The 72,089-nt window shown below is 37.8% G+C and overlaps 1 non-coding gene across 1 annotated transcript; it reads right to left on the reverse strand.

Annotated features, from left to right (window-relative positions):
* Positions 1 to 24,348: 24,348 nt before the first annotated feature.
* On the reverse strand, positions 24,349 to 24,455 carry LOC128295904 (small nucleolar RNA R71). Its single transcript, XR_008286453.1, has one exon. It is a non-coding gene; the product is annotated as a small nucleolar RNA R71 (small nucleolar RNA).
* Positions 24,456 to 72,089: the final 47,634 nt, after the last annotated feature.

A 72,089-nucleotide genomic window follows, 5' to 3' on the forward strand; every position in this document is an offset into this window, starting at 1 on the left:
TATGGTTGAACGTGTGAAATTCAACGTATGGATAGCAAAGTGCATAAATTGGTTGCGTAAGCATATCTGAAATGTGTATAGGCCTTAGTTATGGTTGCTTAGTTTAGAAATCATGAACGTAGGACCTTGGTGGCGGATGGTGTTATATTGTGTTTCAGGGTGGTGAAAAGGCTTAGTATATAGTTTTATATTATCCACATGGGTAGACATACAGGCATGTGTCTAGGCTGTATGTGACACACAATTAGCCCCATAGGAGTGTTGTGTGGCCGCGTGTAACACCCCATACTTGTATCCCATGCCATGACAGAATACGAGGCATTGTCCAACTTTAAACTCAAGCTTTCATTCATTCTGAGTTACCGAAGCTCTGTTCAAATTTAAAAATTATCAACATATCCTGAATATGGGCTTACGAGGCCCAAAACACACATCGTAAATCATTCGGGACCATTTCGGGCCCTTCTTCCAACTATAGAGAAATGTCACTTAACATAGGGACACACGCCTGTGTAACCATTTTGACATGGTCGTGCTGATGGCACGTGTGACTTACACGGCCTAAGCACTTTGGGACACGCCCATGTCCCACATCTATGTAGAATTAATTTCTAATTCACAGCTACAGGGGTTTTCACACGGCCAGACACATGCCCGTGTCATTGGCCCGTGTCCCTCACACAACCACGAGACGCCCGTGTCCTAGCCTGTTTGCAAAAACATGGACATTTTATTTCTAACATCAGCATGCTCATGATGTCACACGGGCAAGGCACACGCCTATGTGCTAGGCCATGCCCTCCACACGACTAAGACACACGATCGTGTCTCTGCCCATGTGTTTATTACCATGAATATTGACTTGGGATTTTTACATGTAGGGGACACACCGCTGGACCACACGCCTATGGGGCAAGCCATGTGTCAAGACACATGCTTGTGGACCACACGTTCATCGTTGAACCATTTAGAACACTACCAGATATTCATTAAGCCTCAAACATGGGTAAGGTGCCGATGCCATGTCCTAGACATGGTCTTACACTGGTTCATATCTCAAGTCGATGCCATGTCCCAGACATGGTCTTACATTGACTAATCATCTCATAGCCGATGCATGTCCCATACATGTCTTACACTGGCTTACGTCTCGAGGTCGATGCATGTCCCAGACATGTCTTACACTAGCTCTTGTCTCGATACGAATGCCATGTCCCAGACATGGTCTTACACTGGCTCTCATAATGTGGCCGATGCATGTCCCAGACATGTCTTACACTAGCCCACAAACAAATGACCCAAACGTCATGGCATGAATATCCGAGTTACTTCTTAAGGTTACAATGGGATTTCCACTATCTCAACTATCATTATACATTCTCAATTTCAGAACCAACAATTCATGCTATATTAACTCAATACAATACAATATATACATTAACAATGTAGTTGTATTATTTACATACAACTTACCTCGAATTATAAAATGTGGCGACTAGTCAATTTAGTCGATTTGCTTGGCTTTCCCCTAGTATGGGCTCGAATTCAGTATTTCTTGATCTAAAATAGCAAAACACACTCATTTAATCATGAAATAAATTTAAGCAATTAAAAATTCACATCTTCGGTAAAATGACCATTTTGCCCCTAGACTTTGGCATAATGACCATTTTACCCTTATGCTCGAAAATTGATTTTTATTGAATTTATTCACTTCTTCAGCCTAGATGAACTCTTTTTACTCTTATAGCAACCTCAAATTCTCTCTATTTCACATATTTATCATTCATTTTACAACTTGTGCAAAATAGCCCCTTTAGGTGTTTTCAAGGTAACACTTTTCACAAAAGTTGTCTATTACACAACTAAGACTCATATTATTCGATAAAATTTTAGAAAACACCCTAAATGGTCTCATGGAAAAACCCTATACCTTCAACCATTTGCAAGATATACCCCTCATTTGAAAGCTCATGCTACAAGGGTCTCAAAAATACAAAAATCATCAACAAAGGGTATGGAAATCACTTACTTGTGAGTGCTTCAAGTTGATGAAAATTTTAAGCTCTCAAACACATAATTTTTGATGAAAATTTGGTAGAAAAGAAGATGGTAAAAAGATGATATCTTTTCCCTTTGTTTTATTTTTAATTCAGTCAAAATTGGTCACCAACTCACCTAATTTTGACAATTTTGTGTCCTCATTGACTCTATGGCTGGCTATGCCTTCTTCCAAGGGTCTATTTTCCTTGTAAAGACCCCAAATTTTGGTTCTCTAACTATTTAAAACCTTTAGCTATCAATTTAAAACTTTTGCACTTTATGCGATTTAATCCTTTTTCACAATTGGGCTCATAAACACTAAAATTAATCCACCAAAATTTTCATGCACTATAACAACCATGCTATGACTCTATTTTAATAATAAAATAATTTATCTAACTTTGGATTTGTGGTCTCGAGACTAGTATTCTGATAGCCCCAAAATCAGGCTGCTACATTTCTCCCCCTTAAGGATTTTTGTCCTCGAAAATTTACCGGTGAATAAGTTCGGGTACTAATCTCTCATAGTCTCTTCGAGTTCCCATGTGGCTTCCTCGACTCCATGTCTATGCCACAAAACTTTCACAAGTGCTACACTCTTATTTCTTAACTATTTGACTTCTGAGCTAAAATCTTGACCGGCTCTTCACCATAAGTCATGTCCGGATGAATCTCAACCTCTGACGGTGAAATCACATGCGAAGGGTCTGATCTATATCAACATAGCATGGACACATGAAACACATCGTGAATCTTTTCCAATTCCGGTGGCAAATCTAATCGGTAGGCAACCGATCCTAATTTCTCAATAACCTCATAAGGCCCTATAAAACGAGGACTCAGCTTACCTTTTCTACCAAATCTGAAGACTTTTCTCTACGGGGACACTTTCAAAAATACCTTATCACTGACTTGAAATTTAATTTCCTTTCATTTCAAATCCTTGTAAGATTTCTGTCTATCGAGGTGACCTTCAAGCAGTCACGAATTACCTTAACTTTCTCTTTAGCCTTTCTGACTAAATCGACCTCATGAACCGGACTCTCTTTGAGCTCAGTCTAATATAAGGGCGTTCGACTCTTTCGCCCATACAAAACCTCATAAGGTGCCATTTTTAGACTTGTCTGATAACTGTTTTTATAGGCGAATTTAACCAACGGTAGATACTTTTCCCGACAGCCTTGGAACTTAAGGACGCAACACCGTAACATGTCCTCTAATATCTGAATTACTCTTTCTGACTGACCATCGGTTTACGGATGGAAAGATGTGCTAAAATTCAACTTTGTTCCCAATGCGTCTTGTAACTTTTTCCAAAACCTCGAGGTAAATCTGGGGTCTCTGTCTGAAATAATCGATATGGGCACCCCATGTAGTCTCTCAATCTCAGAAATGTACAAGTCAGCTAATCTCTCAAGGGAGTAGTCGCTACGCACATGTATGAAGTGTGTCGACTTTGTTAGCCTATCCATAATAATCCAAATAGCATCATTTTTTTTGGGGTTACTGGAAAACCCGTCACAAAATCCATATTGATTCAATCCCACTTCTACTCGGGGACCATGATAGGATGAAGTAGACCTGAAGGTACTTGGTGTTCAAACTTCACTTGCTGACACACTAGGCACTTAGTCACAAACTCTGAAATGTCTCCTTTCATACCCGACAACCAATACATTTTCTTAAGGTCGTTGTACATTTTCGCACTGCCCGGGTGGACAGATAAACAACCACTATGTGCCACTCTCAAAAACTAATGAATAAGCTCATTGTCTTTGGGTACACAAACTCTATCTTTGAACATTATACATCCATCGGTACTAATACGAATATATGATTCAACTCCCGACTCTCATTGAGTTTTTTTGGCTTGCAATTTCTCATCACCTTTCTGAGCTTCTTCGATTTCTTGAAGAAATGTCGATTTGGCTCCCAACTCTGTTAGAATCGAACCATCATCAGATAAAGCCATATTAACATTCATTGCTATCAGCACAAATAATGATTTTCTATTCAATGCATTGGTAACCACGTTCGCTTTTCCCGGGTGGTAGTCGATAATCAACTCGTAATCCTTTATTAGCTCTAGCCATCGTCATTGCCTTAGGTTCAACTCCTTTTAAGTCATCAAGTACTTAAGGCTCTTGTGATTAGTGAACACCCAACACTTCTCGCCATATAGATGGTGTCTCGAAATTTTCAACACGAATACTATGGTAGCCAACTCTAAATCATGTGCAGGGTAATTTCTCTCATGTGGCTTTAACTGTCTTGAAGCGTAAGCTATGACCTTACCTTATTGCATAAGTATGCACCCAAAACCATTCAAGGAGGCGTCACTATATACCACAAACTCCTTGCCCGACTCTGGTTGCACTAACATTGGGGCTTCGGTCAACAAAGCCTTTAATTTCTCGAAACTCTATTGACACTTTTCTGTCCATTCAAACTTGACATCCTTTTGCAGTAGCCTTGTCATCGGTGTAGCTATCATAGAGAATCAATTTACAAACCATCTATAATATCCGGCTAACCAAAAAGCTTCGAACCTCAGTTACATTCCTCAGCGATTTCCACTCAACAATAGCCGAGATCTTGCTTGGGTCAACTCTAATCCCGTCACCCGACAAAATGTGCCCTAAAAATCCAAGCTCTTTAAGCTAAAATTCACTCTTGCTGAACTTGGCGTAAAGCTGCTTATCTCTTAAAGTCTGTAACACAGTTCTCAAATGCTCCGTGTGTTCATTCTCATATCACGAGTAAATCAGTATGTCATCAATAAAAACCACCACGAACTTGTCCAAATACGGCCGAAAAATGTAGTTCATTAAATCCATAAACATCACGGGGAATTAGTCAAACCAAAGGGCATGACGAGGAACTCATAATGCCCATATGTTGTCTGAAAAGTAGTCTTCGATACGTCTTGCTCTTTGACTCTCAACTGATAACAACTAGACCTCAAGTCTATCTTGGAGAACACCGTGGCCCCCTTCAACTGATTGAATAAACCATCTATCCTTGGCAAATGATACTTGTTCTTTACAGTTACCTTATTGAGTTGTCTATAGTCGATACATAACCTCATTGACCCGTCTTTCTTTTTTACAAACAACACGGGTGCCCCCCACGGTGAATAACTAGGTCTCGAAAAACCTTTATCTGTTAACTTTGCAGCTGTGCTGTCAACTCTTTCAACTTTGTCAGGGCCATTCTATATGGAGCAATAGAAATGGGTGTCGTACCGGGGACTAACTCATTCTGAATTCTATTTCCCTCACCGGAGGTAATCCGGGTAATTCTTCCTGAAACACATCTGTAAACTCATAAACCACTGGTACCGATTCAATCTTCAAGTCAGAAACTTGAGTATTCAACACATAAGCTAGATAAGCCTCATATCCTTTCCTCATATATTTCTTGGTAGTCAAAGATGATATTACTACAGGTAGATTATCTGACTTATCTGGTCCAACTCGAAGAACATTACCGTCTTCACATTTCAGCTCAATAACTTTTCTCCCACAATCCACTACAACACTATGAGATGTCAACCAGTCCATCCCAAGGATTACATCAAACTCATTAAACAGCAATAACATCAAGTTAGCCGGAAAATAATGACCTCTAATTGTCAAAGGGCAATTCCTACATACTTGGTCCACTAGTACATGTCTGCCTAAAGGATTGGACACTTTTATTACAAACTCAGTGGACTCCACTAGCATACTTATACGAGGTGTCAATTCTATACAAATATAAGAGTGGGTAGATCCCGAGTCAATTAAATCAACAATAAATATTTCATGGATAGAAAAGGTACCCGTGATCACGTCGAGAGACTCTGCTTCTTCTCGAGCTCGTATAACATATGTCCTTGCAGGCACTCTGCCCTCAGACCTCACCACAACATCTCTTGGCATGCTTCTACTGCTAGCCCCACTTCTGGGGTTCTTCTATGGCCTACCCCTCAAAGGGGCATTACTCGCTTTCACATCTTATTTTCTCTCTCTCTTATCCAATTCAGGACAATCATGGTTGAAGTGTTCCAATGATCCACACTTGAAACAACCCCTTTCATTCCCTCGGCACTCGCCAAAATGATGCCTACCACATTGCGAGCATTTTGGCCTATTTGGCCGAGTGCTACCAACACTTGCGACCGAAGTGGTCTGGACTTTAAGAGTTGTGTTCTGCTGGTTCTTGTTCCTATTCAAATACCCCACCGAAGCATTCGATCGGGTAGTGAACTCTTTCAATATTTTAGATGAGGACTAATGTGATTTCCCTATCTGTCTCTTCTTTGAATCCCACAACTAAAAAGCCACTTTCCTTCTTTCTTTAATCAGCTCTTCGTCCTTATAGGCTCTTTCAACAAGTGCTACAAATTCTTGCTGCTCTAAAATGCCAACAAGCACTCGGATATCTTCATTGAGGCCATCCTCAAACCTCTTAGACATGGTGGCATTGGTAGATACACACTTTCATGCATACTTGCTAAGCCTCACAAAGTCACGTTCATATTCCATCAATGACATTTGATGTAACGCCCCAATTTTTAGGATTTCGGTGATTTTCAATAAATTCTAGAAATTATGTGTTTTACCTATCTGTTGTGGGTCTGAGTATGTTAGTGGGCCTTTAAAAAGGCCCAAGAGTAAATCTAATTCGAGGTAATTTCTGAATTCCCAATTTTAGAAAGAGAGGGTTCGGGAGTTGTGGGCTTTTAAATTAAAAGAAGGTAAAATAGGGCACAAGAGACCTGTGGCAGAGTGGCATGTGACGCCACATAAGTGGTTGGGGGATTGGCGTGTAGATTTTTAGGGGGAGCTAAGGTTCAAGTCACAAGGCAAGCAATTTGAGGTATTATTTTTTTTCTGAACAAAAAGGTGATGTGATGGAACTCAAGGGGAACTCGGCTAGGGAGAGTTTGAACTGGTAAAGAGATTGAGTAAGGAAGAGATAAGGAATAAGATTTAGGAGCTGATCAAGGAGGGTGGTTTTGGCTGAATGTTGGACTCTTGAGGAGCAAGAGGTTGCCGGCCAAGGGTCTCTAGTATAGGGAGTTTCGGCTAGGTCTTTGAAGGGGGGATTTCAGCATTTGGGAAGTATGGTGCCGTCCCTAGCAATTATTTTTCCTTCTTTTCTTCTTTTGGATTGCCAAAATAGGGTTGGCTTAGGGTTTCTTTTTCTTTCCCTTTCATTTTGTTAATAGCCGAACTTGAAAGCCCTCACTGTGCCGTTTTCTCCATAACCGAATACTACTCGCCTTCTTACCTTTTCTTTTCTTCCATCTTTTATTTTCTCCATAGTCGAACCCATACTCTTCTCTCTCTGTCTCTTCCCTTATTTTCCTTTCTTCATTATTTCTTAATAGCCAAATCTCATCATAGCCGAACCTCTATTCTTTTCTTCCTTAAAAAGTCGAAACCCTCATACCTGTAGTGTAGGAAGCTTAATCTTTAGCTACTTCAATCTGCTTCATCTCGTAACTACGGTGGATTGGAGTTAGGATCATAGGTAGGAGCACTTTTTTGGGCTGAACAATGATTTGTAAGTTTGTCGAATAACTTCCGCTAATTATTTATGATTTAAGATAAAAGATGGAATCCCTTAAGGGTGGCTAGCGTTTGGACTAAGGGCATTGGCACCTCTTTCTTTTTCATTGTGTAAGCATTAGCGTGGAAAAGGGAGCATCCAGTGAAGGGTTTGAACACTGATTCTGATTGGATCTTTAGATCTAATCCATATTTCGGCAAAAAGGTAAGAGCTCTAGGGTCTAAGAGGAATGTTGGCCGAATATGGTAAGGGGAAAATAGTACGTAGTTTGTTTTTGGTATGTAGACTGACATTTAGTAACTAGATTGTAGGCAACTTGGGAGTTGATCTCGCTAGCATACCATTACATATCAGGTGTGTAAATGACACTCAGTCATAGACTAGATCGGCAAAAGCCGAAATGGCGAAATGCCGAAAAGCCGACATTTTGTGAACTTGCGAGCATGCGAGCGTTCGTGAGGTGGTTTGTTTGTTAATTTTGGAAATCACAAGCGGTATGATTGCAGTGTGCCCAATTTCGTGCACTCTAGTATATTTGGGCTTAATGGGCCGAAAACGGGTTAGTGGGCCAAGGGGCCCTAATTTGATAAAAATGCTCGGTATGTGTTTCTGTTAATGCGCTAATGGCTGTAGTATGTATGTAAACCATAATTTAGTTAAATTTTCTAAAATTACCCCTAAGTATGAAAATTACCGTTATACCCCTAGGTGCAAAATTACCATTATACCCCTAGGGTTAATTTTGACTGAGATGCATGATATTCTGATTCTGTTTGCGGTATGCCATGACATTTATATCAGTTGAATGGGTTATGGGTTATATGATGGAGGAAGCGTTCTGGTGGCTCTGCCACAAATATTTGTTCTGGTGGCTTTGCCACAATATCTATTCTGGCAGCCATGCTGTAAATTTTGTGACGTATAGTAGATGGGTCGGTCGAGTAGTCTCCCCACATGGTGTAAGGTTGGCACGGGGGTGTATACGAATGGATATGGGTTGGGTTTTCCGCATACATGATATATCTGTTCTGCTTATGTTATGGGCCTAAGGGCTTCATTCTGAATTCTGTATAGGGCTAAGGCCCAACTTAATCTGTTTCTGTGGTTTGTACTGATCTAGACTATGGTTGGGTTATTTTACACACTGAGTTTACCAAACTCACCCCCCTTAATTTTATCCATGCAGGTAACCTTCAACCATAGTAGACTTGTAGCTGTGAGGGATTCGGAGTGGCCATCTGTTTTGCAAACTAAATTCTATTTTTATGACTTGATTAGTTTTATTTACTTTAATTGCTTGGGGTTTAAGTTGTAATAAGGCCGCTTGAATTACTTTTAATTTCTTTTAATATGTTTTGTTAGCTTAGGCATGATATTGATTTAATTGTTTGAAGTTAGGTAGCTCTAGGCGCTTTTTAAAAGGATTACTCGTTTTCAAAATATCATGATAACATGGCAAAGCTTCCGCAATGAAAATGTTTTCAAAATTAATAACCTTTCATAACGGTTTTAAACGAATCGGTTTCCATGAACAAACACTCGGTTAAAGTGTGGCAATGGTTGTGTGCATCTCTAGGAGTGGATCCGTGGGGAGCTTGGTACTTAAGCAGTCTAATGGACTCACCTTCTCTTTCTCTGGCGTCCTACCTGGTGTACAGCTTCCATTCATTTTAACCTATAATGAAAATACTCTCTAAACGCTAAGAAAGATTTTAGATAAAACATGAGTTTTTCAGTAACGCTTCAATGTGACAAACTGGATTCGGCCGTAACGTCTGGGCCGGGTTTTAGGTGTTACATTTAGTGGTATCAGAGCCAAGTTGTAACAACTCAGCTGTGGATCGGGTCTAAAAAGCTTTTTGAAAATCTTAGGCCCAAGAAGGGTATTTTTGGAAACAGTTTTGGAAAGTTCTTTTCAAAGATATTTTATAAGGTATACATGTTTTAAGGTTCAAATTGAAAATGGTTTAAGTTTTTGGGTTTCTGAAATTTGATAACCAAAGAGGTGGCACACAGAATCTCCGGCCCAAGTTTGTAAGTATCATTTTAAAATTTTCTGAATGTTTCTGAATTATCAGCTATATGCCTATACTAAAACCTTATGATACTCTAGATAGGATAATATTGAAACTATAGGAATTTTTGATAAGTGGACTAAAGATTGTAGCTAGGGTACGTTTCTGCGAAAACCAAACCCTGAATTACTGTCTGTTCATAATCACTGAAATATTTAATTGATACATAAAATTTGTAATAAAATAATATGACATGAGTACGAGAGCAGCTCGTGGAAGGGGCCGTGGACGTGACCGAGGTAGTACACGGGCTGGGTCTTCATTTTCAGGACATATGCCGGTGGCAGATGCACTGGTACCACCAGCAACAGAAGTGGAGTTTCATGATCGAGGTGCTGGGGATGACGCTCTATCTCAAGCAATGCTTCGTGTTCTGGAAAGGGTTGCAGGGGCAAGCACGGGTAACAGAATTCAATGATCTATTTCTGAGCGACTCCGGACTAATGGGGCGGAGATCTTTAGGGGCGTATTTGGTGTAGCCCCAAATATGGCTGAGTATTGGTTAGAGCCTACGGATTGGATCATGGATGATCTGGATTGTTCCGTAGAGCAGAAGCTGAAGGGAGCCATATCATTGCTACGGGATGAGGCTTATCAGTGGTGACTCACTGTGAGAGATGGGACCCCTGCTGAAAGGGTGACTTAGGAGCTGTTTAAGACAGTCTTCAAGGGAAAGTATGTTGTGGTGAGTTATTTGGATGCCCGCAGGAAAGAATTTCCGAGTCTGGTTCACGGAGGTAAGACAATTGCTGAGTACGAGGCTGAGTTTCTGAGGCTGAGCCCGTATGCCATTGGGATAGTTGCTATGGAGTATGAATGTAGTGTGCGCTTCGAGGATGGTCTTAGAGATGAACTTAGGGTGGTAATTGCTCCACAGAGGGAGCGTGACTTTGCTGCTTTGGTGGAGAAAGCGAAGATAGCTGAGGAGGTAAAGCGCACCGAAAAACAGAATCGTGAAAAGGATCGGAATCGTTTTCGAAGGGATTCGGGACCCTTGGGTGGTGCAAATAGGAGTGCTAAAAAGGCAAGAGTAAAGGAGCCAGTCCGAGCAGTTCCGATGAATGTTGTTAGACCACAAATTTGTAAGGATTGTGGTAAGGTACATCTGGGTGAGTGTAGGAAACATTCTGGTACTTGTTTTCGGTGTGGGTCTATGGAGCATAAAGTCAAGGACTGTCCTTAGAAAATAGATCAGGTTCAAGTGGCGGAATGGAGGGTTGCCTAACCAGCAAGAGGTGGACCACAACCACCAAGAGGAAGTGGTCAAGGTAGGGGCGGTAATAGAAATGGTCGGGGATGAGGAGCACTTAGCAGGGGTGCCGAAAACGCTGAGGCTCGACAGCCAGCGTTGGTGTATGTAGCTCATCGTTGAGAGGAGGGTGATGCACCCGACGTCATAACTGGTACGTTCTTGATTTCTAGCATGCCGTACACTACTTTGATAGATATTGGATCTACTCATTCGTTTGTTGCATGTGCTATATCTGGGTCGTTGGGTGTGCACTCTGAGGAGACTGTGAGTAGGGTATCAGTATTAAGTCCTTTGGGTCACTCGGTTAGGGTAGACAAACTGTATAGAGACGTACCTCTAGAAACTCAAGGTAAAATTTTCGCTAGAGACTTGATGGAATTACCGTTCGGGGAATTCGATCTTATCCTGGGGATGGATTGGCTTACTAAGCATAGGGCAACTCTGGACTGTGCAGCTAAGCGAATGGTGTTAAAGACCACAGAGGGTGAGGAGGTTATAATGATAGGTGAGCGAAGGGATTATTTGTCCAATGTGGTGTCGGCGTCGAGAGCCGAGAAGTGGATTTGTAAGGGATGTGAGGCTTATTTGGCATTTGTAAGTCAGTCGGAGACTGAAGGTCTGACGGTGGATAAAGTTAGAACCATTAAGGAGTTCCAAGATGTTTTTCCAGAAGAGCTCCCGGGATTGCCTTCGAACTGGGAAGTCGAGTTTGGAATTGACTTGTTGCCTGGAACAGCACCAGTGTTCATTGCACCATACAGGATGGCACAGAAGGAGTTAGTGGAACTGAAAGCGCAAATTCAGGAGTTGTTGGATAGAGGCTTTATTAGGCCGAGTGTTTCCTCGTGGGGAGCACCGGTGTTGTTTGTGAAGAAGAAGGATGGGACGATGCAGATGTGCATCGATTATTGGCAGTTGAAAAAATTAACGATTAAGAATAAGTACCCTTTGCCAAGAATCGCCAACTTGTTTGACAACTTAGAGGAGCTTCAATATTTTCCAAGATTGATCTTTGATCTGGATATCATCAATTAAGGGTCAAGGAGGTAGATATTCATAAGATAGCATTCAGGACTCGGTATGGTCATTACGAGTTTTTGGTTATGCCATTTGGGTTGACAAACGCTCCTGCAGCGCTTATGGATCTGATGAATTAGGTGTTCCAACCATTCTTGGACCGATTCGTAGTCATTTTTATTGAGGATATTCTGGTATATTCTGAAACTGAAGAGAAGCATGATGAGCATCTCCGCATTGTGCTACAAGTATTGAGGGAGAGAGAACTTTATGCGAAATTCAGTAAGTGTGAATTCTGGTTGAGGGAGGTAACTTTCCTAGGTCATGTTGTCTCAGCGGAGGGGATCAAGGTAGACCCTCGAAAGATTGAAGTGATTCTGGAGTGGAAGCCACCTAGGTCGGTGTCGAAAATTTAGAGTTTTCTGGGTTTGGCAGTGTACTATAGAAGGTTTGTGGAAGGTTTTTCAGTGTTGGCAGTGCCTTTGAAAAAGCTTATAAGAAAAGGAGCACCGTTTGTTTGGACCGAGAAGCAGCAGGAAGCTTTTGAGAAATTGAAGGAAGTTCTGACCGAAGCACCTGTATTGATTCAGCCAGAGACTGGGAAGGATTTTATCGTGTATAGTGACGCATCACATGTGGGTTTGGGCTGTGTGTTGATGCAAGAGGGTAAGGTGGTTGCTTATGCGTCTCGACAACTTAAGCCTCATGAAGTGAACTATCCTACCCACGATTTAGAATTGGCAGCAGTAATCTTTGCACTTAAGATTTGGAGACACTATCTGTACGGAGAAAAGTGTGTCATATACACGGATCATAAGAGTCTCAAGTATTTGCTGACTCAGAAGGAGTTGAACCTTAGGCAACGGAGATGGATAGAGTTGCTTAAGGATTATGAATGTTCGATTGAGTATCATCCAGGCAAGGCTAATGTGGCAGCCGATGCCCTAAGCCGTAGAGCTGTATTTGATCTGAGAGTAATGTTTGCTTGTTTGAGTCTGTATGATGACGATAGCCTGTTGGCTGAGTTGCAAGTAAGGCCAGCCTGGGTGGATCAGATTAAGGAAAAGTAGTTGAAAGGTAAGTCTTTAGTTTCTCGATTCCAACAAGTTGAGAAAGGGGAAACTTCTAAGTTTGGGTTGAATAGTGAGGGAGTTCTGTGTTTCCGAGGGAGAGTTTGCGTTCCGAAGGACTCTGACTTGAGGCAGGTAATACTGAAAGAAGCTCATGGAGGACTTTGTGCTATGCATCCTGGAGGGAATAAGTTGTATCACGACTTGCAAGGATTGTATTGGTGGCCTAGGCTTAAGCGAGATGTAACTGAGTTTTTGGGGAAATGTCTAACGTGCCAGCAAGTGAAAGCTAAGCATCAATTACCTTCCAGACTTTTGCAACCAGTTAAGATACCACTTTGGAAGTGGGAGAGGGTAACCATGGACTTTGTGAGTGGGCTACCCTTGACACCAACGAAGAAGGACGCGATTTGGGTGATTGTGGATAGGTTAACCAAGTCTGCTTATTTCATACCTATCCGCACTGATTATTCACTTCAGAAGTTAGCCAAATTGTACGTCGTGGAGATTGTACGACTTTATGGGGTGCCAGTATCGATTATCTCTGATCGAGATCCTAGGTCACATCTCAGTTCTGGCAAAAGTTGCCTGGGGCGTTGGGAACGCGATTGAATTTTAGCACGGCTTTTCATCCTCAGACTGATGGTCAGTCAGAAAGGATTATTCAGATTTTGGAAGACATATTGAGGGGATACGTTATCGACTTTTGAGGTAGTTGGGAGGATTACTTGCCATTGGCAGAGTTTGCATATAACAATAGTTACCAGGCGAGTATCTGAATGGCACCATATGAAGCGCTGTATGGACATAGGTGTCGTACACCTAGTTGTTGGACTGAGTTGGGAGAACGACAGGTTCTTGGACCTGAGTTGGTAGCAGATACTGAAGATAAGGTCAGGATAATTAGACATCAGTTAAAGGAGGCATCTGATAGGAAAAAGTCGTATGCAGATTTGAAGCGTAAGGAGATTGAGTACTCAGTGGGTGATATGGTCTTCTTGGAGGTTTCACCTTGGAAGAAGATGTTAAGGTTTGGTAAGAAGGGCAAGTTGAGTCCGTGATTCATTGAGCCTTATTGAGTTCTTAAACGAGTCGGTCCAGTGGCCTATCAATTAGAATTACCTTTGGAGTTAGACAGGATTCACGATGTTTTCCACGTGTGCATTTTAAGGCGATATCGTTCTGACCCTACTCATGTAGTGCCGGTTGCAGAGATTGAAGTGCGGCCTGATTTGACTTTCTAGAAAGAGCCTGTGTAGATACTGGATTGTGATGTTAAGGTTCTAAGAAGGAAGTTAGTTTCCTTGGTAAAAGTGCTTTGGCATAATCATGGTAGAGAGGAAGCTACTTGGGAGCCAGAAGAGGCGATGCGACAACAATACCTTCATCTGTTTGAATCAGGTAAAATTTTGAGGATGAAATTTCTTTAAGGAGGGTAGAGTTGTAACGCCCCAATTTTTGGGATTCAGTGATTTTCAATAAATTCTAGAATTTATGTGTTTTAACTGTCTGTTGTGGGTCTGAGTATGTTAGTGGGCCTTTAAAAAGGCCCAAGAGTAAATCCAATTTGAGGTAATTTCTGAATTCCCAATTTTAGAAAGAGAGGGTTCAAGCGTTGTGGGCTTTTAAATTAAAAGATGGTAAAACAGGGCACAAGAGACCTGTGGGAGAGTGTCATGTGATGCCACATAAGTGGTTGGGGGAGTGACGTGTAGATCTTTAGGGGGAGCTAAGGTTCAAGTCACAAGGCAAGCAATTTGAGGTATTATTTTTTTTCTGAACAAAAAGAGGATGTGATGGAACTCAAGGGGAACTCGGCTAGGGAGAGTTTGAACTGGTAAGGAGATTGAGTAAGGAAGAGATAAGGGAGAAGATTTAGGAGCTAATCAAGGAGGGTGGTTTTGGCTGAATGTTGGACTCTTGAGGAGCAACATTTGGCAGGCCAAGGGTCTCTAGTATAGGGAGTTTCGGCTAGGTCTTTGAAGGGGGGATTTCGGCATTTGGGAAGTGTGGTGCCGTGCCTGGCAATTTTTTTTCCTTCTTTTCTTCTTTTGGCTTACCGAAATAGGGTTGGCTTGGGGTTTCTTTTTCTTTCCCTTTCATTCTGTTAATAGCCGAACTTGGAAGCCCTCCCTATGCCATTTTCTCCATAACTGAATACTACTCCCCTTCTCACCTTTTCTTTTCTTCTATCTTTTCTTTCCTCCATAGCCGAACCCATACTCTTCTCTCTCTGTATCTTCCCTTATTTTCATTTCTTCATTATTTCTTAATAGCCGAATCTCATCATAGCCGAACCTCTATTCTTTTCTTCCTTAAAAGGCCAAAACCTTCATACCTGTAGTGTAGGAAGCCGAATCTTTGGCTACTTGAATCTGCTTCTTCTCGTAACTATGGTGGATTGGAGTTATGATTGTAGATAGGAGCACTTTTTTGGGCCGAACAACAATTGGTAAGTTTGTCGAATAACTTCCACTAATTATTTATGATTTAAGATAAAAGCTGAAACCCCTTAAGGGTGGCTAGCGTTTGGACTAAGGGCATTGGTGCCTCTTTGTTTTTCATTATGTAAGCGTTAGCATGGACAAGGGAGTGTGCAATGAACGGTTTGAAGACTGATTCGTATTGGATCTTTAGATCTAATCCATATTTCGGAAAAAAGGTAAGAACTCTAGGGTCTAAGGGGAATGTTGGCTGAATATGGTAAGGGGGAAATAGTATGTAGTTTGTTTTCTGTATGTAGACTGATGTTTAGTAACTCGATTTTGGGCAACTCGAGAGTGGATCTCGCTAGCATACCATTACAAATTAGGTGTGTAAATGACACTCACTCATAGACTAGATCGGCAAAAGCCGAAAAGCCGAAATGCTAAAAATCTGACATTTTGTGAACTTGCGAGCGTGCGAGCGTTCGTGAGGTGGTTTGTTTGTTAATTTTAGAAATCACAAGCGGTATGATTGCAGTGTGCATAATTTCGTGCACTCTGGTATATTTGGGCTTAATGGGCCGAAAACGGGTTAGTGGGCCAACGGGCCCTAATTCGGTAAAAACGCTTGGTAAGTGTTTCTGTTAATGCGCTAATGGCTGTAGTATGTATGTAAACCCTAATATAGTTAAATTTACTAAAATTACCCCTAAGTATGAAAATTACCATTATACCCTTAGGTGCAAAATTACCATTATACCCCTAGGGTTAATTTTGACTGAGATGCATGATATTTTGATTCTGTTTGTGGTATGCCATGACATGTATATCTGGGTTATGGGTTATATGATGGAGGAAGTGTTTTGGTGGCTCTGCTACAAATATCTGTTCTGGTGGCTCTACCACAAATATCTGTTCTGGTGGGTTTGCCACAAACATCTGTTCTGGTGGCTCTGCCACAATATCTGTATCTAGTCACTTTGTCACAATATTTGTTCTGGCAGCCATGTTGCAAATTTGTTGACGTGTAGTGGATGGGTGGGTCAAATGGTATCCCCACATGGTGTAAGGTTGGCACGAAGGTGTATACACATGGATATGGGTTGGGTTTTCCGTATACATGATATATTTGTTCTGCTTATGTTATGGGCCTAAGGGCTTTATTCTGAATTCTGTATAGGGCTAAGGCCAAACTTAATTTGTTTCTGTGGTTTGTACTGATCTGGACTATGGTTGGGTTATTTTACACACTGAGTTTACTAAACCCACCCCCCTTAATTTTATCCATGCAGGCAACCCACAACCATGGTGGACTTGGAGCTGTGAGGGATTCGGAGTGGCCATCTGTTTTGCAAACTAAATTCTCTTTTTATGACTTGATTAGTTTTATTTACATTAATTGCTTGGGGTTTAAATTGTAATAAGGCCGCTTTAATTACTTTTAATTGCTTTTAATATGTTTTGTTAGCTTAGGCATGATATTGATTTAATTGTTTGAAGTTGGGTAGCTCAAGGCGCGTTTTAAAAGGATTACTCGTTTTCAAAATATCGTGATAACATGGCAAAGCTTCCGCAATGAAAATGTTTTCAAAATTAATAACCTTTCATAAAGGTTTTAAACGAATCAGTTTCCATGAACAAACACTCGGTTAAAGTGTGGCAATAGTTATGTGCATCTCTAGGAGTGGATCCGTGGGGAGCTTAGTACTTAAGCAGTCTAATGGACTCACCTCCTCTTTCTCTGGCATCCTACCTGGTGCACAGCTTCCATTCATTTTAACCTATAATGAAAATATTCTCTAAACGCTAAGAAAGATTTTAGATAAAACACGAGTTTTTCAGTAATGCTTCAACGTGACACGCTGGATTCGGCCGTAACGTCTGGACCTAGTTTAGGGTGTTACATTTGACCTTGGTTTAGCGCTAGGAATTCCTTCCTCTTTTGGTCTATGAATCTTTGGCTAATATACTTTTTTCAGAATTCCTCTAGGAAGAATTCCCACGTGATCCTCTCTTTCGATACGACGGACACGAGAGTGTTCCACCACTGATAAGCCGAATCTCGTAGAAGCGACATTGCGCATTTCACGCACTCTTCAGGTCTGCATGATAGTTCTTCAAATACCCTAATGGTATTTTCTAGCCAAAAGTCTGCCTTCTCTGGGTCATCATCTATGCTGCCCAGAATTCCTTGGCCCCTTGTTTTCGGAGGTTTCTCTCTTCTAAACATGTTCACACCTTACGGAGCTACTGGGGCATACTGAGGAATCGGAGGAGGTGAGGGAGGTGGAGTGTTCGGGTTCGCATGAACAAACTCCATATACCAAGCATCCATTATCCGAAGGTAGGCTTCTCTAGCCCCTCCGCCTTGACCCATAGTTACGAGCTCACTCTCTACTGGCGCAGTCCCTTCAGCGGGAGCTGACGCATTACTTTCCATGTCATCTGCCGTGGTTCTATCTGGGTCCACTTACTATATGAAAACATAATTTATAATCGTCAAAAATCGTCACACTATCAATATACAGTTATGACATGTATAACTAGACTCGTACTCTCGCTAGGTTAATCCTAGAATCGACTAAACCATAACTCTGATACCACTAAATGTAACACCCCATACCCGTATCCCATACAGTGACGAAATACGAGGCATTACCCACCCTTAAACTCAAGCTTTCATTCATTTCGAGTTACCGAAACTCTGTTCAAATTTAAAACTTATCAATATATCCTGAATATGGGCTTACGATGCCCAGAACACACATCGTAAATCATTTGAGACCATTTCGAGCCCTTCTTCCAACTATAGAAAAATGTCACTAAACATAGGGACACACGCTCGTGTGGAAGGGTAACACGCCTGTGTGACCATTTTGACATGGTCATGCTGATGGCCCGTGTGACTCACACGGCCTAAGCACTCTGGGACACACCCGTGTCCCATATCCGTGTAGAATTAATTTCTAGTTCACACCTACAGGGGTTTTCATCGGCAAGACACACGCCGGTGTCATTAGCCCGTGTCCCTCATACGACCACGACACGCCTGTAACCTAGCCCGTGTGCAAAAACTTGGACATTCTATTTCTGATGTCAGCATTCTCATGATGTCACACAGCCAAGGCATACGCCCGTGTTCTAGGCCGTGCCTCCACACGGCTGGGACACACGACCATGTCTCTGCCTGTGTGTTTATTACCATGCATACTGATATGAAATTTTTACGTGCAGGGGACACACGGCCGAACCACATGCCTATGGGGCAGGCCATGTGTCAAGACACACACCCGTGTACCTATCCGTGTGGACAATATAAGGCTATTTACCAAGCCTCATTGCCCCCCTTACATACCTAGTTCCATACACATACCAACCAATACCAACACAAGCACAATTCATATAACCAATTCAACCACAATAGGTATTCATTTAACCATGGTAACGCCTCTTTGATGAATTCAAAATGAATATTAACTATCATTCAAAGCTTAATACAAATTAAAGGGTTTCCAACCCAAGCCAACACATTTGGCCAATTCTCAAAGATACAAAATAATAAAGTCTAAGTTCTATACATGTCATATTCAAAAATATAAGTCCAACTATACCGAATGCTTCGGTTGATAGTATGATCAATATCTCTGACTTCTGGAATCCTTGAGCTAGTTAGGTGGCACTGTAAGGAAATGGAGAGGAAAGGGAGTAAGCATAAAGCTTAGTAAGTTGTATATAAATAAGTATACAACAACAATTTATCCATAATCAACATGGTCATAACACCAAAGTAGGCATAAGTGTAACTTACTCAATACCATCCATACAAGTCACCTATTATATATACTGATCTCATATCTCATACGTACCAATTAGGTACCTATACCATTCACCACAAAGTTATACTTTCCTCATTAGCTTAAGAACATAACGTTCACCGTTGAACCATTTAGAACACTATAGGATATTCATTAAGCCTCAAACGTGGGTAAGATGCTGAGGCCATGTCCCAGACATGGTCTTACACTGGTTCATATCTCAAGTCGATTTCATGTCCCAGACATGGTCTTACACTGACTATTATCTTGTAGCTGATGCATGTCCCATACATGTCTTACACTGGTTTACGTCTCGAGGCCGATGCATGTCCTAGACATGTCTTACACTAGCTTTCATCTCAATACCGATGTCATGTCCCAGACATGGTCTTACACTGGCTCTCATAATGTGGCCGATACATGTCCCAGACATGTCTTACACTAGCCCACAAACAAATGACCCAAACGTCATGGCATGAATATCCGATTTACTTCTTAAGGTTACAACGGAATTTCCACTATCTCAATTATCATTATACATTCTCAATTTTACAACCAACAATTCATGTTATATTAACTCAATACAATACAATACAATACATACATTAACAATGTAGTTGTATTATTTACATATAACTTACCTCGAATTATAAAATGTGGCGACTAGTCAATTTAGTCGATTTACTTGGCTTTTCCCCGGTCTAGGCTCAAATTCGGTATTTCTTGATCTATAATAGCAAAATACACTCATTTAATCATGAAATAAATTTAAGCAGTTAAAAATTCACATTTTCGGTAAAATGACCATTTTGCCCTTAGACTTTGGCATAATGACCATTTTACCCCTATGCTTGAAAATTGATTTTTATCAAATTTCTTAGTATCTTAAGCCTAGTTGGACTCTTTTTATTCTTGCATGAACCTTAAATTCTCTCTATTTCACACATTTATCATTCATTTTACAACTTGTGCAAAATAGTCCCTTTAGGTGTTTTCATGGTAACACCTTTCACAAAAGTTGTCTATTACACAACTAAGACTCATATTCTTCCATAAAATTTTAGAAGACACCCTAAATGGTCTCATGGAAAAACCCTAGACCTTCAACCATTTTGCAAGATATACCCTTCATTTGAAAGCTCATCCTACAAGGGTCTCAAAAATACAAAAGTCATCAACAAAGGGTATAGAAATCACTTACTTGTGAGTGCTTTAAGTTGCTGAAAATTTTAAGCTCTCAAACCCCTAATTTTTGCTGAAAATTTGGTGGAGAAGAAGATTGGAAAAAGATGATATCTTTTCCCTTTATTTTATTTTTAATCTAGTCAAAATTGGTCACTAACTCACCTAATTTTGACAATTTTGTGTCCTCATTGACTCTATGGCCGGCTATGCCTTCTTCCAAGGGTCTATTAGCCTTTTAAAGACCCCAAATTTTGGTTTTCTAACTATTGAACACCTTTAGCTATCAATTTAAGACTTTTGCACTTTATGCGATTTAGTCTTTTTTCACAATTGGGCTGATAAACGCTAAAATTAATCCACCAAATTTTTCATGCACTATAATAACCATGCTATGAAACTATTTTGATAATAAAATAATTTACCTAAATTTGGATTTGTGGTCTCGAGACCACTATTTTGACTAGCCCCAAAATTGGGCTGCTACACCGTGTGTCCCCTGCACCTCGAATTTATCCGTTAGTATGCATGGTAGTAAACACACGGGCAGAGACACGACCCTGTGTCTCAGCCGTATGGAGGACACGACCTTTGGCCACGGCCGTGTGCCTTGGTTGTGTGCCTCTATTTGGTTGCTAATGTCAGAAATAGAATGTCAAGATATTTAAACACTGGCTAAGACACGGGCGTGTCATGGCCGTGTAAGGGGCACGGGCCATGGACGCGGGCGTGTGTCAGGCCGTGTGAAAACCCCTGTAGGTTTGAATTTGGAATTTAATTCACATGGCTCAGGACAGGGCATTTCCCCTTATGCTTAGGCCGTGTGAACCACACGGGCCTTTGGTACAACCAGGTCAACAGGGCCACACGAGCGTGTGCCCTGTTTCAAGTGACATTTCCAAAGTTTTCATAATCGATCGAATAAGTCCCAGACCATTTTTGAAGTATGATTTGGGCCTCGTAGGCCCATATTAGGAATCAACAGCCTATGAAAGGAAATTTTTAAGTTGACCTAGTTTTTACACGTCAAAAAAGATTGAAAGCATGTGTTGAATCAGGAAATGCCTTGTGCCCAGCTCCTTTCTTGGACTCAGGTAAGGGGTGTTAGAAGGAAACCACAAACAAAACAAGTAAGCTAAAGAAGCTTAGTAAGTTCATAGTTTAAACACAAAATTAACTTACCTTGAACAAAATATATATTCAAGTAGATAATTTATATTTCCTGATAGCTAAATACAAGTTCACACACCACATTAGTATTTGTTCACATATTAAGTTATATCATAATAACATTTTCTCAAAGGGCTTACCATTATCATAAACTATGTTTCCTCAATTTTTCTATGTACACATGTAAACAGGAAATTCAATGAAACATTTTTCATTTACTACTACCAAGAATATATAATATCATTTAAGCACATAATAAGTTGTAATTCAAAGAATTCATAGCTTATTGAACTAAGTAATTTGACTCGAATACTCAGGTAACTACATCACACTGAGGCATCATAGATGCATAACAGAGACACAAATGTACAGTCAGATGGACCGCAATGCAAACACAGAGACATCGAAGTGTATACAAAGGCACTAAAGTGCAAATAGAGGCATCAGAGTGCAATTTCCCATACAAGTATACATATTGAACCTATTGGCATGCCAATCGTATCCTAAGCATTTGCTACGTTCAATCGGGCATTATACGTAAATTTGTTATCTTTATACATATTCATCATTCAGAAGCACTTTATCATTTCCATACACATACAATAAAATCAATACATTCATGTCGACAATGTGCAATCACAAGAATTGCTACCACCAATTTTTCATTTTCATATGTACTTATTTGCAACATTCAATAATATATAGGTAACTAATGAAATTCCATATATATATACAACTAACTAGAAAACAATGATATAATCATAAGAAACATACATCTACACATCAAAACACTATGAACTTACCTACAATCCACTTATGGTTAAAAGGTAAGGACTACTTCGTAATTTTTCCATATCTATTTAGTACTTATTAATAATAAAACTAACTTTTGCAACTTCTATGATTTAATTCATTTATTAACTAAACATTAAAATTTCTTCACCAAAATTTAATACGACTTTAATGTAACTCCATAAACTTTAATTAAATAATAAAACACAATCACACATATCAGAATTGTGGTCTCGAAACGACCATTTTCAACACCATTAAAAATGAGATATTACACTGTAGACCATGAAGAATGACAAATTTTGGATATAAGTTACACATGTCAAGTTCAATTAAATGGTTTTGGGAAGTATATATATTCGTGTAAAGGTTTCATTAGGAGGTTTTTCTTTTTCCTTTAATATTACTCTATGATTCTTTTTCTTAAGTAAATACTATCTTTACCTCATTAAGTTGGAAGTTAAGGTTCTTGGGTTAATCAATAGTTGTTTTGTCTTCTGGTAAGTATTATAGCTCTGTATGTTAAGTTTTTGATTGGATACAGTTGTTAAGAGTCATATGAATAATAAGTTATGAATAATAGACCATGCATGGGGATTTTCTGTAGATGAAATGTTAGTGATCTATCTGTAAATGGTTATTGATGGTGAATTCATGTTCTTTAAGTAGTTGTTGCCGCTAGTTTGAGAGGGATGTCTGAGTTTGGAGTTTCGAGCTACAGTAGGTGAGTTTTAGGTGGTCCTTAATATTGAATCTGACAAGTCCTTCTAGATAGATTTCTTGTAATCAATTTTTCAGTAATGATGCTTGAGTAATTGAATGATTGTTGAAAAAATATATGTGATCTTGATATAGATCAAAGTCTAGCTTTCATTAGAAGCAAACTACAGTAGTGATTCCTTAAGCAATAGAATGGTCAAAATTACGACATAGAATTACTATGTTATAAAAATAAGCCCGAGTAATTCCAGCCTTTATCATTCAATAGTACAAACTCTTTCCCACTTATTCTTTGAGAATTTCCACAACAGTTTAATTTCCCTCGCACATTTTTAGTCATAATTGATTTTATTAATCTCTCATTACATCTCTTTATTAATTAATCATCTGTTTCTTTTGCACAGTTGAATTAGTTAATTTCATAGTAATAGCTTAACCAATTATTTTAGTTAATTTTGATCCCTATTGAGATGATACTCACTCATCACTTTATTACCTAATTCGAAGTGTATACTTGCACATTCACATTACACATTCACACGCGACAAGTTTTTGGCGTCGTTGCCGGGGATCGACAATTTTGGTGAAATATTTTGTGTGTTATTATCTCTTTAGTTTTATTAGTTTATCTTAATTAGTTTTTTGATTTTTTTAATATTTTTCATGATTTTTGTTGGTGCATGAGTAGAGATATTTCAACAGTTGAAGAGTATTCTTTTGATCCGAAATTGAGAGAACCGTGAGAAAAAGGAGAAAAGAATTGCAAGAAATGGAAAGAATTAGAAATCATCAGGTTAGAGAAAAGCCATTACATCAGGAAGAAAGGATACAGATATTCCTCGAATAATAGATGATAAAGACAGACCGATCAGAGAACATGTAGTGCTGATCTTAGATGATACTAATCCAAGAATTGTCATGCTACATATTGATGCTCAACATTTTGAGTTAAAGCCAGTGATGTTTCAAATGTTTCAAAAAGTGGGGCAGTTTAGTGGATTGCCTATTGGGGATCCAAGGTTGCATTTAAGACTCCTTTTGGAAGTCTATGATTCATTCAGGCAGTAGAGTGTTCCTGAATATGCCTTGAAACTGAAGTTATTCCCTTATTCATTGTGAGGTGGTGCTAGAGCATGGTTAAATGCATTTCCATCAAATACTATGGCATCTTGGAATGAACTTTGTTAGAGGTTTCTGCTGAGATATAATCCTTCAAACATGAATGCCAAACTAAGGAGCAATATTACGTCTCTTCTGCAATATGAGGATGAAACATTATATGAAGCATGTGAGTAATTCAAGGAGTTAATTAGAAAATGCCTGATGCATGGTTTCCAGCATTGGACATAAGTGATTTTTTTTTACAATGGATTGAATGTGCATACAAGAATGGTGGTTGGCGCATCTGTTATTGGGACTTTGCTTGATAAAACATATAATGAAGCATATGAAATTCTGGAGAGCATAGCAAACAATGATTACCAATACCCCACTACTAGAGCAGGGACTGGCATAAGAGTTTCTGGAGCAATGGAACTTGATGTGATCACTTCCCTAACAACTCAGGTATCATCTTAATGAATATGATTAAAACACTAAAAAGACCAGCTATAGTGCAGGAAATAAAATTAGTCGAGTTAGCATGTGTTTACTGTAGAGAAGATCTTATTTTTTATGAATGCTTATCAAAACAAACATCAGTTTATTATATATGTCACAGCCCAATTTAGACCCTAATCAGAACGGTGGTTTTGGGACCACGAATTCGAGTCAGAAAAATATTTAAAAATTATTTTCTGTATTTATTTTGTGTGAATTTATATCTGTGAAATTTTTGTGATTTAATTTTGTCATTTAGGTGTCCGATTAAATAAAAGGACTTAATTGCGTAAATTGAAAAGTGGGTAGTTTATTTTGTTAAGGGCTTATTTGTTGATGTTTTTCTAAATGGGAGTATTTATGATGAAATTAGCCCATTATATATGGTGTTGGACGATAATGGACTTAGGTTATATGATATTCTTGCTATTTCATTAAGGGTAAAAATCGAAATGAAATAAAAAGGCATATTATAACATATTATAACATATAATAAAATCATTCTCATCATTTTTATTTCATCTCCTAATTGCCGAAACATAAGAGAAGAATAACCACCTAGGGTTTGGCCATCTATTTAGCTCAATGAAGGTTCGTTTTCTTGTCAGTTTTTGACAATTTCTACATTTTTGAGATTGTTGCTTCGAGTACTACAAAACCCATGATTGAAATTTTGATTTATGAGTTGTACCATTGTTGATAGCTTGTGATTTTTGTTGTTTGATGATGAAAAATGGAAGATATGATTTAGGTTAACATATTTTTGTATTGGAGTTTTTGATGATTTTGAGTAATTAGGACTTAATTGCAAAAATAATAATTTGAGGGACTAAAATGTGAGATTTATAAAATATATAGACTTGTATGAGCATGGGTACTATTCGACCTAAAATGGGTGCTGTGAAATTTTGTGTATTTTGTGTTTTGTGCAATAGGGACTAAATTGTAAAAATTGTAAATGTTAGGGGTAAAATGGTAATTTTCCTATTTATGTGTTGTTAGGCTAAATTAAATAAAAATATGTTTGAGTGAGCTTAATTTGAATATGTTTAGATCAAGAACTAAAGAAATCGAATTTGGATCGGGGAAAAACGAAAGTTGTCGACTAGCAACCTCGTCCCGTTTACGACGTCCGAGGTAAGTTTATAAGCGAATTGACATGCCTAAATGTAGTTAAATGTTAAATATATATGCTGGTATGTATTGTATGAATTTATACATGTAAATGCCGAATGTGTACAAGCTTGATAACTATGTTCGAGCATTCGTTATGACCGAGTTATGACAGCCGAAAGCCCTGTATGAACCTTAGGAATAGTTAGGATACATATGTCATGACATAGGATTCCGAAATCTGTGTTCAAGTAAGACCATGGCATCGATATGTGGTTACACGTATGACCACGTCTGGGACGTTGGCATTGTACGATATAAGTGTGATAATCTGATTGTCCTACCCAGTTCCAAATGGTTCATCGAGCATGGATAAGTTGTGAATAAATATGAAATGTGAGCTTAAAGATTAGGTATGTAATAATCTGTTATCTACAGAAACAAGGTAAGTAAGCTAGTTTATTTATGTTACAAGTTGTGTAAGAACTTATTAGTGAACATGTACGGGTATGTTATATAATTTTGGCTTGAAGATGAGTAATTTAAGTTTTATTAAAGTGGTTTTTAACTATGTGTATATACATATGTGTAATTGTGTATGTTCGGCTATATAGGAAATACATGTGTATTAAATGTCATGCTATGTTTTCTTGAGTTTATTCGATTGTATAAATGTGTGTGTGAATATATTTGACATCCTGGTTTGAAGGTTGAATAATCCTTGACTAAGTAATTTAGGTGAACATTCAACCATGATAAGAATGGTGTATAGGATGTACTATATTACTTCGTTTATAAACTTAAGATTGAGCATGGATAATGATAATATAATTTGGCAACTCAATCAATTTGCTTATATTACTAAGTTGTTTATTTGTTTTAAACTTACTAAGCTATGTTAGCTTACTTGTGCATATAATTCTTTGTTTTATAGATTTTAAAGTCAAGCTACAAGCTCGGGGTTTGTCATCCAAGTTCGTCATGCTATCTACTGTTTTGGTACCTTTAAGCTAAACTTAGATTATGGCATGTATAGGGTAGCTTTGAGATTGAATGTTTTGGAAATGATGTATATTAGCCATGCAAAAATGGCTTAAATATTTTGCTTGACTTGATTTCAGTTTAGTTGTGGTTGAGGTTTATTTTGGTTGAGATGCGGTATGCCATGAATATATATATATATAAATTGTGCTAGGTGATTATATTTCAAGTTTATTTTTCGATCTTGAATATGACATGATAAAATCGGACATAAGTTAATTAGATAGTTATGTATGTGTTTCATATTATTACGCAGTATGTATGTGAATTTAGTTGCTATGTTTAGTCTCAATCTACATGTCTTTGATTAAAGCATTTAACAAAGTTATTTGTTGGTAAAGAGATAATGGAAGGTTATATACGTAAGTGATCTTAGGTATAAAGATTCGACCATGAAATAGTATTGGTATAATGCATGTTTATTAATTGTATGATGGAGGATATTAAATGTGGAATTATTTTAAATGAGGGATAACTATGATCTAGCTCATTTAGTTTGTTTATGAAGTGACAAATAATGCATGTGGTTCATGATTAACCTTGTCGACTACTTGATATATTTATACATATATATATAAATATATATATTATGTTTAAATGTTAAGTACAACTTGGCACTTGGTTAAATGCGAACCTTGCATGAAATCATGATAAATAAATAATACATAAATGTTTTGTTTTATATTAAGCCTATACCAAAAACGCAATAATAACATACATTCGGCTTGCTTGATAACATGTGTATTCGGTTATATAGTACATTGTTAAAGTTATGAAATTTTTATAAGTCATGAAACTAGGGTGTAAAGAGGTTAGTATATGCATGATACAAACTTCACAGTATATTTGTGCATTTAAAAAATGACATGCGCATATGACATTTGACTTGCTATTTTATTTAAGTTTTTGTATGCCTTGAATACCTATTAAGAGTTTATGATTATGGGAGCATATTACCTTATCATATATGTTTATATAAAATGATAAATAAATGTAAGTTGTGAGTGTGTATTGCATTATATATATTTATTTTATTACATGTAAAGGACGATCTATTATTTATACCTATGAAGCGAAAATGTTTCATTAAGAGATGTGTTATTTAATGATTTAAATTTTCAGTAACTCTCGAGACTTATGTTTACTATTAATTTTGTAATTCTTATGTAATTATTTAATATTGTATTTTATTTTGTAATACCTTGAGACTCTGTCCGGTGATGGAAAAGGGTTAGGGGTGTTACATTATCAGAGCTACAGTTTAGTCGGTTCTAGGGCTACGTAGTGTGTGTGAGTTTAGGTATACATGCCATAATTATATACTGTGATAGTGTGATGACTTCTGGCATTTGAAATGTGTTTTCATATAGTAAATGGATCTTGACTGAGCTGTAATTGATGATGTCGAGAGTGTAGCGCCTGCACCCTGGTAAGGGACAACGTAGACTGATTCTCGACCGACCTCGAGTAATCCAGAAAGTAAGGCTAAACAAGCCTTCTATCAAATGATGAATGACTAGTTCACTCAATATATTTGGACTAACCCGACTGCACAACAACCTCCACCCCTAATTAATCAATCTTCCATGCCTGCTGTACAACAAGTGAGTGATCCGTTGCGATTGAATAGACCACCTGTTGATAAAATCAGAAAACATGAAGCTGAAGAGTTTAAAGACACTGATGATTATGACGTTGAGAGGGCTGAGTTCTTAATACCATTCGTGTGTTTGATGTGATGTCCTGTACTCTTTATGAATGTTTAAAATGTGCTATATGTAACACCCCAATCCCGTGACCGTTACCAGAAATCGAATACGAGGTGTTACCGAGCTTACTTCATTTATTTCCCCCTATTTATTTATTTATTTTTTGTTCCAGGCAAGCTGGCTAACTGTATCGTAGTCGCTTTAAAAATCATATCTTGAGTTCTGGAACTCGAAATCCAATTCTGTAAATTTTCTCCGAAACTAGACTCACATATCTATATGGGGGAATTTGTTTAGAATTTTTGGTTGGGCGAATTAGTATAGTTTATTCATTAAAGTCTCCCTTGTTTCAAGGTTCGACTACACTGCCCTCTATACCTTACGATTTAAATATCTCCCTGTAAAGGGATTCGATACCTATGCCGTTTGTCTCTAATGAAACTAGACTCGATAAAAAATCTGTACATATAAAGAACAACCTCTAATTATCTCGATAAAATTTACACTGAATTTTCTAAGTCAAAACAGGGGATCCAGGAATCGCTCTGGCCCTGTTTCACAAGAATTTAATTATCTCCTAACATACAGCTCATATGGTATTTTCGTTTCTTCCATATGGAAATAGACTCATCAAGCTTCGATTACATAATTTATTTATTATTTAATTCCATTTATACTATTTTTAGTTATTTTTCAATATCACATCACTGCTGCTGTCAGCATCTATTACTAAAGCAAACTATGCCTATTTCATGATTTTTCCTTGATCTAACTAATAATTCATCATACATATTACAAATTATGACCATGACTAGCCATGCCAAAGGTTAATCATCACCGAGCATCTCTCTACTACACTATTACCAAATCATGAATTTAACACCGAAAATAATCAGCCATGACATATGGCATAATAATCAAGTAGGCCTCAACCAATACTCAACCAAAACCGAATTACCAAGACTTGTGTCCAAACATCATAGAACCAAATCCAACCGAACATTATGCCATTTTCGAATGGCTAAAGTTTACATACCAAATTTCAACAAAACATAATAGCCTATACATGCCAAAAGGTTCTCCTAGACCAACTAAAAAGAAGATACCAAAAGTTGCTAGCCGGTGTGATGACTTCGATGACGGTCCCGAGTACGCAAAAAGTCGAGTCCAAGAAACCTAAAATAGGTGACAAGCAAACACCGAATGAGTATATAACTCAGTAAGTCATAAGCATTACACTACTATCCATCAATAAAATTTTCACAAGAGGAAACAACGAAATGAGGCTAAGTACTCCATCCATACCGAACTATGCCATAGTTTCTTAGACCTTACGATTCAATCTCATTCCAAGTCCTACATTGACATTTAATACGCTATTCAATAGAGTAATTGAGGCATTTCCATACATCATTTTATTTTCGTTACAATCATACAACTAAACGAACTTTCACCTATTCCACGATGAACCTTATGTACGTGACTTCAATTATAATCATCACATAGGTTCAAAACTTACCACGCTCAACTCCAAATATAAACATAGCACCTATTAGCCATGAACTCAAGGTACTTACCCTTTCCGCTGTCCAAAATCGACTCGGTAAGGTCGCACCCTTAATGTATATAATCTATAGAAAATACATAGTGGGTTCGCACACATAGTGCTTAATAATCAGCCGCGCACACTTAGTGCCATATACTTTAAACTCGCACACTTAGTGCCATGCATTTCAAGCTCGCACACTTAGTGCCATGCATTTCAAGCTCGCACACTCAGTGCCAATCTCTCAACCGTGAACACTTATTGCCCGCACACTTAGTGCCGAAAACCAGCCACTCTATACGCTTCACTTCTTTTTTTTTTTACATTCGACAATTTCATCTCTACATACATATACATTTGTATACATTTCACCTCATTAAACACAATTGCATAGGTATTACGATCGTTTAAATCAATATCAAATATATGCTTAATGACTTACCTTGTGTTGGGTAGAACGGTTCCAACTCGGCTATTCGATTGCTTTCTCCTTTCCTTTATCCGATTTAGTTCCCCTTTGCTATTGAGCTTTTTAACAATTAAATTGATTTAATCATTTTGAATATCAAAGAGAAATTCAAGGTACTCAACCCTTATTTTTAATAATAAGACCAACCATACACCTATAATAACATCCAATTCATTAATTATTTTAGCACACGCATGGCACATAAGGTTAACTAAAGCTACATTCACTTATAAGATATCACCCTTAATGAGCTCATACCATGACTATACCTAACCGAATTCAAATAGAGAATTTAGTACAATTACACATTCTTACTAATGTATAATTCTAGCATGCTTTAATATTTTATACACCTCATTCGGCCCTAACCATTCACTTAACTTATATGTACAAATTCCATCTCAAAATTAAGAGTTGCAACTACAATTAGGTTACAACAATGCCCATCAATGACCGAATGCTTAAGCACAACTATACTAAAAATTTATCCAACATCATTTTAATTTGCCCTTCACTATTTTTTTTCCAATCATCAAATACAAAGTGATTTACATATATATATTAAACTAACCTTGCTAGCATACAATATTCCTTAACCGAATGTCATAAACCCAAGCCACACATTTTGTTCATTAAGACCCTTCAATCACCACATTCGGTACCCCCCCTTATGAACAAACCAATTTCAACCTTTAAGAAAAAGTATATGTACCAAGAGCTTCAAACTACTTGGCCGAATATCAAACCTCCAAACAACCAAACTTAATCCATGGAATGAGTAGAACTTGAACTAATCACCTTATTTATACCTAAATTTCCAAGAATTTCAAAGTGCTTACCTCTTCCTAAGCATCATCCAAGCCGAATCATGAACTAAAGAATTCCTTTCTTCTTCCTCCCTCAAGTCACGGCAATGGAGAAGAAAGATGAGCATTCCTTCATTTTTTCATTTTACCTTCTTTTACTAACAATATTTTATCTCCAATAACCCAATTTCTTATTATAATATCTAATTAACATATATATTGCCCATCAACAATCCATCTTGGCCGCCACTACAAAGGAATTGGGGAATTTGACATGCAAGTCCACCCTTGTGTCATCATGCATTAACAAGCCATTTAAAATTAGCCTATCATATTTCACCATGTCTCATATTGATCCCTATTTAATAATTTCTCATGCAATTGGCAAAATTAGAGAATGAAACTTCCGATACTCATGTACACACATAATAAGCATAGAATATAGCAATTAATTATTTTTATGACTCGATTTTGTGGTCCCAAAACCACTTTCCGACTAGGGTCACATTAGGGCTGTCACAACTCTCCCCACATAAGAAATTTTCGTCCCGAAAATCTTATCGTGAACAATTTTGGATATCGATCCTTCATAGAGTCCTCAAGTTCCCAAGTGGCTTCTTCAATTCGTGTTTATGCCAAACACCTTCACTAATGGGATTTTCTTATTTCGCAACTCTTTTACTTCACGCATTAAAATGCGAATCGGTTCTTCTTCATAACTCAAGTTAGGTGAATCTCGATCTCGGATGGAGTGATTACGCATGCGACGGTCGGACCTATATCGTCAAGCATCGAGACATGGAAAACGTTAGAATCTTTACAAGCTCGGGGTAAAATTAACCGGTATGCGATCGCCCAACTCGTTCGAGATACTTCATACGGACCGATGAACCTCGGACTTAGTTTGCCCTTACGACCAAATCTAAGCACCTTCTTCCGTGGTGAAACTTTGAGAAATACTTTGTCTCCAACCCGATATTCAATGTCTTTTCTTTTCGAATCCGATACGACTTTTGACGATCAAGCGGCTTTCAAACTTTCACGAATTACTCGAACTTTCGCTCAAAGATCCTTAATCAAATCAACCCCAAAAATTTTACTTTCACTAAATTCACCAAAATAATGGGTACGGCATTTACGATCGTATAAGGCCTCGTAAGGTGCCATCTTAATGCTTGATTGAAAGCTATTGTTGTAAGCGAATTCAATCAAAGGCAAATATCTTTCCCATGAACCACAAAACTCTAAGACGCAACATCTCAACATATCCTCGAGTATCTCGAATTATTCGCTCAGATTGGCCATCGATCTGGGATGAAATGCGGTGCTAAAATGCATCTTAGTACCCAACGCTTGTAACTTTTTCCAACATCGCGATGTAAATCTTGGGTCTCTATCCGCACGATAGAAATAGGTACCCCATGCAATCGAACAATTTGGGAGATGTATAATTCGCCAATTTATCGGCGAAAAATCAGACGGATAGGGATAAAATGAGCAGACTTGGTCAATCTATCAACAATAACCCAGACCGAGTCTTTCTTACTCTGAGTCAAAGGTAACCCAGATACAAAGCCCATTGTCACTCGATCCCATTTCCATTTGGGTATCATGATTGGCTGAAGTAATCCCGATGGAACTTGATGTTCCGCTTTTACTTGTTGACATATCAAACACCTTGAAACAAATTTAGAAATGTCTCGTTTCATACCCGGCCACCAAAATTGACGTTTCAGATCGTTGTACATTTTAGTACTACCCGGGTGGATAGACATTCAGCCACTATGAGCCTCATTCAAAATCATCAAAATAAGTTCCGAATTTCTTGGAACACATAATCGACCCTTGAACGTCAAGCAATCATTGTTGTCAATCCGAAACTCCGATTCCTCATTCGAGGCACATTCAGCTCGTTTAGTGACCAATTCAGCGTCGACTTTCTGGGATTCAAGTATTTGATGAATCAATAATGGTTTGGCCTTTAATTCAATTACTAGCACCACATCGGGCGAAACGGATAGGTGAGCATCCATCGCTCTCAAAGCAAATAGTGCTTTACGACTCAAAGCATCGGCCACCACGTTAGCTTTCCCCGGGTGATAATCAATGACAAGTTCATAGTCTTTCAACAACTCAAGCCAATGTCTTTGTCGCAGATTTAGATCTCTTTGAGTCATCAAATATTTAAGACTTTTGTGGTCCGAATAAATATGACACCTTTCCCCAAACAAGTAATGCCGCCATATTTTCAGGGCAAACACTATGGCCGCCAATTCAAGATCATGGGTCGGATAGTTTCTCTCATGAGGCTTTAATTGTCTCGATGCGTAAGCCACAACTCGACCTTCTTGCATCAACACACAACCTAGCCCAAGTAAGGATGCATCACTATAAATGACAAACTCTTTGCCGGACTCCGGTTGTACTAACACTCGAGCTTCGGTTAAACAGGTCTTTAGTCGATCTAAACTCTTCCGACGGTTTCATTCATTCAAACTCAACATCTTTTTGGAGTAGTTTTGTCAACAGTGCAGCTATCATCGAGAAACCCTTATAAACCGTCGGTAGTATCCGCAAGTCCCAAAAAGCTCCTAACTTCAAGAATATTCTCTGAGGTTTCCAATCGAGTATGGCCAAAATTTTGTTTGGATCCACTCTAACACCGATGCGGACACCACGTGCCCTAAAAAGCTAACCTCTTTCAACCAAAATTCACATTTTGAATTTTATGATAATTCTTGTCTCGCAAAATCGTAATACTAACCTCAAATGCTCGGCATGTTCGGCTTCACCTTGTGAATAAACTAAAATATCATCAATAAACATAACCACAAATCGATCCAAGTATGGCTGAATACTCGATTCATTAAATCCATAAATACCGCAGGGCATTAGTGAGCCCAAACGACATCACTAAGAATTCGTAGTGACCGTACCTCGCTCTAAAAGCGGTTTTGGGTATGTCCAGTCTCGAACCCTCAACCGATAATAACCGGATCTCAAATCTATCTTGGAAAATACCGAGGCTCCCTTTAATTGATCAAACAAATCATCAATACGTGGTAACGGGTATTTATTCTTTATGGTCACTTTATTCAACGACGATAGTCGATGCACAATCTCATGGTTCCATCCTTCTTTTCACAACAATACGAGTCGCCCCATGGAGAAAAACTCGGTCGGCGAAACCTCTATCCATCAATTCTTGCAATTGAACTTTCAATTCCTTTAATTCCGTTAATGCCATATGATACGGGGCTATTGAGATTGGCGTGGTACCGGTACAATCTCGATGTCAATTCCACCTCTCGAACCGGTGGCAACCCCGGTAACTCCTCAAGAAAAACATCTGAATACTTACAAACCACTGGTACTGTTTCAAGTTTCCTTTCCATCTCTTTGCTATCAAATACATACGCAAGGTATGTTTCACACCCTTTTCACATATCTCGGCGGTCATTGAAGATATTATCGCGGCACCCCTTCAAATCGGTAGACTCAACTCGGACTACCTCATCATGTGCACTCCTCAAATCGATGGTTTTTCTTTTGCGTTCACCTTTGCATCATGTACGATCAACCAATCCATACCAAGAATGACATCAAATTCGTCAAACGGTAAAAGCATCAAATCGGCCGGAAAACAGATTCTCGAATTATTAGAGGCATCTCTTACACACTTTATCAACAAGTACGTATTGACCCAAAGGGTTTGACACTGAATTACGAACTCGAGAGACTCAACGGTAGAGTCTTCTTGGATGCTAAGGTTTCACATACATATGAATGAGTAGAGCCGAGGTCAATCAATGCAATCACATTAGTATCAAAGAGAGTAAAAGTACCAATGATGATGTCGGGGAGGATGCCTCCTCTCGTGCGCGAATGGCATATGCTCTAGCAGAGTACGGTCTCGGCTCGAACAGCCCAGATCGAGAGGCCCTCTCGACTACCACCCCTACCTCCTAAAATTCTTGGTGGTCTATCTCTAGTCGGCACTCCACTAGGTCTTGCACCTTGCATCTTATTCTTCTCATCAAGCTCGTGCAATCTCTAATGAAGTGGTCCTTGAACCGCATCCGTAATAAAGCCCTGTTAGTAGACTTACCCCAACATTCACCTAGGTGTCGCCTTCCACATTGGGGGCATTCAGGGTTTCTCTTGACGATTATTGCCCACACTAGCTACCAAGTAGCTCGGAGTCCGTCGATGGTCGTGCTCGATGGAAATTCCCGATCGTCCTCGACTTACTAGTGTCCTCCACGAACTTCTTTACAGCCGAGAACGGAGCTTTACCCGTCGATCTTTTACGATAGTCTCTAGCTTCAAATTCAGCCTTCTTTTTCTCCTTTCCAAGTTCTTCCGCCTTGCAGGCTTGTTCGACTAGTGTTACGAACTCCTTTATCTCCAAAATACCCACTAGTAGCTTTAAATCTTCATTCAATCCTTCTTCAAATCTTTTGCACATAGCAACCTCATCGACCACACACTCCCGGGCATACCGACTGAGTCTTACGAACTCATTTCGTATTCAGATATTGTCATACGGCCTTGCTTGAGTTCCAAGAATTCCTTATGTTTTTGGTCGATGAACCGTTGACTAATATACTTCTTTCGAAATTCCGTTTGAAAGAAATCCCAAGTAACTCGTTCGTTTGGGACTATGAAAATCAAGGTCCTCCACCAATAGTAGGCTGAGTCCCACAACAAGGATATAGCACACTTTAGACATTCATCGGGTGTGCATGACAGTTCATCAAACACCCGAATGGTGTTATCAAACCAAAACTCGGCACTTTCGGCATCATCAAGAACTATGGCCTGAACTCCTCAGCCAGCGCTTCCTAATCAAGTCTACGGTGGCTTACTCACCTCAGGATCGAGAACTAATGGCATTACGGGCTCTTGGGGTGGATTATTCAAATTGAAATTGTTGGACAGCCGGATTGGTTCGGGCATATTATGCGACCCACTCATTCATCATGGTAAAGAAGGCTTGTTTAGCCCCTCACCTTGATTATTCGTAGATGACCGAGGTTCAACAGCAGCGCCCCTTGTGCAGAGCAGCCGCTACACTTTCAACGTCATCGCCAAGGTTCTCTACACCGGATCCATTTACTAATCAAAACAAAAATTTTAACCGTCAAGTCATCACACATTTAAACATTAACATTAAGGCATATATAGCTAGACTCATACGTGCTATGGTAGTCCTAGAACCGACTAAACCATAGCTCGATACCAATCAAATGTAACACCCCAATCCCGTGACTGTACTGGAAATCGAATACGAGGTGTTACCACTTACTTCATTTATTTCCCCTATTTATTTATTTTTTTTTGTTCTGCAAGTGGCTAACTGTATCATAGTCACTTTAAAAATCATATCTTGAGTTATGTAACTCGAAATCCAATTCCGTAAATTTTAGCCGAAACTAGACTCATACATGCATATGGGGGAATTTTTGTAGAATTTTTGGTTGGGCCAATTAGTACAGTTTATTCATTAAAGTCTCCCCTGTTTCAAGGTTCGACTACACTGACCTCTGTACCTTACGATTTAAATATCTCCCTGTAAAGGGCTTCAATGCCTATGCCGTTTGTCTCTAATGAAACTAGACTCAATAACGAATCTGTAAAAATAAGGCACGACCTCTAATTATCTAAATAAAATTTACGGTAAATTTTCTAATTTGAAACAGGGGATCCAGGAATCGCTCTAGCCCTATTTCACAAGAATTTAATTATCTCCTAACATACAGCTTATATGTAGTTTCGTTTCTTCCATATGGAAATAGACTCATCAAGCTTCTATTACATAATTTATTCATTATTTAATTCCATTTCTACTATTTTTAGTGATTTTCAATCTCACATCACTGCTGCTGTCAAAGATCTGTTACTAAAGCAAACTATGCCTATTTCATGATTTTTCCTTGATCTAACTAATAATTCATCATACATATTACAAATTATGACCATGACTAGCCATGCCAAAGGTTAATTATCACCGAGCATCTCCCTACTACACTATTACCAAATCATGAATTTAACACCGAAAATAATCAGCCATGACATATGGCATAATAATCGAGTAGGCCTCAACCAATACTCAACCAAAACCGAATTACCAAGACTTGTGTCCAAACATCATAGAACCAAATCCAACCGTACATTATGCAATTTTCGCATGGCTAAAGTTTACATACCAAATTTCAACAAAACATAATAGCCTATACATGCTGGAATGTTCTCCTAGACCAACTAAAAAGAAGATACCAAAAGTTGCTAGCTAGTGTGATGACTTCGATGACGGTCCTGAGTACGCAAAAAGTCGAGTCCAAGAAACCTAAAATAGGTGACAAGCAAACTCCGAATGAGTATATAACTCAGTAAGTCATAAGCATTACACTACCATCCATTAATAAAATTTTCACAAGAGGAAACAACGAAATGAGGCTAAGTACTCCATCCATACCGAACTATGCCATAGTTTCTTAGACCTTACGATTCAATCTCATTCCAAGTCCTACATTGACATTTCATACGCTATTCAATAGAGTAATTGAGGCATTTCCATACATCATTTTATTTTCGTTACAATCATACAACTAAACGAACTTTCACCTATTCCACGATGAACCTTATGTACATGACTTCAATTATAATCATCACATAGGTTCAAAACTTACCACGCTCAACTCCAAATATAAACATAGCACCTATTAGCCATGAACTCAAGGTACCTACCCTTTCTGCTGTCCAAAATCGACTCGGTAAGGTCGCACCCTTAATGTAAATAATCTATAGAAAATACACAGTGGGTTCGCACACATAGTGCTTAATAATCAGCCGCGCACACTTAGTGCCATATACTTTAAACTCGCACACTTAGTGCCATGCATTTCAATCTCGCACACTTAGTGCCATGCATTTCAAGCCTGCACACTCAGTGCCAATCTCTCAACCGTGAACACTTATTGCCTGCACACTTAGTGCCGAAAACCAGCCACTCTATACGCTTCACTTATTTTTTTTTTTTTTACATTCAACAATTTCATCTCTACATACATATACATTTGTATACATTTCACCTCATTAAACACAATTGCATAGGTATTACGATCGTTTAAATAAATATCAAATATATGCTTAATGACTTACCTTGTGTTAGGTAGAACGGTTCCAACTCGGCTATTCGATTGCTTTCTCCTTTCCTTTATCCGATTTAGTTCCCCTTTGCTATTGAGCTTTTTCACAATTAAATTAATTTAATCATTTTGAATATCAAAGAGAAATTCAAGGTACTCAACCCTTATTTTTAATAATAAGACCAACCATACACCTATAATAACATCCAATTCATTAATTATTTTAGTACACGCATGGCACATAAGGTTAACTAAAGCTACATTCACTTATAAGATAGCACCCTTAATGAGCTCATACCATGACTATACCTAACCGAATTCAAATAGAGAATTTAGTACAATTACACATTCTTACTAATGTATAATTCTAGCATGCTTTAATATTTTATACACCTCATTCGGCCCTAACCATTCACTTAACTTATATGTACAAATTCCATCTCAAAATTAAGAGTTGCAACTACAATTAAGTTACAACAATGCCCATCAATGACCGAATGCTTAAGCACAACTATACTAAAAATTTATCCAACATCATTTTAATTTGCCCTTCACTATTTTTTTTCTAATCATCAAATACAAAGTGATTTACATATATATATTAAACCAACCTTGCTAGCACACAATATTCCTTAACCGAATGTCATAAACCCAAGCCACACATTTTGTTCATTAAGACCCTTCAATCACCACATTCGGTACCCCCCTATGAACAAACCAATTTCAACCTTCAAGAAAAAGTATATGTACCAAGAGCTTCAAACTACTTGGTCGAATATCAAACCTCCAAACAACCAAACTTAATCCATGGAATGAGTAGAACTTGAACTAATCACCTTATTTATACCTAAATTTCCAGGAATTTCAAAGTGCTTACCTCTTCCTAAGCATCATCCAAGCCGAATCATGAACAAAAGAATTCCTTTCTTCTTCCTCCCTCAAGTCACGGCAATGGAGAAGAAAGATGAGCATTCCTTCATTTTTTCATTTTACCTTCTTTTACTAACAATATTTTATCTCCAATAACCCAATTTCTTATTATAATATCTAATTAACATATATATTGCCCATCAACAATCCATCTTGGCCGGCCACTACAAAGGAATTGGGGAATTTGACATGCAAGTCCACCCTTGTGTCATCATGCATTAACAAACCATTTAAAATTAGCCTATCATATTTCACCATGTCTCATATTGATCCCTATTTAATAATTTCTCATGCAATTGGGAAAATTAGAGAATGAAACTTCCACATACTCATGTACACACATAATAAGCATAGAATATAGCAATTAATTATTTTTATGACTCGGTTTTGTGGTCTCGAAACCACTTTTCGACTAGGGCCACATTAGGGCTGTCACACTATATCCTTGCTTCGAGACACAGCATACCACTGGTGGAATTCCCTAGTATCTGTAGTTTCGAGAGAGCAGGTGACTTTGGAATTCTTTCAGACTGAGTTCCGTAAGAAATATATCAGTCAGAGATTTATCGACCAGAAGCGTAAAGAATTTCTAGAGCTGAAACAGAGTAGGATGATAGTGACAGAGTATGAGTGGAAATTCGTGAGACTCAGCCGGTATGCTCGAGAGTGTGTTTCCACTGAAGCCATAATGTGTAAAAGATTTGAAGATGGGCTGAATGAAGATATCAAACTGTTAGTTGGCATACTTGAGATAAAAGGGTTTGTGATACTTGTTGAGCGAGCCTGCAAAGCTGAAGAGCTCGGGAAAGAGAAAATAAAAGCTGAATTTGAAGCTAGAGATGCGCGTAAAAGAACATCCGGTAAGTTGTTCCAGTCAGCATCAAAGAAGTTCTGAGATTATTTTAGCCGTTCTAAAGCAACTCCAGGTTACTCTAGACTGGATCAGAATAGACCACCAGTGGGTAATGTCAGATCAAATCAACCCGAGCGTAAGCACTATGGTAAACGACATCCCGACAGTTGTAGGTTGCATGATCAAGCTTGTTTTAAATGTGGATCGACAGATCATTATATTCAAGACTGCCCAATTTTAGCTGAGGAAAATCCAGTGCAGAATATGAGATCAGGTAACACTACAGCTCAGGGTAGACCACCCAGAAATCCTGGTAATACGCGTGGCAGTCAGAGAGGGACTAAAGATACGAAAATCAGATCTGAGGCACGTGTAACACCTTGAATGTTGGGCCTAGATTAATTGGGCTTTGGGCTTTGGGTTTCATAAAATTTTTAAGTGGGCAAGAAAATGACAAAAAACATGTTGGCTCTAAGGGTTTAAGGAATTTGAAATGTCTAGTTTGTTGGAGATATTCTGGGTTCGAGTTTTGTGGTGGAGGAATTTTAATTTAATTATTAAAAGAATCAGGGTTGGGAGTAGTTGGACTTTTAAATAAAGATAGGGGAAAATGGCATTAAAAAGCCTTGTGGAGGAGTGACTAAGTGACGCCACTTAGGGTGTAGGGAGGTGGCATTAGTGGCTAGCAAGGAGATCCGAGGTTCGAATCCTAGCTTAGGATTTTTTTAGGAGTTTAATTTTGGCCTTCTAGAAGGTTGGAAGTGGCGTGAAGATGGACTCTAAGGGGAGTGTTCAGAAGAGAAAATTTAGGAAATAGATTTGGGAGTTATTGAGGAGAAAAATGAGGAGATGAGAAGGGGGAAGTGATGGAGCTAAATTGGGAATTGAGGGTCAGGCAATTTGGCTAGAGGCTATAAATATGTGCTGAGTTTGGGATCTTAGGCTAATGCCAAATTCTTCATATTTTTTTAGTGCCGATTGGCTTTTCCATCTTTGCTAGCTGATTCTTTTGCCATTCTTTCTCTCTTCAGATCTCTTTTTATTTACCCTATAGGTTAGCCGATTCCTTCTTCTACCCTTCTTCTTTAATTTGTGCCAAATAAACCTTATTCACCATATTAGTTTGAAATCTAAAAAGCCGAATCTCCCTTGGGCCGATTACTCTTTTGGGGTAAGTACCTTATCTCTTTTTCGGCTAGTATTGTTAATACTGATTACTTCCCTCCCTTACTCTTTTTAATCAACTTTGGTAGGGAATTAGTATCGGATCTCAGATTTTAGCTCTCTACCGTATTCCTCATCCATTGGCTAAGGTTGGCTGAATAGCCATAGTAAGTTCAGGGGACTTGTGTTGGATACGAGTCATCTATTATTTTGGTTTTAATAGTTATGATTGGTGCAGATCTAGGAGTTGATCATGGTTAGTGAAGAGGTTGTTATACTTATCGCGCAAGGTAAGGTTAAGGTGAGATTTCAACTTTTGGTAAAGTATTCGATAAGTATGTGAGATTAATCTTTGAGTGACATCAATTGTAGGTTTGGGCTAAGGAAATTGTAGCACACTTGCCTACCAGGTGTGTACATACACTGCACACACACAATGAATCGGAAAAAGCTGAAATACCAAAAAGCTAAAAAGCTAAAATGCCGAAAAGCCAAAAGTTGGGCTATGGTAGTCACACGAGTGCGCGAACACTCGTGGAGAGGAAATCGATAGGTTGCCTGAGGCCCACGGGCGATTCCGTGGACTTGGGTTGAGAATTGGCCAAATGGGCTAAATGGGCCTTATGGGTTGTTGGGCCTATAATAGGCAAAGATTGATAAGTGATGCTATGTGTTTGAAAATTTGTATGTGAGCATGAGTATAATATGATTTGGGCCTAATGGGCCATATTAAGGTGAATTGGGCCTAGTGGGCCATAAGAATATGAACTGGGCCATTTGAATAAGATTGGGCTTAGCGGGCCATATGCATGTATATAGGGGTATTGGGCCTAGTATATGATGACTACATAAAACATAATTAATTAATTGAGACCGTGGACAAGTCATAGGGTTAAGGTGTGGCAACGGGTATATGCATGTCTAGGATTGGATCTAGGGAGAGCTTGGTACTTAAGCGCTCTTAATGACCCACCTCCTCTTCTCTAGAATCCTACCTGGTGCATAGTATTCGTTCATCTTAGCTCGCGGGACTTTTTCATGGGCCAAGGTAAGTAAAAACCGTAATAAAGGAAAATTACCAAAATGCCCCAAAGTATGGAAATAACCAAAGTACCCCTAGATGTTGAATGTAAGTTTATGGATGTGACGTGCATACATATGATATTTTGCTTAGGTTGCATATAGGTTGGGAATTATGAAACGGAGGAAGTATATGAGGATTCGCATGGTTGCTTGACAATTATTGATCCACCAACTACTTTTAAAGCCCAATATGTAAATGAAGGTAGCACTGCAACCGGGTTACCATTGGTGTGTGGGTTGGGTGGGTCCATATTTATATCCCCACATGGTGTGATGGGGGACGGAGCTGGTGTGTAGCGGATGGATAATTTGAATGGGATTGCATTGCATGTTTGTTGTATGATGATTTTTGAATACTTGTTTCTCGTCGATGGTTGTACACACTAAGTTTACGAAAACTCACCCCCTCTTTTATTTTATTTTCAGAAGATTCTCAGTAGACGGTTCGATGTTTGGAGGGACTTTGGGTGGCCAGCTAGGAAAACAAATTTGGACTTTTTTTTAAGCTTATAAGTTTTATTTTACTAAGTATGTTTCAGACCAGATTGTAATAAGGTTTTCATTATGCTATTATTAATATGTCCACTGTAATTACGAGAAGTTGAACATGGGTTTCTAAATTATAGTATGTTTTCTACGTTTCCGCAACTTAATTTATAAATGATAAGTTTTCTTAAATCAAATGTTTTAAACAAGGCTTTCTCAACTAGAAGGTGTGTTTATTTTTAAGATAATTAAGGTTTCTTTTGTTTAAGATGGGTTTTCAACGAAAACACGGTTTTCACTAAAGCACATCAATGTAACACGTCAGATTCGGCCATAACGTCTAGGCCGGGTTTGGGGTGTTATAGCACGTACACTTTCCAGAGCCTATACAATACGTGCATGAGAGGAGGCTTCATCCCCAAATGTTATTTCTGGTATATTTACTCTTTATGATATTAATGTAATTGCATTAATTGATCCTGGTTCTACTCATTGTTATGTATGTGAGACATTAGTATTCAGCAAGACTCTGCCAGTTGAATCTACTGAGTTTGTGATTAGAGTGTCAAACCCCTTGGGTTGGTGTGTTATGGTTGATAAAGTGTATAAGAATTGTCCCTTGATGATTCGAGATCTGTGCTTTCCGACTGATTTGATGTTTGCTGCCATTTGATGAGTTCGACATAATTCTGGGTATGGATTGGCTGACTTTTCATGATGCTGTTGTGAATTGCAAAAGAAAGACCATTGATCTATGGAGCCAGAATAATGAAGTTATTCGGATTGAATCTAGTGATTTGTATGGGTTACAAGCAGTGATTTCTTCGATGCTAGCTCAGAAATATGTGAGAAAAGGGTGTGAACCTTATCTTGCCTATGCTCGACAGTAAAGTAGCTGAAAGAAACATTGAATCAGTACCTGTTGTATGTGATTATCCAGATGTGTTTCCAGAAGAATTACCGGGTTTGCCACCTATTCGGGAAGTAGAGTTTTGTATTCAATTAATGCCAGGGACGACTCCGATATCTATAGCTCCGTACAGAATGGCACCTACAGAATTAAAAGAATTGAAAGCACAGATGCAATAATTGACAGATAGAGGTTACGCGCGACCGAGTTTCTCTCCGTGGGGTGCACTTATGTTGTTTGTGAAAAAGAAAGATGGAACTATGAGAATGTGCATTGATTACAGATAACTTAATAAGGTGACTATAAAGAATAAGTATCCGTTACCACGGATTGATTATCTGTTTGACCAACTGAAGGGGGCTATAGTGTTTTCAAAGATAAATTTGAGATCAGGCTACTATCAGTTGCGAGTTAAAGATTCAGATGTGCCAAAGAGTGCCTTCAGAACATGGTATGGACACTATGAGTTTTTGGTTATGCCTTTTGGACTCACTAATGCACCTGCTGTTTTCATAGATTTGATGAATCGAATCTTCATACCGTATCTGGACTTATTTGTGGTTGTGTTTATAGATGACATTTTGATTTACTCTAGTGATGAAGTTGAACATGCCGAACATTTGGGACTTCTGTTACAGACTTTGCGAGATAAGCAGTTGTACGCAAAATTCAGTAAATGTGATTCTGGTTAAATGAGGTCAGTTCTCTGGGCCATATGGGATCAACATTAGGTATTCAGGTTGGTCCTAGCAAAATTTTAGCTATACTGGATTGAAACCTCTGAAGAATGTTTCTGAAGTCCGTAGCCTTTTGGGACTTGCTGGTTATTATAGATAGTTCATGAAATGTTTCTCTATGATTGCAGCCCCGATGACAAAGCTATTGCAGAAAGATGTTAAGTTCGAGTGGTCAGAGAAGTGCCAAAAAAGCTTTGATCAGTTGAAAGCCCTTTTGACTGAAGCTCCAGTGCTAGTTCAGCTAGAATCGTGTAAAGAATTTATTATTTATAGTGATGCATCTTTGAATGGATTGGGCTGTGTACTGATGCAGGAAGGCAAAGTTATAGCTTATGCTTCGAGACAATTGAAGCCATATGAAAAGAATTATAACCGACACACGACTGGAACTGGCAGCTATTGTGTTTGCATTAAAAATTTGGCGTCACTATCTGTTCGGTGAGAAATGTCATGTTTATTCTGATCATAAGAGCCTGAAGTACTTAATGACTCAGAAAGATCTGAATTTGAGACAACGCTTATGGTTAGAATTACTAAAAGACTACAAGCTTGTGATTGATTACCACCCAAGAAAGGCTAATGTTGTTGCTGATGCTTTAAGCCAGAAATCACTGTTTGCTTTGCAAGCAATAAATACGCATATGGCCATGTCTGATGATGGTTTGATAATAGCTGAATTGAAAGCAAGACCATTATTTGTTCAACAGATATGTGATGCCCAGAAGGTTGATAATGAATTGATTGCAAAATGAGCTCAGTGTGAGATGGATGCTGACTCAAATTTCAGAGTTGATGCTGATAACTGTCAAAGATTCAGAGACTGAATATGCGTTCTGAGGAATTCAGAGTTGATTGAGATGATTTTGAATGGAGCTCATAGTAGTCAGTTATTTGTTCATCCATGTAGTACAAAGATGTATAATGATCTGAAACAGCTTTACTGGTGGCATGGTATGAAAATAGACATTTTTGACTTTGTTGCAAGATGTTTAGTCTGTCGACAAGTAAAAGTAGAACATCAGGTGCCTTCAAGATTACTTCAGCTTGTCATGATACCTGAGTAGAAATGAGATAGGGTTACGATGGATTTTGTGTCTGGTTTACCGTTGACACCGAGTAAGAAAGATGCAATCTGGGTTGTTGTTGATAGATTAACTAAATCGGCTCATTTTATTTCGATACGTACAGATTACTCACTGGATAAACTAGCTGAATTGCATGTTTCTTAGATCGTTAGATTACATGGTGTGTCTATATCTATTGTTTCGGATAAAGATCTTAGGTTTATATCGCTGTTTTGGAAGAAATTGCAAGATGCCCTGGGTACAAAATTACATTTTAGTACTGCTTTCCATCCACAAAGAGATGACCAGTCTGAGCGAATCATTCAAATACTTGAGGATATGTTGAGATGTTGCATTCTCGAGTTTGAAGGTACGTGGGAACAATATCTGCCTCTAATTAAATTTGCGTATAATAACAATTATCAATCGAGTATCAAAATGGCACCTTATGAGGCTTTGTATGGTCGAAAATGCCGCAAGCCATTATATAGAATGAACTCAGTAGAAATAAGATACATGGGGTTGACTTGATCAAAGAAACTGAACAGAAAGTAAAAGTGATCCGTGAATGTTTGGAAGCAGCGCCAGATTGTCAGAAATCTTATGCGGACTTGAAACGTAAAGATAGAGAGTTTTAGATCAGAGACAAAGTCTTTTTGAAAGTCTTACCATAGAAGAAAATACTTAGATTCGGTCGTAAAGGCAAATTGAGTTCGAGGTTTATTAGGTCGTATAAGGTAATAGAGCATATTGGGCCAGTTGCTTACAGATTATTGTTGCCACCTGATTTAGAAAAGATCTACAAGGTATTCCACATTTCAATGCTTCAGAGCTATCGATCTGATCCTTCCCATGTGATTAGTCCGTCTGAAATAGAAATTCAACCTGATATGACCTATGAAGAAGAACCGATTTGCATATTGACTCCGGAGGTTAAAAAGTTGTGGAATAAGAAGATTTCATTAGTTAAAGTATTGTGGCATAAGCATGGAGTTGAGGATACGACATGGGAAACGGAAGATACAATGAGAGAACGCTATCCGAACTTATTCACTGGTAAGATTTTCGAGGATGAAAATCCCTAAGGGGGAAGAGTTGTAACAACCCAATTTAGACCCTAATTGGGACGGTGGTCTCGGGACCACGAATTCAAGTCAGAAAAATATTTAAAAATTATTTTCTGTGTTTATTTTGTGTGAATTTATATCTGTGAAATTTTCGTGATATAATTTTGTCGTTTAGGTGTCCGATGAAATAAAAGGACTTAATCACGTAAATTGAAAAGTGGGTAGTTTATTTTGTAAAGGGCTTATTTGATGATGGCTTTCTAAATGGGAGTATTTATGATGAAATTAGCCCATTATATAAGGTGTTGGACGGTAATGGACTTAGGTTATATGATATTATTGTTATTTCATTAAGGGTAAAAATGGAAATGAAATAAAAAGGCATATTATAACATATTATAACATATAATAAAATCATTCTCATCATTTTTATTTCATCTCCTAATTGCCAAAACTTAAGAGAAGAATAACCATCTTGGGTTCGGCCATCTATTTAGCTCAATCAAGGTTTATTTTCTTGTCGGTTGATAATTTCTACGTTTTTTAGACCGTTGCTTCGAGTACTACAAAACCCATGCTTGAATTTTTTATTTTGATGAATATTTTGAGTTGTGCCATTGTTGATAGCTTGTGATTTTTGTTGTTTGATGACGAAAAATGAAAGATATGCTTTAGATTAACATATTTTGTGTTGGAGTTTTTGATGATTTTGAGTAATTAGGACTTTATTGCAAAAATAATAATTTCTAGGACTAAATGTGAAATTGATAAAATATATAGACTTATATGAGCATGGGTACTATTCGGCCTAACATGGGTGTTGTGAAATTTTGTGTATTTTGGGTTTTGTGCAATAGGGACTAGATTGTAAAAATTATAAATGTTAAGGGTAAAATGGTAATTTGCCTATTTATGTGCTTTTGGACTAAATTGAATGAAAATATGTTTGAATGAGCTTAATTTGAATATGTTTAGATCAAGAACTAAAGAAATCAGATTTGGATCGGGGAAAAACGAAAGTTGTCGACTAGCAGCCTCGTCCCGTTTTATGACGTTTGAGGTAAGTTTATAAGCAAATTGACATGCCTAAATGTAGTTAAATGTTAAATATATATGCTGGTACGTATTGTATGAATTTATACATGTTAATTTCGAATGTATATAAGCTTGATAACGATGTTCGAGCATTCGTTACGACTGAGTAACAACATCCGAAAGCCCTGCATGAACCTTAGGAATAGTTAGATACATATGCCATGACATAGGTTTCCGAAATCTATGTTCGAGTAAGACCAGGGCATCGATATGTGGTTACATGTATGACCACGTCTGGGACGTTGGCATTGTACGATATATGTGTGATAATCCGATTGTCCTACCCAATTCCGAATGGTTCATCGGGCATGGATAAGTTGTGAATAAATATGGAATGCGAGCTTAAGTTTAAGGTATGTAACAATCTATTATCTACAGAAACAAGGTATGTAAGCTAGTTTATTTATGTTACAAGTTGTGTATGAACTTAGTAGTGAACATGTACGGGTATGTTATATAATTTCCGCTTGAAGATGAGTAATTTAAGTTTTATTAAAGTGGTTTTTAACTACTTGAAGATGGGTAATTTAATTTTTATTAAAGTGGTTTTTAACTACTTGAAGATGGGTAATTTAATTTTTATTAAAGTGGTTTTTAACTATGTGTATATACATATGTGTAATTGTGTATGTTCGGCTATATAGGAAATACATGTGTATTAAATGTCATGCTATGTTTTCTTGAGTTTATTCGAATGTATAAATGTGCGTGTGAATATATTTGACGTCTTGGTTTGAAAGTTGAATAATCCTTGACTAAATAATTTAGGTGAATATTCGGCCATGATAACAATGGTGCATAGAATGTACTATATTACTTCATTTATAAACTTAAGATTGAGCTTGGATAATGATAATATAAATTGGCTAGCTCAAACAATTTGCTTATATTACTAAGTTGTTTATTTGTTTTAAACTTACTAAGCTATGTTGGCTTACTTGTGCATATAATTCTTTGTTTTATAGATTTTGAAGTCAAGCTACAAGCTCGGGGATTGTCAACCAAGTTTATCACACTATCTACTGTTTTGGTACCTGTAAGCTAAACTTAAATTATGGCATGAATAGGCTAGCTTTGAAATCGAATGTTTTGGAAATGTTGTAAATTAGCAATGCAAAAATTGCTTAAATATTTTGCTTAACTTGATTTCAGCTTAGTTGTGGTTGAGGTTTATTTTGGTTGAGATGCCGTATGCCATGAATATATATATATATATAAATTTTTCTAGGTGATTATATTTCAAGTTTAGATTTTGATCTTGAATGTGACATGATAAAATCGGTCATAAGTTAATTAGATAGTTATGTATGTGTTTCATATTATTACGTAGTATGTATGTGAATTTAGTTGTTATGTTTAGTCTTAATCTACATGTCTTTGATTAAAGCATTTAACAAAGTTATTTGTTGGTAAAGAGATAATGGAAGCTTATATACGTAAGTGATCTTAGGTATAAAGATTCAGCCATGAAATAGTATTGGTATAATGCATGTTTATTACTTGTGTGATGGAGGATATGAAATGTGGCATTATTTTAAATGAGAGATAGCTATGATCTAGCTCAATTAGTTTGTTTATGAAGTGGGAAATAATGCATGTGGTTCATGATTAAACTTGTCGACTACTTGATATATATATACACATATAGATATTAATATATATTTGATGTTTAAATGTTAAGTACAACTTGGAACTTGGTTAAATGCGCACCTTGCATGAAATCATGATAAATAAATAATACATAAATGTTTTGTTCTATATAAAGCTTATACCAAGAACGCAATAATAACATTCATTCGGCTTGCTTGATAACATTTGTATTCGGTTATCGAGTGCATTGTTAAAGTCAAGAAATTTTTATAAGTCATGAAACTAGGTTGTAAAGAGGTTAGTATATGCATGATATAAACTTTGCAGTACATTTGTGCATTTAAACTATGACATGCGCATATGGCATTTGACTTAATATTTTATTTAATTTTTTGTATGCCTTGAATACCTATCAAGAGTTTATGATTATGGGAGCATATTACTTATAATATATGTTTATAGAAAATGATAAACAAATGTAAGTTGTGAGTATGTATTGCATCATATATATTTATTTTATTACATGTAAAGAACGATCGATTATTTATACCTATGAAGTTAAAATGTTTCATTAAGAGATGTGTTATTTTATGATTTAAATTTTGAGTAACTCTCGAGACTTATGTTTACTATTAATTTTATAATTCTTATGTAATTGTTTAAGATTGTATTTTATTTTGTAATACCTTGAGACTCCGTCCGGTGACGGACAAGGGTTAAGGGTGTTACATTTGATTGGTATCAGAGCTACGGTTTAGTTGGTTCTAGGACTACGTAGCGTGTGTGAGTTTAGCTATACATACCATAATTATATACTGTGATAGTGTGATGACTTTTGACATTTGAAATGTGTTTTCATATAGTAAATGGATCCTGACCGAGCTGTAGCTGATGATGTCGAGAGTGTAGCACCTGCACCCGCGCAAGGGACAGTGCAAGCTGATTCTCGACCGACGTCGAGTAATCAAGAAAGTGAGGCTAACCAAGCTTTCTATCAAATGATGAATGACTGGTTCACTCAATATATTCTGACTAACCCGGCTGTACAACAACCCCCACCACCAATTAACACATCTTCCATGCCTGTTGTACCATAAGTGAGTGATCCGTTGCTATTGAATAGACCACCTGTTGATAAAATCAAAAAACATGAAGTTGAAGAGTTTAAAGCCACTGATGATTATGATGCTAAGCGAGCTGAGTTCTGGTTTGATAATACCATCCATATGTTTGATGTGATGTCCTGTACCCCTGATGAATGTTTAAAATGTGCTATATCCTTGCTTCAAGACACTGCATATCACTGGTGGAATACCCTAGTATCAGTAGTTTCGAGAGAGCCGGTGACTTGGGAATTCTTTCAGACTGAGTTCCGTAAGAAATATATCAGTTAGAGTAGGATGATAGTGACAGAGTATGAGCGGAAATTCGTGAGACTGAGCCGGTATGGTCGAGAGTGTGTTTCCACTGAAGCCATAATGTGTAAAAGATTTGAAGATGGGCTGAATGACAATATCAAACTGTTAGTTGGCATACTTGAGATAAAAGGGCTTGTGATACTTGTTGAGCGAGCTTGCAAAGCTGAAGAGCTCGGGAAAGAGAAAATAAAAGCTAACTTTGAAGCTAGAGATGCACGTAAAAGATCATCCGGTAAGTCATTCCAATCAGCATCAAAGAAGTTTCGAGATGATTTTAGCCGTTCTAAAGCCACTCTAGGTTACTCTAGACGGGATCAGAATAGACCACCGTTGAGGTTTAGAGCTACCTCAGTAGCGAGTGTGGGTAATATCAAATCAAATCAACCTGAGTGCAACCACTGTGGTAAATGACATCCCGACAGTTGTAGGTTGCATGATCGAGCCTATTTTAAATGTGGATCGACAGATTATTATATTCGAGACTGTCTAATTTTAGCTGAGGCACGTACACCTGCCAGAGCCTATGCTATACATGCACGAGAGGAGGCTTCATCCCCAGATGTTATTACTGGTATAATTGATAGATAGAGGTTTCACGCGACCGAGTTTCTCTCCGTGGGGTGCACCTGTGTTGTTTGTGAAAACGAAAGATGCAACTATGAGAATATGCAGTGATTACATATAGTTTAATAAGGTGACTATAAAAAATAAGTATCCATTACATAGATTGATGATCTGTTTGACCAACTGAAGGGGGCTACAGTATTTTCGAAGATACATTTGAGATCAGGCTACTATCAGTTGTGAGTTAAAGATTCAGATGTCCCAAAGACTGCCTTCAGAACAAGGTACAGACACTATAAGTTTTTGTTTATGCCTTTTGGACTCCCTAATGCACTTGCTGTTTTCATGGATTTGATGAATTGGATCTTCAGACCATATTTGGACCAGTTTCTGGTTGTGTTTATAGATGTCGTTTTGATTTACTCTCGTGATGAAGCTGAATATGCCAAACATTTGAGACATGTGTTGCAGACCTTGCGAGATAAGCAGTTATATGCGAAATTCAGTAGACGTGAGTTCTGGTTAAATGAGGTCAGTTTATTGGGCCATGTGGTATCAGCATCAGGTATTCGGGTTGATCCAAGCAAAATTTCAGCTATACTTGATTGGAAACCTCTAAAGAATGTTTCTGAAGTCCGAAGCCTTCTGGGACTTGCTAGTTATTATAGAAAGTTCGTGAAAGGTTTCTCTATGATTGCAGCCCTGATGACAAAGCTATTGCAGAAAGATATTAAGTTTGAGTAGTCAGAGAAGTGCCAGAAAAGCTTTGATCAATTGAAAACCTTTTTGATCGAAGCTCTAGTGCTAGTTCAGGCAGAATCGGTAAAGAATTTATTATTTATAATGATGCATCTTTGAATGGATTGGGCTGTGTACTGATGTAGAAAGGCAAAGTTATAGCTTATGCTTCAAGACAATTGAAGCCACATGAAAGGATTTATCCGACACACGACCTGGAACTTGCAGCCATTGTATTTGTGTTGAAAATTTGGCGTCACTATTTGTTCTGTGAGAAATGTCATGTTTATTCTGATCATAAGAGCCTGAAGTACTTAATGACTCAGAAAGATCTGAATTTGAGACAACGTCGATGGTTAGAAATACTAAAAGACTACGAGCTTGTGATTGATTACCAACCAGGAAAGGCTAGTGTTGTTGCTGATGCTTTAAGGCAGAAATCACTGTTTGCTTTTCGAGCAATGAATACGCGTGTAACACCCCGAATTTGGGCCTAGAAGTATTGGGCCTTGAGTGTAGGTTCGTAAGGAGGTTGTATATAGGTATTTAATTGTGCAATGAAATGACGCAATTAAATGTCTGCTTTGGTGGTTAATGGCCTTGAGAAGTGTTATAAAAATCTTGGGTTCAAACTTGGGCTTTAGCAAAATTTTGGTATAAAGTGAAAAAAAACCTGGATGCTTGGATGAGGGTTTTAAAATTATTGTGTTAAATAAATGACACAAGGAAGCTTGTAGTCTAGTGGTTGTGGCGTCATTAAGGTTGTATGGGAGCCTGGGTTCAAGCCTTGGCTCTTGCAATTTATTTTGGTTTTTTTTAAGGGAACCTGGACTTTGGCCTTTAGACCTTATAATTAATTGGGGATAAAATATGACACACAAAGCCTTGTGGCTTTGTGGCAAGTAGCGTGTGGAGCATTTGAGGGGAGGCATGGGTTCGAATCCCATGGCAAGCAAGGAGCATTTATTTTGCTAATAGGGGGTAGCAAGAGTTGGTGTTGAATTTAAACTCTGATGTTGGAGGGATCCCTTATCGGGAAGCTAACATAAGAGTGGTTGCGAAGCTAGCTTTAAATAGAGGGAACCATGAGGAGAGTAAAGGTACCTTTCTTGGCTGATCCCTATCGCTGTATGGCGTGCTTGTTTGGGTTGGGTGTCGGCTAAGAGTGTTAAGAGCATGGATTAACTCCAGTCTCTTATCAGGTGTGTATTTCTCACTACTCTTGCTGTAGGATGCCTACTTTAATGCGATGGTAGAAAGGGGCTATGTGGGCCCAATGGGCCTACGGGCCCAATTGGATAAGTTGTTTGATGGTGTAGTAAATATTGGACTAGGCTAGGTGAATCTCATATTCGTGGCTAGATTTGGGTTAAAAGGGCCACACGAGCGTGTGGACCCATTTGGGTCGAGAATGGGCTTTAGGGCCATTTGTATTGTTATCCCTGTTTAGAATAATTTAGTTTACCAATTATTGAAATGCCCTCGACTTGTAAAATTACCAAAGTACCCTCGATTTATAGAATTATCATTTTACCCTCGATTTACAAAATTACCATTTTACCCTCAGTTTACAAAATTACTATTTTACCTCGATTGTGAAATTCTTGAAATACCTCAGAGAATAGAATTACCAAAATACCCCTAGTTTGTAAAATTACCAAAATACCGCTAATTTGTAAAATTACCAAATACCTTTGGTTTGTGAAATTATTGAAATACCTCAATTTGTAAAATTACCAAAATACCCTTAATTTACAAAATTACGTAAATACCTTGACTTTTTAAAATTATAGAAATACCATTGGTTTACAAAATTCTTGAAATACCCTTGGTTTGTAGATTTACCAAAACACCCTTGTAGGATGAAATGACTAAAATACCCCTAAAGGTAAAAAGACCGTAAAGCCCCATTGGGTAAAGTGACCGTAATACCCTTGTATGGTAAAATGACGAATATGCCCTTATGTTCAGTATGGTGATGTGCTTAGGATTTACATATATTGATATTGGATTAGTTAAGTTTGAGTGATGTGGTGGTTATCGAGGTGATTGATTATGGAAACGTTTCAACTTCAACCCATAATGTGTGTACTAACCTCGCAGTAGCTTAGATTAATATCTGCTGAAAAGCCGAAATGTTAAAATACAGGTATTTCGGGAACTTGTAATGTTGCATGTGGGTATAGATGCGATAAATACGATAAGATCGGTGTTTGGATCGATGGAACGGGTAAGAACTCAATTTTGTGCACGATGGTAAGTTGGGCCTCAATGGGCTAGAATTGGGCCAAATGGGCTTTTGGGCCCATTTGGGTAAAATTGATAGAAAATGGAATTTGGAAAAGTTGCATGTTAACACGGTTAGTATTGTTGTAAAATTTGGGTTAAGCGGGCTTAGTGGGCTAAATCAGCATTTGTAGGGCCCATTAGGGGTTTTGGGCCCAAAAGCCCAAATTTGATATGTGGGTTAAAGATCATTGTTTAAACACTCGGAAATATTGACAATTGTAATGAACATGGAAAACCCTAATTTTTGGTAAAATTACGAAAATACCCTTATAATATGGAAAATGACTGTTTTGCCCTTGTGGGCAAGTGACTGACGTGGACTGTGTGGTTGACGGATTTGATTGTGAATATATGTTGGTGATATGAATGACTTGACTGTGATTGTTTGATTTAAATATGGGCATGGCATTCTGCATACATGACATATTGCATGGGATATGGGTTATATTGATGGAGGAAATGCTAAAAGGGCTCTGCCCTAGTTTACCGAAAAGGGTTTTGCCCCAGTTTATCAGAAAGGGCTTTGCCCCAGTTATTAAAAGAGGCTTGGTCTCCAGTTATATGATAAAGCAACTATGCTGCCAGTGGAGAGTTTGGTTGGGTGGGTTGAGTTATTCCCCACATGAAGAGCTTGATTGGTACGGGTGGAGAGTAGCGGATGGTGGGTCGAGTAGTCTCCCCAAATGGGCTTGCATACATTCATTGACATTACATGTGATATTGAAATGGGCTTGCATACATCCATTGACATTACATGTGATATTGAAATGGGCCTAAGGGCCATACTGTTTCTGAGAAAGGCTTGACCCGATGATATGATTTATGAAAAGGTTTCGGCCCAGTGATATGATTTATGAAAAGGCTTCGGCCCAGTGATATGATTTATGAAAAGGCTTAGTCCCAGTGATATGATTTATGAAAAGGCTTCAGCCTAGTGATATGATTTATGAAAAGGCTTCGGCTCAGTGATATGATTTATGGAAAGGCTTCGACCCAATATATGTCAAGACTAAATAGGGCTTTGGCCCAGATTGTACTGATACCGTGTTATTTACTATTTGTTTGTTATTGGGATTACACATTGAGTTTTCGTAAACTCACCCCGTTTCTAACTGTGCAGGTAATCCCTAAGCTTAGATGGTTTGGAGCTACGACGGACTCGGAAATGGCCACACTACTGTATCTGTTTCTTTTAATTGCAATAAATAACTGATATATTTCTTTATAAGTTTTATCTTATTAATATTATTATTTGGTTTTGGGTTGTAATAAGGCCATTTTAATTATTTTTCTGGGATTATTTTATCTTATACCCTTATATTTTTCTGATAACAATATGAGTTAGACCTAGGGCGCGTTTCCAAAATGATAATTGTTTTCAAAATAACGCAACTATACAATTAATCGATTTATCAAAAATATCTACTTAAATGAATTCCAACTCATTTTTTGTAACACCCCGAATCCGTGACCGTCGCCGGTGTCGGACACGAGGGGTTAACGGGCCAAATCCTCTCAAAGTACCAACCAATTTGGCATTTCCATACAGGCTGGAAAACTGCGTCACTGTTGCCTTAAAAATCATATCTCGAGTTCCAAAACTTGGAAACTGATTCCGTAAATTTTCCCTGAATTTAGACTCATATATCCATCCATGGATTTATTTCTAGAATTTTTGGTTGGGCCAATTAGTACAGTTTATTAGTTAAAGTCACCCATGTTACAGGGGTCGACTACACTGACCTTCGCGCGTTACAACTTGAATATCTCTCTGTACAGGGCTTTAATACTGGTGCCGATTGTTTCTAATGAAATTAGACTCAAAATGGAATCTGCACATATAAGGCATGACTTCTAATTCTTTCTGGATAATTTATAGTAAATTTTCAAATTTGCAACAGGGGACCCAGAAACCGTTCTGGCCCTGTCTCACGAGAACTTTAATATCTCTCAGTATACTGCTCATATGGTCGTTTCGTTTCGTCCATATAAAAATAGATTCATCAAGGTTCAATTTCATGATTTATTCACTATTTAATTCTACTTCTACTATTTTTAGTGATTTTTCAATCTCATCTCACTGCTGCTGACCGCAACAGTTACTGCAGTAGACTATGCCAATTTCATGAATCTTTCCTTGGCCTTAATCATCCATCATACATGACACAAATTATGGTCACCTTATCAAAATTAAAGTTTCTAAGACTCGTGGCTATAGGTTCTAGCATCCCACTCGACGACCACATAGGCCATTTTCACATGGCTTAAAGTTTACAACCCGAGATTCAACAAAACAAAATAGCCTATACATGCCAAATGTTCTCCTAGTTCAACTACGAAGACAATACCAAAAGATTTCCAGCCGGTGTGATGACTTCAACGACGGTTCCGAGCACGCAACAATACGAGTCCAAGAGACCTAAAATGGGTGACAAGAAAACACCGAGTGAGTTTATAACTCAGTAAGTCATAAGCATTCAACAACCATCCATTGATAAAGTTATCACAACATAAACATACAATTTCATTTATATATATATAGCATCCCATTAAACACAATTGCATAGATTTTACAATCATTTAAGCAATATCAAACATATGTGCTTAATGACTTACCTTGTTTTGGGTAGAACGGTTCCAATTCGGCTACTCGTTTGCTTTCTCCTTTCCTTTGTCCGATTTAGTTCCCCTTTGCTCTTGAGCTAAATCAAACAATTTACCTCTCCATCAAACACAAACATACGGCATTCACATACATTATTATGATTATTGCCGAATACTTAACACAACTAAGCTGAAAATTTACTCAATCTCATCTTAATTTATTTCTACTTATTTATCAAAATTTCCAATACAAGGTATTTAACACCTATGCCCATTTATGCCCCATATGGTCGAATGTATGTATATATGTATATATATACAATGTCAACTATAACATCTTTTAAACACCTAATTTCACCTTATGAACACTTAATCAATTTTTTCCTAATCTAGCATATATTTTCACATCCATTGTATCATCATGTAAAATCACATATAACTCATATAGGGCAAGGCGAATTTCAAGGTGTCCATAACCATCCAAAACACAAAATTTAACTATCATGCAAGAAGCATAAACCATGCTCATGAGCATGCCATGGCCGAATACATCACACACCATACTCCTTATAATTTTGGTCATGGTTACACAAAGGACTCAATGCCCTACTCAAGAATACTAAAAGAAATGTTCAAGAGTAGTCAATCCATCATTGCATGCATCATTAGCAAGCTTCACACTTAGCATGCAATGGCTTCAACACAATATCAACCTTGGCCAAATACCATTTCTATGGCATAACAAGGATTTGAACCATGGCTAATCATGAACATCAAGTTAGCAACTATAACATACATGAATCTCATGACACAACCTTATACATACCTTAATCTTGATGCATGTATAGCCAAATCTCCTTCTAGATCTCTTCTAAACCAAAAATGGAGCAAAATCCTATCTTCTTCCTTAGTATTTTCGGCCAAAAGGAAAGAACAAGGATGAACAAATTTTTTCTTTGCTTTTCTTTCACTCACGGCACAAAGGGGGGAAAGGATGAGCAAATTTTGATTTTTGTTTCTCTTCCTACATGCTTAATTTTTTTATCATTTCACTCATCATCCATTAACAAAACATGTTTCAACATGTTTTCTTTGCCCATAAACCATGTCATGGCGGCCACTAAGCTTCCTTTGGGGAAATTTGACATGCAAATCCTTTATTTTTGCATGCATTATCAACTAGTCATCACACATTTCCCCATCATACTTTCAAAGTTTACTACTAGGTCCCTTCTAGTGAAATTCACATTTATAACCCTAAATCAAACGTCAAAATGTCACACATGAATTAACACATATCATAGGCATCAAAATAAATTTTAAATTATTTTTATGCCTCGGTTTTGTGGTCCCGAAACCACATCCCGTCTAGGGTCAATTTTGGCTGTCACAACTCTCCCCGCTTAAGAAATTTTCGTCCCGAAAATCTTACCGTAAATAGGTTTGGGTATCGCTCTTTCATAGAGTCGCCGAGTTCCCAAGTGGCTTCTTCAATTCCGTGTTTATGCCACAACACCTTCACTAATGGGATTTTCTTATTGCACAACTCTTTACTTCACGCATCGAATGCGAACGGTTCCTCTTCATAGCTCAAATTAGGGTGAATCTCAATCTCAGACGGAGCGATTACGTGCGATGGATCAGACCTATATCGTCGAAGCATCGAGACATGGAAAACATTGTGGATCCTTTCAAGCTCAGGGGGTAAAATTAATCGGTACGCTACTGGTCCAACTCGTTCGGATACTTCATACGGACCGATGAACCTCGGATTTAATTTTCCCTTACGGCCAAATCTAAGCACCTTCTTTCAGGGTGAGACTTTGAGAAATACCTTGTCTCCAACCTGATATTCAATGTCTTTCCTTTTCAAATCCACATACGACTTTTGGCGATCCGAAGCAGCCTTCAAACTTTCACGAATTACTCGAACTTTTTGCTCGGCATCCTTAACCAAATCAACCCCGAAGATTTTTCCTTCACTAAGTTCAGTCCAGAATAGTGGGGTGTGGCATTTACGTCCGTATAAAGCCTCGTAAGGCGCCATCTTAATACTTGATTGAAAGCTATTGTTGTAAGCGAATTCAACCAAAGGTAAATACCGTTCCCATGAACTACTAAACTCAAGGATGCAACATCTCAACATGTCCTCGAGTATTTGAATTATCCGTTCGGATTGACCATCGGTTTGGGGGTGAAAGGCGGTGCTGAAATGCAACTTGGTACCCAAAGCTTCTTGCAACTTCTTCCAAAATCGCAAGGTAAATCTCGGATCTCTATCCGACACGATGGAAATAGGCACCCCGTGTAATCTCACAATCTGAGAAACGTACAATTCGGCTAGTTTGTCCATTGAAAAATCCAAACGTACGGGGACAAAGTGAGCCGACTTAGTCAATCTATCTACAACGACCCAAATCGCATCCTTCTTACTTGCTGACAATGGCAGTCCGGATACAAAGTCTATTGTGACTCGATCCCATTTCCACTCGGGTATCGTAATCGGCTGAAGTAATCCTGAAGGCACTTGATGTTCTGCTTTCACTTGTTGACATATTAAACATCTCGAAACAAAGTCGGAGATGTCTCGTTTCATACCATGCCACCAAAACCGACGTTTCAAATCGTTGTACATCTTCGTACTCCCCGGGTGGATTGCCATTCGGCTACAATGGGCTTCGTTCAAAATTATCGAAATAAGTTCCAATTCCTTTGGAACACACAGACGACTTCTGAACCTCAAACAATCGTCATCATCTATTTGAAACTCCGATTCCTTGTTCGGAACACACTCAGCCCGTTTTGCGACCAACTCATCGTCAACTTTCTGAGCTTCACGAATTTGATGAGTCAACAATGGTTTGGCCTTTAATTCGGCTACTAACACATTGTCGGGTAGAATAGACAGTGTACATTCATCGTCAGAAGTAAAGCAAGCGGCGATTTTCCGCTTAAGCGATCGCAACCACATTAGCCTTTCCCGGGTGATAGTCAATGACGAGCTCATAATCTTTTAACAACTCGAGCCAACGTCCTTGTCGCAGATTTAAGTCTCTTTGAGTCATCAAATATTTGAGACTTTTGTGATCCGAATACACATGGCCCTTCTCACCAACTAAGTAATGTCACCATATCTTTAAGGCGAATACGATGGCAGCCAATTCGAGATCATGGGTCGGATAATTTTTCTCATGTGGCTTTAATTGCCTCGACGCATAGGCCACAACTCGACCTTCTTGCATCAATACGCAACCTAACCCAAGTAGGAGGCGTCACTATAGATGACAAACTCTTTGCGATTCGGGTTGCACTAGAACCGGGGCTTCAGTCAAATAAGTTTTTAGTTGATCGAAACTTTTCGACATTTCTCCGTCCATTCAACTTAACATCCTTTTGGAGTAACCGTCATTGGCGTGGCTATCGTTGAGAAACCTTTACAAATCGTCAAGAATAACCGCAAGCCCCAAAAGCTCTTAACGGTACATTCCTTGGTGGTTTCAATCGACTATGGCTGAAATTTTGTTCGGTCCACCCGACACCCGATGCGGACACCACATGCCCCAAAAGCTAACCTCTTTCAACCAAAATTCACATTTCTTGAACTTTATGTATAATCGCTTATCTCGTAAGATTTGCAACACTAGCCTCGGTGTTCAAGATGTTCGGTTTCATCTCGAATAGGCCAAAATGTCATCGATAAATACAACTACGAACCGATCCAAGTATGGCCTGAAAATTCTATTCATTAAATCCATAAATACCACGGGGGCATTAGTGAGCCCAAACGACATCACCAAGAATTAGTAGTGACCGTACCTCGTTCTAAAAGCGGTTTTGGTATGTCCGATTCTCGGACCTCAACCGATAGTACCCGACCTCAAATCTATCTTTGAAAACACCGAGGCTCCCTTTAATTGATCAAACAAATCATCAATTCGTGGCAGCGGATATTTATTCTTTATCGTCACTTTATTGAGTTGACGATAGTCGATGCACAACCTTATGCTTCCGTCCTTCTTTTCACAAACAATCTTGGTGCGCCCATGGAGAAAAACTCGGTCGAGCGAAACCTCTATCCGTCAATTCTTGCAATTAAACCTTTAATTCCTTTAACTCCGTTAATGCCATACGATCACGGAGCTATTGAGATCGGCGTAGTACCGGTACAACGTCGATGTCAATTCCACTTCTCGAACCGGTGGCAATCCGGTAACTCCTCCGGAAAAACATCCGAATACTCACAAACCATGGTACCGATTCGAGTTTCTTTTCCGTCTCTTTACTTTCAAACACATACGCAAGGTATGTTTCACACCCCTTTTCACATATCTCCGGCGGTCATAGAAGATATTATCGCGGCACTCCTTTTAAATCAAGAGACTCGACTCGGACTACCTCATTATTTGCACTCCTCAAATCAATGGTTTTCCTTTGCGATCCACCACCGCATCATGTCTGATTAGCCAATCCATACCAAGAATAACATCGAATTCATCAAATGGTAGAAGCATCGGATCGGTAGGAAAAGCAGATTCTCGAATTATTAGGGGCATCTCTTGCACACTTTATCAACGAGTACGTATTGACCCAAAGGGTTTGACACTGAATTACGAACTCGATGAGACTCAACGGTAGAGTCTTCTTTGGATGCTAAAGTTTCACATACATATGAATGAGTAGAGCCGAGGTCAATCAATGCAATCACACTAGTATCAAAGAGAGTAAAAGTACCAGTGATAACGTCAGGGGAGGATGCCTCCTCTCGTGCGCGGATGGCATATGCTCTAGTAGGAGCACGGGTCTCGGATCGAACAGCCGTATCAGTGGCTCCTTTCTGATTACCACCCCTACCTCCTGAAATCCTCGGGGGTCTACCTCTAGCCGTCGCCCCACTAGATCTTGCACCTTGCATCTTATTCTTCTCATCTAGCTCCGTGCAATCTCTAATGAAGTGGTCCTTCGAACCACATCCGTAACAGGCCCTATTAACAGACTTACCCCAACATTCACCTAGGTGTCGTCTTCCACATTGGGGGCATTCAGGTTTCTCTTGATGATTATTGCCCACACTAGCTACCGAAGTAGCTCGGGAGTCCGTCGATGGTCGGGCTCTGATGGAAATTCCTGCAGTCGCCCTCGACTTACTAGTGCCCTCCTTGAATTTCTTTACGGTCGAGAATAGAGCTTTACTCGCCGATCTTTTACGATAATCTCTTGCTTCAAATTCAGCCTTCTTCTTCTCCTTTCCAAGTTCTTCCGCCTTGCAGGCTCGTTCGACTAGTGTTACGAACTCCTTTATCTCCAAAATTCCCACTAGTAACTTTAACTCTTCATTCAATCCTTCTTCAAATCTTTTGCACATAGCAACCTCATTAGCCACACACTCCCGGGCATACCGACTGAGTCTTACGAACTCATGTTCAGTATGAGACATCTTGTCATACGGCCTTGCTTGAGCTCCAAAAATTCCTTACGCTTCGATCGATGAACCGTTGACTAATTTATTTCTTCGAAATTCGTTTGAAAGAAATCCCAAGTAACTTGTTCCTTTGGGACTATGGAAATCAAGGTCCTCCACCAATAGTAGGCGAGTCTCTTAACAAGGATATAGCACACTTAAGACATTCATCGGGTGTGCATGACGGTTCATCGAACACTCTAATGGTGTTATCAAGCGAACTCGGCCCTTTCGGCATCATCAAGTAACTATGGCCTTAAACTCCTCGCCCCACGCTTCCTAATCAAGTCCACGGTGGTTTACTCAGCCTCACAGGATCGAGACTGGAGGCATTTGGCTCTTAGGGTGGAGTATTTAAATTCGGGAATGGTTGGACAGTAGGGTTGGTTCGGGCATATTGTGCGACCCACTCATTCATCATGGTGAAGAAGGCTTGTTTCGCCCTTCATTTTGATTATTCGCGGATGACCGAGGCTCAACAGCGGTGTCCCTTGCGCGGAGCAGCCGCTACACTTTCAACGTCATCCGCCAAGGGTCTCTCTATCCGGGTTCCATCGCTAATCAAAACAAAAATTTCAACCGTCGAAGTCATCACATTATTAAGCACTAACAATTTGGCATGTATAGCTAGACTCACACGCTCTATGTTAGTCCTAGAACCGACTAAACCATAGCTCGATACCAATTAAATGTAACACCAGAACCCGTGACCGTCGGCGATTGTCGGACACGAGGGTTAACGAGCCAAATCCTCTCAAAGTACCAACCAATTTGGCATTTCAGACAAATTTGGAAAACTGCGTCCTTGTCGCCTTAAAAATCATATCTCGAGTTCCAAAAATCGGAAACTGATTCCGTAAATTTTCCCTGAATTTAGACTCATATATCCATCCATGGATTTATTTCTAGAATTTTTGGTCAGCCAATTAGTACAGTTTATTAGTTAAAGTCACCCATGTTACAGGGGTCGACTACACTGACCTTCGCGCGTTACAACTTGAATATCTCTCTGTACAGGGCTTTAATACTGGTTCTGATTGTTTCTAATGAAACTAGACTCAAAATGGAATCTGAACATATAAGGCATGACTTCTAATTCTTTCTAGATAATTTATAGTAAATTTTCAAAGTCGCGACAGGGGACCCAGAAACCGTTCTGGCCCTGTCTCACGAGAACTTTAATATCTCTCAGTATACTGCTCATATGGTCGTTTTGTTTCGTCCATATAAAAATAGATTCATCAAAGTTCAATTTCATGATTTATTCACTATTTAATTCTACTTCTACTATTTTTAGTGATTTTTCAATCTCATCTCACTGCTGCTGTCCGCAACAGTTACTGCCGTATACTATGCCAATTTCATGAATCTTTCCTTGGCCTTAATCATCCATCATACATGACACAAATTATGGCCACCTTATCAAAATTAAAGTTTCTAAGACTTGTGGCTATAGGTTCTAGCATCCCACTCGACGACCACATAGGCCATTTTCAATGGCTTAAAGTTTACAACCCGAGATTCAACAAAACAAAATAGCCTATACATGCCAAATGTTCTCCTAGTTCAACTACGAAGACAATACCAAAAGATTTCCAGCGGTGTGATGACTTCAACGACGGTTCCGAGCACTTATAACAATACGAGTCCAAGAGACCTAAAATGGGTGACAAGAAAACATCGAGTGAGTTTATAACTCGAGAAGTCATAAGCATTCAACAACCATCCATTGATAAAGTTATCACAACATAAACATACAATTTCATTTATATATATATAGCATCCCATTAAACACAATTGCATAGATTTTACAATCATTTAAGCAATATCAAACATATCTCGCTAATGACTTACCTTGTTTTGGGTAGAACGGTTCCAATTCGGCTACTCGCTTGCTTTCTCCTTTCCTTTGTCCGATTTAGTTCCCTTTGCTCTTGAGCTAAATCAAACAATTTACCTCTCCATCAAACACAAACATACGGCATTCATATACATTATTATGATTATTGCGAATACTTAACACAACTAAGCTGAAAATCTACTCAATCTCATCTTAATTTATTGCTACTTATTTATCAAAATTTCCAATACAAGGTATTTAACACCTATGCCCATTTATACCCCATATGGCGAATGTATGTATATATGTATATATATACAATGTCAACTATAACATCTTTTAAACACCTAATTTCACCTTATGAACACTTAATCAATTTTTTCCTAATCTAGCATATATTTTCATATCCATTGTATCATCATGTAAAATCACATATAACTCATATAGGGGCAAGGCGAATTTCAAGGTGTCCATAACCATCCAAAACACAAAATTTAACTATCATGCAAGAAGCATAAACCATGCTCATGAGCATGCCATGGCGAATACATCACACACCATACTCCTTATAATTTTGGTCATGGTTACACAAAGGACTCAATGCCCTACTCAAGAATACTAAAAGAAATGTTCAAGAGTAGTCAATCCATCATTGCATGCATCATTAGCAAGCTTCACACTTAGCATGCAATGGCTTCAACACAATATCAACCTTGGCCAAATACCATTTCTATGGCATAACAAGGATTTGAACCATGGCTAATCATGAACATCAAGTTAGCAACTATAACATACATGAATCTCATGACACAACCTTATACATACCTTAATCTTGATGCATGTATAGCCAAATCTCCTTCTAGATCTCTTCTAAACCAAAAATGGAGCAAAAATCCTATCTTCTTCCTTAGTATTTTCGGCCAAAAGGAAAGAACAAGGATGAACAAATTTTTTCTTTGCTTTTCTTTCACTCACGGCACAAAGGGGAAAGGATGAGCAAATTTTTATTTTTGTTTCTCTTCCTACATGCTTAATTTTTTATCATTTCCTCATCATCCATTAACAAAACATGTTTCAACATGTTTTCTTTGCCCATAAACCATGTCATGGCGCCACTAAGCTTCCTTTGGGGAAATTTGACATGCAAATCCTTTATTTTGCATGCATTATCAACTAGTCATCACACATTTCCCCATCATACTTTCAAAGTTTACTACTAGGTCCCTTCTAGTGAAATTCACATTTATAACCCTAAATCGAAACATCAAAAATGTCACACATGAATTAACACATATCATAGGCATCAAAATAAATTTTAAATTATTTTTATACCTCGGTTTTGTGGTCTCGAAACCACATCCCGTCTAGGGTCAATTTTGGGCTGTCACATTTTTCTCAAAACCTAACCTAGCACCAAAGTGTGGCAATGGTTGTGGGCATGTCTAGGATTGGATCCAATCAAGAGCTTGGTACTTAAGCAGCCTTCTAGGCTCACCTTCTCTATTTCAGATACCTACCTGGTGCACAGCTTCCATTCACTTTATTAACTTAGCAAAGACTATCTTTTAAAACACTAAGAAAGACGTTGAAAAAGGCATGTGTTTTCTTAAAAACTTCAATGTGACACGTCGAATTCGGCCATAACGTCTGGGCCGGGTTTGGGGTGTTACAACGCGTATGGCCATGTATGATGATGGCTCGATAATAGTTGAATTAAAAGGAAGACCATTATTTGTTCAACAGATATGTGATGCCCAGAAGGTTGATAATGAATTGATTACAAAATGAGCTCAGTGTGAGATGGATGCTAATTCAAAATTCAGAGTTGATGCTTATGACTGTCTAAGATTCAGAGACTGAATATGCGTTCCAAGGAATTTAGAGTTGATTCAGATGATTTTGAATGAAGCTCATAGTAGTCGGTTATCTGTTCATCCAGGTATTACAAAGATGTATAATGATCTGAAACAACTTTACTGGTGGCATGGTATGAAACGAGACATTTCTGACTTTGTTGCAAGATGTTTAGTCTGTCAACAAGTAAATGCAGAGCATCAGGTGCCTTCAAGATTACTTTAGCCTATCATGATACCTTAGTGGAAATGGGATAGAGTTACGATGGATTTTGTGTCTGGTTTACCGCTGACACCGAGTAAGAAAGATGCAATCTGGGTTGTTGTTGATAGATTGACTAAATCGGCTCATTCTATTCTGATACGTACAGATTACTCACTAGGTAAACTGGTTGAATTGTATGCTTCTCAGATGGTGAGATTATATGGTGTGCCTATATCTATTATTTTGGATAGAGATCCGAGGTTTACATTGCGATTTTGGAAGAAATTGTAAGATTCTCTGGGTACGAAATTACATTTCAGTACTGCTTTCCATCCGCAAATAGATGGCCAGTCTAAGCGAATCATTCAGCTACTTGAGGATATGTTGAGATGTTGCATTCTTGAGTTTGAAGGTACGTGGGAACGATATCTACCTCTGATTGAATTTGCGTATAAACAGTTATTAATCGAGTATCAAAATGGCACCTTGTGAGGCTTTGTATGGTTGATAGTACGGCACGCCATTATACTGGACTAAACTCAGAGAAAATAAGATACATGGGGTTGACTTGATCAGAGAAACTGAACAAAAAGTGAAAGTGGTCCACAAAAGTTTGGAAGTAGCATCAGATCGTCAGAAATCTTATGCGGACTTGAAACATAAGGATATAGAGTTTTAGATTGGAGACAAAGTCTTTTTGAAAGTCTCACCATGGAAGAAAATACTTAGATTCGGTCGTAAAGGCAAATTGAGTCCGAGGTTTATTGGGTCGTATGAGGTAATAGAGCATATTGGGCCAGTTGCTTACACATTATTGTTGCCACCTGATGTAGAAAAGATCCACAATGTATTCCATGTTTCAATGCTTCGGAGGTATCGATCTGATCCTTCCCATGTGATTAGTCCATCTGAAATAGAAATTCAACCTGATATGACTTACGAAGAAGAACCGATTTGCATTTTGACTCGGGAGGTTAAAGAGTTGCGGAATAAGAAGATTCCGTCAGTTAAAGTATTGTGGCATAACCATGGAGTTGAGGAAGTGACATGGGAAACAGAAGATACAATGAGAGAATGTACTTATTCATTGGTAAGATTTTCGGAGACAAAAATCCCTAAGGGGGTAGAGTTGTAACAGCCCGATTTAGACAAAAATTATTTTTTGTGTTTATTTTGTGTGAATTTATATCTGTAAAATTTTCATGATTTAATTTTGTCATTTAGGTGTCCGATTAAATAAAAGGACTTAATCGTGTAAATTGAAAAGTGGGTAGTTTATTTTGTAAAGGGCTTATTTGTTGATGGCTTTCTAAATGGGAGTATTTATGATGAAATTAGCCCATTATATATGGTGTTGGACGGTAATGGACTTAGGTTATATGATATTATTGTTATTTCATTAAGGGTAAAAATGGAAATGAAATAAAAAGGCATATTATAACATATTATAACATATAATAAAATCATTGTCATCATTTTTATTTCATCTCCTAATTGTCGAAACTTAAGAGAAGAATAACCACCCAAGGTTCGACCATCAATTTAGCTCAATCAAGGTTTGTTTTCTTGTCGTTTTTTGATAATTTCTATGTTTTTGAGATCGTTGCTTCGAGTACTACAAAACCCATGCTTGAATTTTTGATTTTGATGAATATTTTGAGTTGTGCCATTGTTGATAGTTTGTGATTTTTGTTGTTTGATGATGAAAAATGAAATATATGTTTTAGATTAACATATTTTGTATTGGAGTTTTTGATGATTTTGAGTAATTATAACTTAATTGCAAAAATAATAATTTGAGGGACTAAAATGTGAAATTGATAAAATATATAGACTTGTGTCAGCATGGATACTATTCGGCCTAACATGGGTGTTGTGAAATTTTGTGTATTTTGTGTTTTGTGTAATAGGGACTAAATTGTAAAAATTGTGAAATTTTGTGTATTTTGTGTTTTGTACAATTCGGCATGGATACTATTCTTATTTATGTGTTTTTGTTTTTGGACTAAATTGAATGAAAATATGTTTGAATGATCTTAAGTTGAATATGTATAGATCAAGAACTAATGAAATCGAATTTGGATCGGGTAAAAATGAAAGTTGTCGACTAGCAGCCCTGTCCCGTTTTACGACGTCTGAGGTAAGTTTATAAGCAAATTGACATGCCTAAATGTAGTTAAATGTTAAATATATATGCTGGTACGTATTGTATGAATTTATACATGTAAATGTCGAATGTGTACAAGCTTGATAACTATGTTTGAGCATTCGTTACGATCGAGTTACGACATCTGAAAGCCCTGTATAAACCTTAGGAATAGTTAGGATACATATGTCATGACATAGGATTCTGACATCTATGTTCGAGTCAGACCATGACATCGATATGTGATTCCGATATGTGTTTACTAGTAAGAACCTGTCTGGAATAGTGGCATCGATATGTGGGTACATGTAAGACCGCGTCTGGGATGTTGGCATTGTACGATATATGTGTGATAATCCGAGTGTCTTACCCAATTCTGAATGGTTCATCGGGCATGGATAAGTTGTGAATAAATATGAAATGTGAGCTTAAAGATTAGGTATGTAATAATCTGTTATCTACAGAAACAAGGTAAGTAAGCTAGTTTATTTATGTTACAAGTTGTGTATGAACTTATTAGTGAACATGTACGGGTATGTTGTGACACCCCTAATTTGACCCTAGTCGGAAAGTGGTTTTGGGACCACAAAATCGAGTCACAAAAATAATTAATTGTTATATTCTATGCTTATTATTTGTGAATAAGTATGTGTAAAAATTTCATGTTTTAATTTTGTCATTTGGATGTGAAATTAGCTAAAAAGGACATATTTGAGAAACTTTAAAAATATGATAGGCAAATGTTCAAGTGATTAAAATGTTAAATTACTAAAGTTGTGGACTTGCATGTCAAATAGCCCACTTTTAACATTAGTGGATGGTAATGATGTTATGATTTTGGCATTATGTGTATATTATATTTAGTAAATAATATTTAATAGTTTATAATTTGAAAACATGAATTAAATAAAAAAGAATGGTGATAAAAACAAAAAAAATTTTCTCTTTGTTTTCTCTTATTACCGTAACTAAGCAAGAAAGAAAGGAAAGAACACCAAAGGCACTCGGTCACTTGGTGTTGGGAATTAAGGTGAGATTTCATGTATTTTATTTTTAATTTTTGCGAAATGTTGTTAGTTTTGAAGCTCACAACATGACCTATATGTTAATTTTTGTGAATTTATTTCATAAAGCATTCAGTCATGGCTTCAAGGATTAGATTGTGGATGTTTTGATGATAAGTGTTTATGGATGATGATAGACTAATTAAATTTACTATGAGGGGCAAGTTTGAGTAAAATTTCATTCGGTTATTAAAGTGTAAAGTAAGGTTGTGCCAAGTTCTTGGAAATTATATTTTAAATGTTAGATTGTAATTATACGGATGCCGAATGAGGAATTGAATGGGGAGTTGAACTAAATTATTGTTTATTAAAATATTGATGCATTCGGCCGTGAATTTGCAATATGTTATAAATTGAGTGTTAATTGCCTTGATGAATAAAAAGGTGGTTAATTGAGTGCATGTGGTTTTAGGAATTTTGTTAAGTGAGGTTATAGGTGATTAAAATGAGCAAATTGTATGCGGCAATTAAAGTGAAGTATGAAACTTGTGCTTAATTGTGGAATGCTATAATTAAATTGCTAATATATGTTTATATACTTGCCGAATTTGAATTAAGGTGAAAGATGAGGTAAAGAATTAGTTTGAGTTGAAAATTTATAATTGTAATTAAATTGATAGCATATATTTATACATTAGCCGAATATGTGCTAAAATGAGAAATGAAATGAAGGATTAAGTTTGAATATTTATTTAAGTGGTCTCAAGTATTGAAGCAAGCCCATGGCAAAATCTAGTTAATGGAAAAAGATGACATTCGGCCAAGGAAGTTTTGTGATAGTATTTTTTTGGCTAAGGATGCTTTGTATGTTATGCATGATGTGTTTAATGTCTTGATGAACAAGTAGTCATTAAATGAGGCTAAGCTTGTGAAATTATGAGTTTGGATGAATATATATATATATATATATATATATATGCATTCGACAATGTGTAAAATATTGATTGTTTTAAATGGTTCGTAGTTAAGTGGAAATGGAAGCTTGATAAAAAAAAATTCAGTTAAGGATGAGTAAGAGGTATGTGCATTCGGCCATTAAACATGTGCTTAATTGTTGATGAATGGTTGTAAAGAAAATACATATAGGTCAAATATAGCCTTGGATAAGAAGATTTTTATGTATTGAATTTGTAACATGGTTATGCCGATTGTGAACTTGTGATAAAGAATTATTCAAATGGTTGTTTAAATAATATTCGATTTATTAGTATATGTATAATTAGTTAAAGTGTAAACTTTGCATGTGTATTAAAGGTTTTTATGTGATATTCGGCCTTGGGAAATCTAAGCTTAAAAAGGTTTGAATGTTAATTGGGTTGTCTCTTTAATGGCCGAATGTGCTAAAAGCTAATGCATGATTTAGTTTAATCGATGTAATGATACAAATTATGATATTTTCTTGTGGTTTTGAAGTATAGAAAATTTGTTAAGTTGATTAAGTGGTTGCCGAATGTGAAATTTAGGTAAGGAAATGTGTACAAATAATATTTGTATGGATAATTTGTTTAAAGGGGTCGACATTATACATTGTTGATATGTTGTTATTAATGTAAAGCACTTTAGTATAGACGTATATACATATGGTCACTTAGAACGTATTGAGATGGCCGAATAAGGCTAACGATGAGTATGCTTTGATTTTCTATAATACTTAGTAATTTGTTTAAGGTGATTAAAGATGTGTACGATTATTTTATATTGAGCTAAAAGTAGTTATATGGCCTATTAAATTTCTTGTCGTATTCGGCCATAAGCAAGCACAATGGGATTTTAATAAGTTAAATTTGTTTTAGATTAAGCTCAAGAGCTTAAGGAGCCTAATTCGGATAGGGGAAAAGCTAAACTAACCAAATAGCCGATCCGTAGTCATTCGACGACATTCGAGGTAAGTCTCTAAGTAATTAAACCTATTTTGAGTTTTGATTAATGGATACTATTATAGAAATGGCTAAATTGAAAAATATGATGTGGCCATGATATGTTCTAAGGCCGAATGGAAAATTTTACGTATTTGAATCAATTTACTAATGTGATTTTGTACCTAAGACGAAATAAAATGACAAGGCGTAAAATCTAGCTTAAGATCGAATGGCCAATGTGATGAATGTGAAAGTGTGTATATGTGATAAGGCCGAATGGCCAATGTGATGAATGTGAAAGTGTGTATATGTTATAAGGCCGAATGGCCAATGTGATGAATTTGAAAGTGCATACATGTGATAAGGCCGAATGGTTAATGTGATATATGTGTAAGTGAATATGTGATAAGGCCGAATGACCAATTGTGAAAAGTGTGCAATATTAGATATTTAATGAGGCCAAAGTTAGTAAAAATATAAATATATATTAAATGAATTGTCTGAGATTGTATCCGGT

The sequence above is a fragment of the Gossypium arboreum genome, chromosome 7, assembly GCF_025698485.1.
Source record: "Gossypium arboreum isolate Shixiya-1 chromosome 7, ASM2569848v2, whole genome shotgun sequence".
Classification (NCBI taxonomy): Eukaryota; Viridiplantae; Streptophyta; class Magnoliopsida; order Malvales; family Malvaceae; genus Gossypium; species Gossypium arboreum.